The sequence below is a fragment of the Oncorhynchus kisutch genome, linkage group LG26, assembly GCF_002021735.2.
Source record: "Oncorhynchus kisutch isolate 150728-3 linkage group LG26, Okis_V2, whole genome shotgun sequence".
Classification (NCBI taxonomy): Eukaryota; Metazoa; Chordata; class Actinopteri; order Salmoniformes; family Salmonidae; genus Oncorhynchus; species Oncorhynchus kisutch.
In genome coordinates this window covers 38,735,543-38,806,833 of record NC_034199.2, presented here as the reverse complement: position 1 = coordinate 38,806,833, position 71,291 = coordinate 38,735,543, and the positions used below count along the sequence as shown (strand labels likewise).

The 71,291-nt window shown below is 44.9% G+C and overlaps 4 protein-coding genes across 9 annotated transcripts in view; 2 read left to right on the top strand and 2 right to left on the bottom strand.

The window, feature by feature from the left end:
* LOC109881727 (cyclic AMP-responsive element-binding protein 1-like) overlaps window positions 1-10,109 on the top strand; it is a 21,184-nt gene extending 11,075 nt beyond the window's left edge. The window contains exons 2-8 of one of the 3 annotated variants that reach the window (XM_020473843.2): window positions 4,666-4,755; window positions 7,099-7,245; window positions 7,449-7,549; window positions 7,639-7,787; window positions 8,001-8,183; window positions 8,404-8,560; window positions 8,791-10,109. In XM_020473843.2, the coding sequence (XP_020329432.1) occupies window positions 4,669-4,755; window positions 7,099-7,245; window positions 7,449-7,549; window positions 7,639-7,787; window positions 8,001-8,183; window positions 8,404-8,560; window positions 8,791-8,935 (969 nt within the window). In that variant the 5' untranslated portion in view covers window positions 4,666-4,668 and the 3' untranslated portion in view covers window positions 8,936-10,109. Of the gene's footprint in view, window positions 1-4,665; window positions 4,756-7,074; window positions 7,246-7,448; window positions 7,550-7,638; window positions 7,788-8,000; window positions 8,184-8,403; window positions 8,561-8,790 lie in introns of all 3 variants that reach the window. The other 2 variants (XM_020473842.2, XM_020473841.2) reach the window with 2 other exon arrangements.
* A 10,778-nt stretch (window positions 10,110-20,887) lies between these two features.
* Window positions 20,888-34,134, top strand: ccnyl1 (cyclin Y-like 1). Of its 2 annotated transcripts, XM_031805854.1 has the most exons (11): window positions 21,059-21,434; window positions 21,890-22,171; window positions 25,446-25,526; window positions 25,823-25,866; window positions 27,671-27,771; window positions 27,864-27,899; window positions 28,059-28,110; window positions 28,615-28,734; window positions 30,490-30,656; window positions 32,472-32,634; window positions 33,260-34,134. In XM_031805854.1, exons 2-11 carry the CDS (start codon window positions 22,015-22,017, stop codon window positions 33,374-33,376), a joined length of 1,038 nt encoding a protein of 345 aa, XP_031661714.1. In that variant the 5' UTR covers window positions 21,059-21,434; window positions 21,890-22,014; the 3' UTR covers window positions 33,377-34,134. The 2 variants fall into 2 exon arrangements, with proteins under 2 accessions (XP_020329429.1, XP_031661714.1); XM_020473840.2 differs by having other exon boundaries at window positions 20,888-22,171.
* An 844-nt stretch (window positions 34,135-34,978) lies between these two features.
* LOC109881725 (frizzled-5-like) lies at window positions 34,979-39,192 on the bottom strand. The gene has a single exon (XM_020473839.2). It carries the CDS (start codon window positions 38,239-38,241, stop codon window positions 36,469-36,471), a length of 1,773 nt encoding a protein of 590 aa, XP_020329428.1. The 5' UTR covers window positions 38,242-39,192; the 3' UTR covers window positions 34,979-36,468.
* A 17,755-nt stretch (window positions 39,193-56,947) lies between these two features.
* plekhm3 (pleckstrin homology domain containing, family M, member 3) overlaps window positions 56,948-71,291 on the bottom strand; it is a 105,437-nt gene continuing 91,093 nt past the window's right edge. For 2 of the 3 annotated variants that reach the window (XM_031806079.1, XM_031806080.1), the window contains exons 8-9: window positions 68,971-69,128; window positions 56,948-57,589 (exon numbers count right to left, since the gene is read on the bottom strand). In XM_031806079.1, the coding sequence (XP_031661939.1) occupies window positions 57,427-57,589; window positions 68,971-69,128 (321 nt within the window). In that variant the 3' untranslated portion in view covers window positions 56,948-57,426. Of the gene's footprint in view, window positions 57,590-68,500; window positions 69,129-71,291 lie in introns of those variants that run through there. The other variant, XM_031806081.1, reaches the window with a different exon arrangement.

The window sequence follows — 71,291 nt, the reverse complement described above, 5'->3', positions numbered from 1 at the left end:
TAAATTCTGTGACGGGAAAGAAAGGAAAAAAAACTGTTTTTTGCTTTGTCATTATGGGGTGTTGTGTGTAGATTGACGAGGGGGGGGGGGGGGGAAACGATTTAATCCATTGTAGAATGAGGCTGTAACGTAACCACATGTGGAAAAAGGTCAAGGGGTCTGAATACTTTCTGAATGAACTTGAAGTATTTTTGTTGTTGTTGTAGAGGAGACAGTAACATTAGTCATCTAAGATGTTTTTAGAAATATGCATTAAGGTGTCTATAATAGAATACATCTGGCAAAAATGAATGTAGACATTTCTATAGTTTCCCAAATATTTTTTTACAATGGTGTGGGAGAGCCAAGGTGGAGGCATGGTGGCTTCAACACAATGGTGGGGGAGAGCCAAGATGGAGGCATGGTGGCTTCAACACAATGGTGGGGGAGAGCCAAGATGGAGGCATTGTGGCTTCAACACAATGGTGGGGGAGAGCCAAGATGGAGGCATTGTGGCTTCAACACAATGGTGGGGGAGAGCCAAGATGGAGGCATTGTGGCTTCAACACAGTGGTGTGGGAGAGCCAAGATGGAGGCATTGTGGCTTCAACATAATGGTGGGGGAGTTCCAAGATGGAGGCATGGTGGCTTCAACACGATGGTGAGGGAGTGCCAAGATGGAGGCATTGTGGCTTCAACATAATGGTGGGGGAGTTCCAAGATGGAGGCATGGTGGCTTCAACACGATGGTGGGGGAGTGCCAAGATGGAGGCATGGTGGCTTCAACACTATGGTGGGGGAGTGCCAAGATGGAGGCATTGTGGCTTCAAAACGATGGTGGGGGAGTGCCAAGATGGAGGCATGGTGCCTTCAACACAGCACCCCTAATTAGTAATCTAGTGTGTATATTTAAATCATTGGGCTCAGCATCTGCTCTGACCACCAACTGTCTGTCATGTGCGCGCAAAGAAATAGATCATGCTGCAGGCAGCATAGAGAGGGAAAATGCATGTTTAGAGCTGATAAATGATCACACGGTGCAAGAGTGAATGCAGTCAATTGATTATTGAATGTTGTCAATGGACTCAGCTTTGTAGAACCAAAACATGCATAGCCTGCCTCTGCTCAACACTCAAACTCGAATGAATCGTTATTGGGCAAATCTCTCTCCTGGGGGAGTCAAAACATTCCATTCCGTTGATAATCTATTCTGGTGGCGGCCGCACCTAGACTTCGTTTCAAATGTCAAAAAAAAAATTCCTTATTTGTATGCTTATCAATTACAGTTTCACGCACAGTTTTATACGTTTCACTCACAGATGTCAGATCCCATAAAGATGAGAGCTCCAATATGGTGAACGAGAGGCTTGAGGAATCATGATTCTTTTGAGTTTTTAGTTCATCGTTCGCCGATAGGGGATCCAGCGTGTTCTGGGCATTACTGAACCAAAATAACCAAATGAGTCGAAATATTCGTTATTTTGACTGAAAGAGTCTAAAAGATCCAAGTCAATAAAAAGAGCCGTACTTCCCATCACTACTGAATGTGGCCTTTCGAGAGGATCACTTTTTGTCAAGGCCCCTTTTCAATTGTGTTGCATTATGGGGATACAAATTGTCTGACTTGCGCCTACATATCTTCTAGCAGGTTGGCATTTTTCATCATGAATCTTGTTCTGGAGCCAGCTCAGCAGTGGTCACTCTAGCTAGCACAGCCACAAAGTCATCAAATCTTTAACCACACTACTAACCCTAATGGCTAACCTTAAATTAAGACCAAAAAGCACATTTTTGTTTTCATACATTTAGCAATATAGCAATTTTTACAAAATAGCCATTTTTTACTTTTCAGCTGGCCTACTTGATTTACAAGGCAGAGTGAGTGACTTTGGCTGTTTCTCTTCCTGTGTCTGTACCTGGCACCTCTTCCATTACCTTTCTTTACCACTGAAGAGGAGGGCTTGTGGCTGCTGACCCTCTCTCCACAACCAGACTTCCATGTCTAACAGCCAGCCAACGCTCACTGGCAGTAGGTGGATTTCCAACATGGAATTCTCTGACAGAACTAGCTCTGTTGGGATGGCAAACCAGACTGGCAGCACAACAAGTCACAACACATCAGTCGTTTCGTGTGTGGTGAATCATTTCTCTGACTAGTCTGGAGACATGGCATGTTGACAAGACAGTGGTAGAGAAGGGGGGAAAAGGGTTTTGGAAAGCAGGGGAAGAAATGGCCTGTAGGGGACAAAGCCAATGCATGACATGTTGATTATTGGGTTTCTCGCAGTGCGCATGCCTGCCAAGTATCGGAGTCGGTCAGACTCATGGAGTCGAGCAGCAGCTTGCCTATTGGTGAACATTTTGAAGTCTAAAAGTTCAGAAAAGGAAGAAATTGGGATGCATAAATAATGGCACACTATCTCCTATATAGTGCACTATGTTTGACCAGAGCCCTATGATCCTTAAAAAGTAGTGCACTGTATAGGGGATAGGGTGTCATTTCAGATGTAGCCATTAGGTGGATCTACAGGCCTTCTGCTGAACAAGGTGCCCCAGAGGACTGGGGGGAAACGTCAGCTGCCCAGACACACACTAGCTGCAGGGAGGAAAGTGACACAATGAAATGAATGACTTCTCCAGGGAGCGTGTGTGTGTGAGAGATGTAGAGGTCTTCACAGGTCCAACAAGTTGAACCCATTTTGAAATCGACCTGTGTCTTTCCCACCCGGACCCAATATGCATATTTTGTTGTTGTATATATATAGACACGTTCTGAACGGACCCGAGGACAGGGAGGGAGGGAAGCAGTAGAAAAGTCATTTGTTTTGGGCCATCCTACAGTTACAAACAACAACTCCATTCAGAATATACAGTAGCAGCCTACCTGTTGGCTCTTGGTCATTGTAGCCTGTTCTTCTTCTTTAACATGGTGCGAGCCTCTATGACTGTAGCCTATTGCTGCTCTGATGACCTATGATTGGCCAATAACAACAACAAGCTACACTCTCATGAAAAGGAAAGAGCAGTAGCATAAATTATACCATTGTTCTCTTTCTCTCTCTACTGAAGCAGTCACGTTTGGATCTATATTGGTACTTCCGAACAAGTCAGTTGAAATTACACATACCTGATGACCCATGACAATCACATCAGACCCAGGTATAGGTGGATCTGCGAAGACCTGTAGTGTGATGCGCTCATGTGTTTATAACCCAGAAATGGTCCACTTCCTCACTCCACTACAGTGTTGGTCTCTAAGGTATTCCTCAGCCAGAATGGAAGGTTTTTTCTTGGTAATCATGGCGTCAGTTTTCCAGTGGTTGTCTCAGGACATTCCTAAAATAAATGACATTGTCAAAGGGTTGCCCTAACTCCCTCACTTACACCTACTGTATATTTACAGTATATACATTGAGTGTACAAAACATTAAGCACAACTTCCTAATATATATATATATATATATACATATATATCCCTGTGTCGAAAGCATTCCACAGGGATGCTGGCCCATGTTGTGGTGGACAGTTCTTGATACACACATGGGCAACCGTTGAGTGTGAAAAACCCAGCAGCATAAACTGTTTAAAGGTACTTCAAAATCCTGTATCTTGCCCGTTCACCCTCTGAATGGCACACACATGCACAATCCATGTCTCTATTGTCTCAAGACGTAACACTCTTTTATTTCATCTGTCTCCTCTCATTCATCTACACTGATTTGAAGTGGATTTAACAAGTGACCTCAACAAGGGATCATAGCTTTCACCTGGATTCACCTGGTCAGTCTGTGTCATGGGAAAAGCATCTTAATGTTTTTTTATAAACTGTGTGGGTCGAGCCCTGAATGCTGATTGGCTGACCGCCATTGAATATATCAGATCATATACCATGGGTATGAGACAACATTTATTTGTACTGCTCTGGTAACCAGTTTATAATAGCAATAAGGCACTTCAGGGTTTGTGGTATATGACCAATATATCATGGCTAAGGGCTGTATCCAGGCCCTCTGCGTTGCGTCTTGATTAAGAACAGCCCGTAGTCATGGTATATTGGCCATATACCACACCCCCAGGCCTTATTGCTTAAGTATACTCAGTGTCGAAGACTATGATAAAGCTCAGGAATAGCTTTGAGTGCTGTCTGTGACGGTGTCATATTAACCTTCACTCGACCTCTCAGTCACATCTTCGCCCTGCTGTACTTCACAGAAGGTACAAGCTATCATGTTGACATTTAAGTGACACACGTCATATACAACTCTGTCAGTTATAAACAGACTCATTATACACGTCTTATTTCAGTTATTAGCTACTTTATTCATAAAAACTGGAAGGACATCTGTGGTCGTAGTTGTATATGGATGTGTACAAACAAACACTTGGCTAACAGACAGAGAGAAGCTTTCCATTGACTAATGAACTCTACAGGAAGATTAATGACATGCATTTATCACAATGTGATATTACATGATAATATCAGTTAACTATCATTTGTGTTGGAAGTCTTCAGAATATTTACTTGTAGAAAATACTACTAAGCAGTAAGGCTATTACCATTTTCTCAATAAAAACCAGCTGAAAGGATCATTAGCATTACTGTGATTTTCTCCTTGTTGATCATAAGAGATGCATCAGAAAGTCTTCTGTAACCCTCTTGTACTCCGCTCCCCTTTTCCCCAACAGCCGATGACCATGGAGTCGGCAGCAGAGGTTCAGCAGGGAGGAGACACAGCCGTGTCAGAGACAGACAGCCAACAGATTGCCCACTCACAGGTTAGTACCCTGCCACATACTGGTACAGCACCTCATCACTACTACCACTCACAGGTTAGTACCCTGCCACATACTGGTATAGTACCTCATCACTACTACCACTCACAGGTTAGTACCCTGCCACATACTGGTATAGTACCTCATCACTACTACCACTCACAGGTTAGTACCCTGCCACATACTGGTACAGCACCTTATCACTACTACCAGACTAACCACAGGTTAGTCTACACTGCCTCCCTGTCTCTCTACCACACACTGCTACATCTACCACATACTGCTGCTACACACTACTACATACTCACTGACTGATAGGGTATGTGCTGACACTCCACACACACGGCAGAGATCTATGACTGACAGAGAGACGTAATCAGCATAACCCTGTAGTACTAGAAATCTGGTCACCTACCAGAGGAGGCTGGTGGGAGGAGCTATAGGGGGATGGCTCATTGTAATGGCTGGAATGCAAGCAGGAGACAGTAAAATGGCCAGGTGACCAAGCCGAGACAGTAGGATGTCACAGAATATACTGTACATACTTACATCACTCACACTACCGTTCCATTCACATACACACAAGAAATTCGTATAGTTGATGTCGGAAGTTTACACACACTTAGGTTTTTCAACCACTCCACACATTTTTTGTTAACAAACTATCGTTTTGGCAATTCGGTTAGGACATCTACTTTGTGCATGACACAAGTAATTTTCCCAACAATTGTTTACAGACAGATTATTACACTTCACTGTATCACAATTCCAGTGGGTCAGAAGTTTACATGCACTAAGTTCACTGTGCCTTTAAACAGCTTGGAAAATTCTATAAAATGATGTCATGGCTTTAGAAGCTTCTGATAGGCTAATTGACATAATTTGAGTCAATTGGAGGTGTGGCTGTATTTCAAGGCCTACCTTCAAACGCAGTACCTCTTTGCTTGACATCATGGGAAAATCTAAAGAAATCAGCCATGACCTCAGAAAGAAAATTGTAGACCTCCACATGTCTGGTTCATCCTTGGGAGCAATTTCCAAACGCCTGAAGGTACCACGTTCATCTGTACAAACAATAGTACACAAGTATAAACACCATGGGACCACGCAGCCATCATACCGCTCAGGAAAGAGACGTGTTCTGTCTCCTAGAGATAAACGTACTTTGGTGGGAAAAGTGCAAATCAATCCCAGAACAACAGCAAAGGACCTTGTGAAGATGCTGGAGGAAACCGGTACAAACGTATCCATATCCACAGTAAAACGAGTCCTATATCGACATAACCTGAAAGGCCACTCAGCAAGGAAGAAGCCACTGCTGCAAAACCGCCATTAAAAAAAGCCAGACTACGGTTTGCAACTGCACATGTGGACAAAGATCGTACTTCTTGGAGAAATGTCCTCTTGTCTGATGAAACAAAAATAGAACTGTTTGGCCATAATGAACATCGTTATGTTTGGAGGAAAAAGGGGGAGGCTTGCAAGCCTGAAGAACACCATCCCAACCGTGAAGCACGGTGTTGGCAGCATCATGTTGTGGGGGTGCTTTGCTGCAGGAGGGACTGGTGCACTTCACAAAATAGATGGCATCATGAGGACGGAAAATTATGTGGATATATTGAAGCAATATCTCAAGACATCAGTCAGGAAGTTAAAGCTTGGTCGCAAATGGGTCTTCCAAATGGACAATGAGCCCAAGCATACTTCCAAAGTTGTGGCAAAATGGCTTTAAGGACAACAAAGTCAAGGTGTTTGAGTGGCCATCACAAAGCCCTGACCTCAATCCTATAAAACATTTGTGGGCAGAACTGAAAAAGCGTGTGTGAGCAAGGAGGCCTACAAACCTGACTCAGTTACTCCAGCTCTGTCAGGAGGAATGGGCCAAAATTCACTCAACTTATTGTAGGAAGCTTGTGGAAGGCTACCTGAAACGTTTAAACAATTTAAAGGCAATGCTACCAAATACTAATTGAGTGTATGTTAACTTCTGACCCACTGGGAATGTGATGAAATCAATAAAAGCTGAAATAAATCATTCTCTCTACTTTTATTCTGACATTTCACATTCTTAAAATAAAGTGGTGATCCTAACTGACCTAAGACAGGGAATGTTTACTCAGATTAAATGTCAGGAATTGTGAAAAACTGTGTTTTAAATGTATTTGGCTAAGGTGTATTTAATCGTCCGAATTCAACTGTACCCATACAGACACAAAATAATGTATTTTATAAACGTACGTAGTATGGCCCAGAAAACCCCAAGTTTTTCCATACTAGGAGAGACTCGGGGGTTCTAGTCATAGGTGTGTCCCCCCTGGACAGCAGGATTATGTTTATGCTTTGCAGGTTTCCATGGCAGCGGGCCACGCCACGTCCAGTGGTCCTACGGTCACCCTGGTGCAGCTGCCCAACGGTCAGACGGTCCAGGTTCACGGGGTCATCCAGGCTGCTCAGCCCTCGGTCATACAGTCACCACAGGTCCAGACTGTTCAGGTGAGTAGACCTTCTCATCTAACCTTTTATTTGTAGAGGTTTGTCTCATTAAGATAAAAAAAATACCTACAACTTTAGCTTAGATACACCAACTTTGCACCCTGGGTACAACTCTGACCACCACAACAGGACACAAGAAGAACATACTGTGATGGAGCTAGTATTATTGCACAGCACTAACACACCTGATTGAACTGTTTCAGATCTCCAACATAGCAGAGAGTGAAGACTCCCAGGAGTCAGTGGACAGTGTGACTGACTCTCAGAAACGCAGAGAGATCCTCTCACGACGCCCCTCATACAGGTACACTTTGATGTTTGTGTGATAATGCTGCACTGTGACGACTGTTAGTGTGCGTTTTATCTAACGTCTTGACCCTCTGACCCTAACAGAAAGATCCTGAATGACTTGTCATCAGGTGACACCCCGGGGGTTCCCAGGATTGAGGAAGAGAAGTCAGAGGAGGACCTAGCGCCTGCCATCACCACGGTTACCATGCCCACATCATGCCCTATCTACCAGACCAGCAGTGGCCAGTACAGTACGTTACCTTTGACCCTTCGTTCTTTTACTCAATAATGTCACTGACAAAGAGTTTATTTACAGTAAGAGGGTAGTTTAAGCAAGATCTTTAGTTGTTTATGTTGCAACCTTATTCACAAACTCTCTCTCATATCTCTCATTCTCTCTCGCATTCTCTCTCGCCCCCTCCCTTTCTTTCTATCTCTCCCTCCCCCTCCCTCTCCTCTCTCAGTCGCCATCACCCAAGGTGGTGCAATCCAGTTGGCCAATAACGGAACAGATGCGGTCCAGGGACTGCAGACCCTGACCATGTCTAACGCTGCGGCCGCCCAGCAGGGCACCACCATCCTGCAGTACGCCCAGACCTCGGACGGCCAGCAGATCCTGGTGCCCAGCAACCAGGTGGTAGTGCAAGGTGAGTGGTAGTGCAGACACTGGCCTTACCTCTTTGAACTCACAAACAGACAACGGTGTGTTTGAATGGAATCAGTTTGAGCACATCTAAAAGAGATAATGAGTAGTTATCCTGGGTGCCAGGTCATCTGTATATCAGTAATCCATTGCAACTGCAATGTAGTAGATTTCTAACAGATGGTTCCATATTTCACCTCCTGGATCATGCCATTGTTCCCCAGCTGCGTCTGGAGATGTGCAGGCCTACCAGATCCGCACGGTCCCCAACAGCACCATCACCTCTGGGGTGGTCATGGCTTCCTCCCCTGCCCTGTCTGGCCAGGGGGGCCCAGAGGTAGAAGTTACCCGCAAGAGAGAGGTCAGACTCATGAAGAACAGGTAAGGACATACAGTCAGAGTGAGGTTCTCTCTGGTTATGGTCCACTGGGAACTCCATCTAGCCAAACATTATAAGGGCTCATACATGCTACAAGTAAAGCGCTACACCTGTCTGCATTAAGTAAAGTGTAACCAAGATCCTAGAGAGATGCTGTGTACCATCCCATACTAACTGAGCCAATAGCCGGAGGTTTCCCTGACTGTGTCTTGGTCCTTGTTGTGCCACACAGAGAGGCGGCCCGCGAGTGTCGCAGGAAGAAGAAGGAGTATGTCAAGTGTCTGGAGAACCGCGTGGCTGTGCTGGAAAACCAGAACAAAACCCTGATAGAGGAACTGAAAGCACTTAAAGACCTGTACTGTCATAAATCTGAATAGCCCCAAACTACCCCATCAGACTGCTCACCGACCTGTACAGACTCTGCCAAGCGTTTGCCCCCAGGCATGACCCCTGACATCAGAAGCAAGAGGATGTGAGAGAGAAGACAGAATGAAAATGGATTGATGGACGGGAGATCAGTGACGGACAGTGCTTTGTGGGAATTGTAGTTTTGTAGGTAAACACAACCACCCCAGCCAATACGTCCCCCAATCTCCCATCCATCCAATCTATTTTCACCATGTCTTCTCTCTCACATCCTCTTGCTTCCACTCCTTCTTCTCCCGCTCACTTGTTATCCACCTTTTCTTTTATCTTCTCTCCCAACATGTCTCAATATTATCACATCGTGGAACACGAAAGATGAGGATTCATGTGTCAGTTGTGGATCCAGAGATAACGTGATGAAACAAAACACTAACTCTTACACTATTCAAGCTTCTTGTTTGGGGTTTGTTTACTGGGAAGTCAAGTCACAGACTTCCCACAACGTTAGTCGTTTTTTTATTAACCCGAAGCCTCTTATGTAATCACTAACAATGGTTAGCCAATCAAACAAGAGGGTTAGTGTCTGACTGTCCAATAAGCTCAAGAGGAGGTCAAAACAAGGAAGTCAAGACAGCTTCTAGAACCCTGGTATTGGAGTCCGTTAGGACATGTATATGAGATTGCTTTGCACAGTAGATCAGATGAGATCAGATCATGTTGTTTTGAGTTAAACCTCCATGATCAAGATAACCCATCAACTCAGAGTCATCTTCCATTTCAAGTGTCTTGGGTGTTTTTTTCCCTTTGTTACTTGTTGATATCTGAGATTTTATAAACTTTTGTTACACTCTAAAGATGTAGGTTGTTGCTGGGTGGCGGTGGAATTTGGATCCCATATAACTACTAAAGGAAACTACTAAGATCTGCAGATAGGAACCAATTGTCAGTACACTCCACAGCCTGAAATTCACCCCAGTAAATGTTGCTGGAATAGATCATTTTGTTATCTCCGGCATAGATACATACACATATTTACAGTGAGTGAATGACTGTACATGCATACATATGATTACATATGACATAGCAATACGTTACTAGGGTTACATAGGACTTGGGATCCATCTTCCAACGTCACATACTTTGTGTTCTGTTTATGATTGGATAAAGTAGTACCATATTGTATTACATATGAGTTATTTTTCTTTTGATATTATTACTGTACATGGAGCCTACAGCATGTGTAGATTTTGCTATGATATTTCTATTGATTTGGGAGAAAAAAATCTTATGCATAATATGAAACCAATATAGATTTACGTATTTGTATCATACACTGCAGTACATCAAATGTAAACAACATACAGTACATCTATATTCCTTTAGCTTACCAGGCTTATCACAATGCCAGCTGATAAAAGGCCTTTTTTAAACTCCTCTGCTCATCTTTAGGATTTGTTAACCTAACGTAGCAGACGTTTCTCTCTTTCTGGTCCTGACGAGAAAAAGAAACTGTCAGGAGAGGTTCTCTTCTGCACTGTTGAACCAATCCTGTAAATGTGGAGGAGGAGTTAAGATGGAGTGTCGGCTTGTTAACGTCTGAAAACGGAAGTGTCGTCACAGGCTCTCTTTCCATTCCCCCTGAAAATCAGATGCATCCGGTAGAGTCCGAACCCGCACAGAGTGCCTTTTCTAGACAGACAAGAGGACAGCCTGTTTGAAGTTATTACGGACCCACAAGATATATCACTTCAATTATTGCTCTAGGTTTCATTTGGCTGTAAATGGCTAAGAAATCAATGTGCTGTTTCCTGCCACACCACTCATCTGTACAGATAACTGAGAGCTCCCAAGTGGTTGTAAAATCCTCGAGTGAACGTTGTAACAGGTTTACTACAAATGTATTTTATCACAGAAGCCTGTGAAATGTATCTTTTTTTTAACTTGTTATATTTTTCCTTGTAGAAAAGGCAGCAACACCATGATGCACCTGAAAGCTGTTTTCCTTTTTGCTAGGTATTATGTCATGTGTAACGTCACAGTACAGTAAATGCATTTGTTTTAGTTTTTATTCATTGTGCTTTATGAATAACAATTCATTTTAGACACCAGAACACTATTGTTCAGCCTGTTCCAAACCTGTAATATCTCAATACAAAACTTGATCTGTGGAAATAATCAGTACCAAAATCCTAGTTTGTTAAGTCTTTTTGTATTCAGGAGGAACGCATCGGGAATCTAAATATTTTCAATCTGGGTGAACCATGAAAAACAAATCAACACATTGGAATTTCAAAAACTATCTTCAATGTGAATACCCAGATTTATCTCACACTCATCTAACATAAAGCATTGCTTCCTGAGTTAAGTTGGGGGTAAGTTGGGGTTGGGGTGGGGATAAGTTGGGGTTGGGGTGGGGATAAGTTGGGGTTGGGGTGGGGGTAAGTTGGGGTTGGGGTGGGGGTAAGTTGGGGTTGGGGTGGGGATAAGTTGGGGTTGGGGTGGGGATAAGTTGGGGTTGGGGTGGGGGTAAGTTGGGGTTGGGGTGGGGGTAAGTTGGGGTTGGGGTGGGGGTAAGTTGGGGTTGGGGTGGGGGTAAGTTGGGGTGGGGGTAAGTTGGGGTGGGGATAAGTTGGGGTGGGGGTAAGTTGGGGTGGGGGTAAGTTGGGGTTGGGGTGGGGGTAAGTTGGGGTGGGGGTAAAGCCTATATATGACTGATGAAGTTTGTTAATGCTTTTCTATTTTTACTGTGTTTGTATGTTGAGATTAAGTCAATCCAGTGTTGCTCTTTTTTTATACATTAAAGGACTGTTTCAAATGTACTGTATTCATCACCTTATCTGAATGTTGTAAATAGGGAAGTGAGTTGGGGTGAAATGGTCACAGAAAGAAGTGTGATTGTACAATGGCACCACTGTAATTGTGTTCTTCTGTTGTGAGCAAATGGCAAAGACATCCGTTGATTTGTATGGATAATCCCTCTTTCCTGGCCCTACAGTGCTTCACACAGACGATTTGACGTGATAAATTGCAGAGGTGATCTCTTAGCAGAGCTTTGTCAGGGTAGATTATGCATTCATGCTGAGGGAATGCAGTTTGACACAAGCACACCGTGAGCCTCAGTTTTGCCGACTTTGGAAAAAAACTATTATTTTATGACAGAAGAGCAGATCTGACAAGAACAGGACCCAGTTTACCAAAAGCATCTTTTCAAAAAGTATCAATTTCACAGGCCTCTGTGATAAAATACATTGTAGTAAACCTGTTACAACATTCGCTCGAGGCTCTCAGCCCTCCGTACAGATGAGCGGTGTGGCAGGCAGCATCAAATTGATTTCTTAGCCACTTACAGCTAAATGAAACCTAGTGCATGTTGGGAAACCGGGCCCAGGTCAATGCCTCTAACAACACAGCATGTGAGATTTGCTTGAAAAGAACATGAATTGTCATCTTGACAAAATACCAGTGAAGATGCCAATCGGTCAATTTGTTTATTTGTATTAAATTCTGTTTAAGTAGCTGAATTAATGGAAGAATATCTATAGCTTACAGTGGTTTGATTTCTGGAGCATTTTGAGGTTTATAGAAACCTGACTTTACTTCCTGCATGAACAGCCTGTCACAGCCAAACTTTGAACAATAACCTATTTCTGAACTTTTATGCCCTGTTTGTATATTGCTAATTTTACAAGTTGTAATCTTTAAATACTGTTTATTGTATGTAATGTAATCCTGTTAGGGGAGATTTTATTGTGTTCCAGTGGTGTATCAGTCAGTTGTATATACTGTGAACAGCATTACCTTGCTAAACACGCCACACTCAAGACAGATTTGAAAGTCCTATGTAACACTTATTGTACCGCTCTTTTGGAAACAATAAATTGCATTCAAAGTGTCTTATTTGTCATCATTTTATAAAGTGATCACACCTTAAAACATATAAGCTACAGGGCATTATAGGAGCACTTCTGTTTTCATCCAATGAGAAACCTTCCTGCTGTCCTGGATGTGTGCCAATACCTTTTCATACTAAGAACATAAAGTACCTTTATCAAGATTGGGTTGAAGAGAACATTTTTGACAAGAGTTCTGCTCTCTTTTTTTGTTGTTGTCTAAAATGAAGCTATCTTATAATTCATGCCAAACTATAGCTCATAATCAATGGTACAAGTGAGGCCTCTGAGGTCCTATCGATATCCAATCCACCAACAGCCAGTTGAAGTGATAACATTGATTGAAACACTAAGTTTAAAAGGGCGCTGAGAGAGCTCTTTGGACAGACAGACAGAACAATGCCATGATGTTGTGGAGCACTTGCCATAGGGCCTGTAGTCATTAATCACATGCACCAGAGACTAGATACAGACTTGCTGAGGAAGCTCTTAGGACTGTTGACAGTGGTATAGAGGATCAATATGGTTGATGATCCCAGATGATATTACACACCAGTGACATCAACCAACACGACAGGATACAATTAGGAGCTTCAATCCAACTCATACAGGCCTGCTTTTCCCTCTGTGTGAGTTTCTTATGATAGCTACATAATGTATTGTCCTCTTGTACGGTGGTATTTGAAAACCATTGCAGCAGAAGGCTATGTGCCCATTTTTAAACCAAAATTGTTTCAACCCAGTTCTACAGTGTTTTTGATCTGTGCTTTCTAGAAGGAAAACATTTTCTGGCACTCTTTGTTTAAAGGGGCAGTGCAGTCAAAAACTAGATTTCCTGTGTTTTATATATACAGTACCAGTCAAAAGTTTGGACACAAGGGTTTTTCTTTATTTTTACTATTTTCTACATTGTAGAATAATAGTGAAGACATCAGAACTATGAAATAACACATATGGAATCATATAGTAACCAAAAAAGTGTTGAAAGAAAAGATTCTTCAAGGTAGACACCGTTTCCCTTGATGACAGCTTTGCACACTTGGCATTCTCTCAACCAGCTTCATGAGGTGGTCAACTGGAATGCATTTCAATTAACAGGTGTGCCTTATTAAAAGTTCATTTGTGGAATTCCTTTCCTTCTTAATGCGTTTTAGCCAATCAGTTCTGCTGTGACAAGGTAGGGGTGCTATACAGAAGATAGCTCTATTTGGTAAAATACCAAGTTCATATTATGGCAAGAACAGCTCAAATAAGCAAAGAGAAACAACAGTCCATCATTACTTTAATACATGAAGGTTAGTCAATGAGGAAAATATCAAGAACATTGAAAGTTTCTTCAAGTGCAATCGCAAAAACCATCAAGCGCTATGATGAAACTGGCTCTCATGAGGACCACCACAGGAAAGGAAGACCCAGAGTTACCTCTGCTGCAGAGGATAAGTTTATTAAAGTTACAAGCCTCAGAAATTGCAGACCAAATAAATGCTTCACAGAGTTCAAGTAACAGACACATCTCTACATCAACTGTTCAGAGGACACTGCATGAATCAGGCCATCATGGTTGAATTGCTGCAAAGAAACCACTACTAAGGGACACCAATAAGAAAAGGAGACTTGCTCGGGCCAAGAAACACGAGCAATGGACATTAGACAGGTGGAAATCTGTCCTTCAGTCTGATGAGTCCAAATTTTAGATTTTTGGTTCCAACCGCCGTGTCAATGTGGGATGCAGAATAGGTGAACAGATGAATGCCGCACGTGTGGTTCCTACCGTGAAGCAAGGAGGAGGTGTGATGGTGTTTTGCTGGTGACACTGTCTGTGATTTATTTACAATTCAAGGCACACTTAACCAGCATGGCTACCACAGCATTTTGTATTGATACATTTGCACTTTTAAATTTGTTTGATTTTGTAAATCTGAGTCCATAGAGGTGTGCTCAGGTGTTCCGCAAGGTTCTATTTTGTGCCCACTGTTGTTCATTTTGTATATCAACAACATTGGGGATCTTATTGAAATAGCGGATGTTCATTTTTATGCAGATTATGCTATTCTTTATTCAAGTGGTAGTAGTTTATCTTTAGCTTTTGAAAATGCCCAAAGAGCATTTAACATCATATAACAGAATCTGTATGATTTAAAGCTGATTCTAAATTCGGGTAGAAATGCATGTTATTTTCAAATGCCAGGCATGTTACAAATCATGTCATTGCTACATTGGCTGGACATACTATAGAGCAAGTTAAAGTGTACAAATATTTGGGTGTTTGGGTTGATGATAAGCTGAGCTTCACTGTGGATGTAGAGAACTTGATAAGGAAGCTCAAGCTGAAAATAGGATTTTATTACTGGCATAAGGCTTGTTTTTCTTTTGAGGCCATGAAGGAGCTGGTACGATGTACATTACTGTCGGTTTTAGATTTTAGTGATGTTATATACGTATATGCAGGCCTCAGCCACTACCCTGAGAGCACTTGATTCAGTGTATCATGCAGCCCTCAGGTTCATTTCAAATCAGAAACGTCTAACACATCATTGTGATCTCTCCAGCGCTGTTGGCTGGTCGTCATTGACCTTGCGTAGGCTTAAACACGGGTATACACTGATTAATAAGGCCATATTGGGTAAAATGCCATTTTATCTCTGTTCTTTTTTAGTCAGGTCAGTAAATAAATATCGATTACGATCCCATTCTCATTTGCTTCTAACAGTACCAAAAATTAGAACAGGACATGGTAGAAATAGTTTTAGTTACTTGGCCCTGGAATTCTCTCCTGAACATTTTAAAATGTGATGATCTAGTTTCGTTGGTGGAGTTTAAACACTTGATCGATGTACAGTGCCTTGCGAAAGTATTCGGCCCCCTTGAACTTTGCGACCTTTTGCCACATTTCAGGCTTCAAACATAAAGATATAAAACTGTATTTTTTTGTGAAGAATCAACAACAAGTGGGACACAATCATGAAGTGGAACGACATTTATTGGATATTTCAAACTTTTTTAACGAATCAAAAACTGAAAAATTGGGCGTGCAAAGTTATTCAGCCCCCTTAAGTTAATACTTTGTAGCGCCACCTTTTGCTGCGATTACAGCTGTAAGTCGCTTGGGGTATGTCTCTATCAGTTTTGCACATCGAGAGACTGACATTTTTTCCCATTCCTCCTTGCAAAACAGCTCGAGCTCAGTGAGGTTGGATGGAGAGCATTTGTGAACAGCAGTTTTCAGTTCTTTCCACAGATTCTCGATTGGATTCAGGTCTGGACTTTGACTTGGCCATTCTAACACCTGGATATGTTTATTTTTGAACCATTCCATTGTAGATTTTGCTTTATGTTTTGGATCATTGTCTTGTTGGAAGACAAATCTCCATCCCAGTCTCAGGTCTTTTGCAGACTCCATCAGGTTTTCTTCCAGAATGGTCCTGTATTTGGCTCCCTCCATCTTCCCATCAATTTTAACCATCTTCCCTGTCCCTGCTGAAGAAAAGCAGGCCCAAACCATGATGCTGCCACCACCATGTTTTACAGTGGGGATGTTGTGTTCAGGGTGATGAGCTGTGTTGCTTTTAGGCCAAACATAACGTTTTGCATTGTTGCCAAAAAGTTCAATTTTGGTTTCATCTGACCAGAGCACCTTCTTCCACATGTTTGGTGTGTCTCCCAGGTGGCTTGTGGCAAACTTTAAACAACACTTTTTATGGATATCTTTAAGAAATGGCTTTCTTCTTGCCACTCTTCCATAAAGGCCAGATTTGTGCAATATACGACTGATTGTTGTCCTATGGACAGTCTCCCACCTCAGCTGTAGATCTCTGCAGTTCATCCAGAGTGATCATGGGCCTCTTGGCTGCATCTCTGATCAGTCTTCTCCTTGTATGAGCTGAAAGTTTAGAGGGACGGCCAGGTCTTGGTAGATTTGCAGTGGTCTGATACTCCTTCCATTTCAATATTATCGCTTGCACAGTGCTCCTTGGGATGTTTAAAGCTTGGGAAATCTTTTTGTATCCAAATCCGGCTTTAAACTTCTTCACAACAGTATCTCGGACCTGCCTGGTGTGTTCCTTGTTCTTCATGATGCTCTCTGCGCTTTTAACGGACCTCTGAGACTATCACAGTGCAGGTGCATTTATACGGAGACTTGATTAAACACAGGTGGATTGTATTTATCATCATTAGTCATTTAGGTCAACATTGGATCATTCAGAGATCCTCACTGAACTTCTGGAGAGAGTTTGCTGCACTGAAAGTAAAGGGGCTGAATAATTTTGCACGCCCAATTTTTCAGTTTTTGATTTGTTAAAAAAGTTTGAAATATCCAATAAATGTCGTTCCACTTCATGATTGTGTCCCACTTGTTGTTGATTCTTCACAAAAAAATACAGTTTTATATCTTTATGTTTGAAGCCTGAAATGTGGCAAAAGGTCGCAAAGTTCAAGGGGGCCGAATACTTTCGCAAGGCACTGTATATATAATAGAAGAGTGTAATTGTTTTTAGGCCAGCTGTTTTTAGTCAAGACGTTTTTTTTTTTATGTACAATATTTTTGTTGTACTGTATGTGTGTTTATAGTTTTGTTTAATGTTGTGTTAGTAGCACACGCTCCAGCAGGTATATCTCTCTAGTCACCCCCAAAACCAATTCTTTCTTTGGCCGCCTCTCCTTCCAGTTCTCTGCTGCCAATGACTGGAACGAACTACAAAAATCTCTGAAACTGGAAACACTTATCTCCCTCACTAGCTTTAAGCACCAACTGTCAGAGCAGCTCACAGATTACTGCACCTGTACATAGCCCACCTATAATTTAGCCCAAACAACTACCTCTTTCCCAACTGTATTTAATTTTAATTTATTTATTTATTTTGCTCCTTTGCACCTCATTATTTTTATTTCTACTTTGCACATTCTTCCATTGCAAAACTACCATTCCAGTATTTTACTTGCTATATTGTATTTACTTTGCCATCATGGCCTTTTTTGCCTTTACCTCCCTTCTCACCTCATTTGCTCACATTGTATATAGACTTGTTTATACTGCATTATTGACTGTATGTTTGTTTTTACTCCATGTGTAACTCTGTGTCGTTTTATCTGTCGAACTGCTTTGCTTTATCTTGGCCAGGTCGCAATTGTAAATGAGAACTTGTTCTCAACTTGCCTACCTGGTTAAATAAAGGTAAAATAAATCAAATAAATAAAAAGTGTATGTAAGTTGTTTTGTCTGAAATGTTGTTCCCTTTGCTGCTATTGGACCATGTCTCTCTTGGAAAAGAGATGTTATCTCAATGAGAAAACACCTGTATAAATAAAGGTCAAATTTAAAAAATTAAAATACATTTTTTACCTTTATTTAACTAGGCAAATCAGCTATGAATAAATTCTTATTTACAATGACGGCCAACGCTGGGCCAATTGTGCACTGCCCTAGGGGACTCCCAATCACGGCCAGTTGTGATACAGCCTGGAATAAAACCAGGGTGTCTGTAGTAACACTTCAAGCACTGAGATGCAGTGCCTTAGACCACTGTGCCACTCGGGAGCAGCGGGAATGTCATTTGTTTTTCAACAGGACAATGACCCAACACACCTGCAGGCTGATGGAGTGCTGTATCAGATGACCTGGCCTCCACAATCACCCAACCTCAACCCAATGGAGATGGTTTGGGATGAGTTAAACCGCAGAGCGAAGGAAAAGCAGCCAACAACTGCTCATCATATGTGAGAACTCCTTCAAGACTGTTGGAAAACCATTCCACGTGAATCAGGTTAAGAGAATGCCAAGAGTGTGCAAACCCGTCATCAAGGCAAAGGGTGGCTACTTTGAAGAATCTCAAATCTAAAATATATTTTTATTTGTTTAACACTTTTTTGGTTACTACATGATTCCGAACAATGTGGAAAATAGTAAAAATAAAGAAAAAACCCTTGAATGAGTAGGTGTCCAAACTTTTGAATGGTATTGTATATAGTATGTCCACACTATGAGGTTGGAATAATATTGTGAAATTGTGAAAATTATGATAATGACCTTTTAGAGTAAGAGCTGTCTGATAAGGGGGTAGTAGGGTAGTGGGGTAGTAGGGTAGTAGGGTAGTGGGGTAGTAGGGTAGTGGGGTAGTGAGGTAGTGGGGTAGTAGGGTAGTGGGGTAGTGGAGTAGTAGGGTAGTGGGGTAGTAGGGTAGTGGGGTAGTGGGCATTAGATGGTAGTGTGAACGGCCCAGTACATCACTGGGGCCAGGCTTCCTTCCATCCAGGACCTCTATACCAGGCGGTGTTAGAGGAAGGCCCTAAAAATTGTCAGACTCCAGCCACCCTAGTCATAGACTGTTCTCCCTGCTACCACATGGCAACCGGTACCAGAGCGCCAAGTCTAGGTCCAAGAGGCTTCTAAACAGCTTCTACCCCTAAGCCATAAGACTCCTGAACATCTAGTCAAATGGCTACCCAGACTATTCACATTGGCTTTTCACAAGCAGGCTTTAATGTGCTGGGCTTTGCTATATAAACACAACTTTTCACCTCATAAATGTTTTATATGGACTAATGGGTTGACATGGAAACAAGATGTTATTCTACTGTAACTGGTTCTCGAAAAACATTGTCCTTGTCAGCCAATTAGTTAGTATTAGTGGGAATCTATTTACATGGAGAGAATTTATGGAAAGATATAACTTTGAGGTTTCAAACAAGGAATATAAGACACTTATAAGAACTATACCTAGTGGGATAAAACATTTACTTCAGAGTAATGCGTACTTTGGAATATCTCCTATTGTAAGCGATATCCAGGTGAATGGCATAGGCTTACTAGATAAGAAATTCAACAATGGTTTATTAAGGAATGTTTTCTACAGGAAGTCTATTCCCTCTGCGATATTTTGCTGTGCTTCATCGTTTGATGTAAACTGGAGCCGTGCTTGGCTCACCCCACACACATTTATGGTGACCAATAAAGTAAAGGAGATCTCCTTTCAGATTATCCATAGATTCTATCTGTGTAATAGCTTGATTTCTAAGTATATACCTGATGTTACCAGTGAATGCAGTTTTTGTGAACTAGAAACTGAATCAATTGAACACTTATTCTGTCATTGTTTACATAGTGAAGTATTCTGGGCTGATGCAAAACTATATCTTGGCAACAAAATGCACACAAACTTTGAAATATCTAACTTTGACATATAATTTTACGACACTGATTCCACAATTTAATGTGAGATGTCATACATCTCTTTATGTTATTAATAAAAATGTATGAGGAAAAGGCCCTTTTCTTATTTAAAAAAAATCTGATTTGGAAAACTATTAAGAATCATTGAAACGTATACAGAACAAAATGTCTCAAACATGTATTCCCTACATGTCTGTATTTTAATTCATATAATGTGGATTTGTATTTTTATAATTTTTTCTCTTCCTTATTTGTGGAATCCCTCTGGCTGTTCTGTTTCTGGGGTTTTGCATGTTACTGTTTAATAATAAATAAATAAAATAAAGGTATTTTTAAACGGCTGCATTGGTATAATTTAGTATAATTAAGGTACAGTCCTCTCCTTGGTTTTTGTCCAATCAAATGTACGATTAACCAAGAGGTTGTCTTTCTATGGGTGGATGATTGACATGTACATAGAGCAATGAGAGAAGGACACTCTTGAATTTTAAAGACCAATAGGGATGAAGATGTATGTACTGAATGTAGTTATTGGTCAGAATGAATTTAGACTGACACGTGTTTCAACCAATTGCCATCGAAACATTCCCCTTTGTTTTGAGTAGTTTATGGTTCTGTAAGTGGGTGGGTCAACCCTGCGTGCCAGATGTGCGTTCAGTTCGCTTGAACGTTTGCTACGTTACGTAACGGTTTGTACTTAACGACTCGTTTCCCCAAAACGTTCTTGTACGTTCTTGAACAGACTTTGAGGATCGTTTGCTCGCGTTTGGTGGGTGTGGCGAGGTGTGGCTTGAAGCAATGAGTGACGAATTTGCGAATTTAAAGGGCAGTGGCTATGCTGACAGCGTTCCCCAACCCTTCCCGACAACTGGTCGTTCAGTACGATCGTCACTAGTTACCACTCCCAGAAAGTCAGAAACCCCTCTTATTTCAACTATTTATCTTCCTATAATGTGATTTTAACCTGAACTCTAACCCTAAATTAAGAATGAAAAGCAATTGTATTTATTTATGAATTGTTTTGCTATAGTCACATGTTCCGTTCAATTGAACGTTCCAAACGTAAAAGCGTACTGAACGCAGCCCAGACAGCGGTGTGTTCAGAGCTGATGGCGGTGGTGGCGGGTAGCGGACCGCAGAACTGGCCGGTGGAGAGGAGGGGATAACGTAGCTTTTTTTAGTCCACAAGTTGTGAGATTGAAAATTAACTTCGACAAGGCTTGACCAGATTACATTCACTAAATTATTTGAAACTCCCCGGCTTTGATTTCTTTATCAAGCGGGTAGCTACGTTAGTGTAGGCCTCAAGCCTCGGATAAAGTTGTCGTCTGATCCTGGGATTGGGAATCCAAGAAAGATCTCTCACGCCAGTCCCATCTCGGACAATTGGGAATCCCTGTTCGGAAACTATTTGGGATCCATGCTTGGAAGAACAAGCTAGTGGCTTTATGAGTGGAGTAGTTTTTTTCTTTAAATGATTGTTTAAACGGCAGCTCCGGAGGCGTTGCTGCATATTGGCAAAGTTATTAAAGGGACGAGCTAACTAGTTAATCTATCCTACAGACAATGTTCCATTGCTGCTAGCTGATTTCGCAAAGGAATGCCGAATGGATGAATGGGCAACCGCTTGTAATGCTCGGATTTAAACAGCTGCTTGGTGATGACCTCAGTGTTACAAACAATTAGTTTCGTTAGTTAGCAACCCTGTAAATAAAAGACCATAGAGCACTCGAACAAACGTCGATTTTTATTTTGCTGTGCAGCCAGCAATCTGATTCATGGTGCGGACGGAGCACACACTCCGATGGCCAGGGTTGCAATGTATTGACATTACTGGTCAACAATTTAGTTGACCATTTGTGTTTCTTTCATCTGTTTTAATTACAGACGTGTTTTTTTTATCCTAGGACTTGTAGCTGAATCATAGGCTTATGTAATGTATGTATGCAGCCGTAAAGCTACATATCTGGCATCCTTGATTTGAAGAAACTTTGCACTACTTAAATAGTGGTGAGGCTATCCCAGGTTTGGAATGGGGAATACGGTTTCATGCTGCGTGTCGCCCGAGGAGAGCCCAAAGCTACCAAGGCAACCGGTGGACCGCAACGAAGACTACCAAATAATTACGGACGTGAGTGACGACACCGGCCCGTACCTGCAGCACATCAGCGACAGAGAAGTCCCTGACGGTAGGTATCACACACCCGAAAGCATAGCTAGGATTGGAAATATTTACAGAATGTGACTGGTTACGAGAAAGACAGAACCGGTAATGGTCTGTCCTGTGTTTGGTTGGTTTCCTCCAAATCTACATTCTCATTGGCTGTTGTAGTTGCAGCAGTAGAGATGCAGTACTAAAATATACAACATCCATTTAGTCTTTTTAACACACTCTTTCTCATACACCTCTGAGGCCTGTAGCCAACTGAATTACATGCAAATAAAGTTAGGTGATATGAGGCTATCAATTGGGAAGGAGGGGTATTTGATCTATAGCCCCCTGGTGTCCGGCCCCTCCCTCTCAGCAGGGTTTGATGTTGCTGGTTGTGTACAGCTTTAGACTACTGTTGATTTTAGGCCCTGCATGGTGTTACACTCCTGTGGTAAAACCACACACACACACACACTTCCTGCTGCAACACCAGGCATCGTGCACTCATCCATTCAGACCCCCATTGACTGAGAGCAGAGGAGCTCAGACTGTTGTTGCCACCATCATTAATCTCAGTGATAAGGGCATTCCACAGTACCAGCCCAACTAGTTCAGCCAAATCAAATTGTATGTCACACGCCGAATACAACAGGTGTAGACTTCACCGTGATATGCTTACTTACGAGCCCTCCCCAGCAATGCAAAGTTAAAGTATCAAACAAGGAAATGGTAAAACAATCAAATAAGACTATATACAAGGAGTACCAGTACTGAGTCAATGTGCAGGGGTACGAGGTAATATGTACATATAGGTAGGTGTAAAAGTGACTAGGCAATCATTAGTTGCCATACCAAGCCAGTCAATATGCTCTCAATGGTGCAGTTCTAGAAACTTTTAAGGATCTGGGGACCATGAGACATTTTTTCAGCCTCCTGAGGGGGAAGAGGTGTCGTCTTCAAATCAAATTTGATTGGTCGCATACATTTTTTGACGTGTTTGTTCGTAAAATTGCACGACTAAGAGCTCCTCTGCAAAAATGTCAATTAATGATAGATTTATTGAGTTATCTCAGAATAATTCTGACTTTTGAGGAAGTGTATACTGGCATACAGCGTCTCAAAATGGACAAACAGTACTATTGCCTCTCTACTTTTTCTTCTCGTTTTTCAAGCAAAAGTCTTTCAAGGAAATAATTGAGCACATTAGTTCGGTTGGGATAAGCGAGTTGGGATAAGCGAGTTGGGATAAGCGAGTTGGGATAAGCGCCAGCTGAACTGAAGCATGCTGACGCCTTAACATGCCAACCAGGCCTCGCCCACCCTTAGTGCTGCAAGGTATTCACCCGGCAGGAAGACTCCAGTCCAGGGAAAGGCCAGGGAGTGATTGATGGAGGTTGGTGGAGGGAGGAGAGTGGAGCTGTGTGGCTGGGGAGGGGAGCTGAGGCTCCATCTTATCTAGGCTGGAGTAATCCCATGATGTTGTCTGACCGACTCATCTTAGTGGCTCTGATAGGCTGAATAACTTTGTGTTGCACCATGGTTTGTGTTGTAAAAGACTACATGTTGACTAGTCTACCTGCTAGTCGCTGCCCTATGCTCTGTAAAGAACACACTGTTTGGTTCGGTAGCCTGTCTGCAGATGGGTTGGCATGACTACTCCCACTTCCTGTTTCTCAGCGTGCTGGCCAGTGTGGGAGGGGTGTAGAGTGAGGACTGTTTTCCAGAGACCCCAGACAAAGGTCTCCTTGTTGCCCCCACCCTGCCAGTCCCATACCACCATCCCCACAGCCTGAGTGGGCAGGGGGCACACGCTGCCAAGCCAACCCGGCTGGCCTCGCATCCCCCTGGCCCTGCCTGCCACGTCTGATCCAGACCAGGAGCACCCAATCCCAGACAGAGGTAGCTGTTAATGCGTTAGGGTAGGATGAGGCTGTCTAATAGCTCCACCTGACCATTGAGCCTGTAATGTGGTGTGGTTGCAAAGGAGGTCATCAGATTCATCTGCATCATTAGAATCTGACGCTCCTGCTGTCCAAGTGTGTTTTGTTACATAGCCTGGCTGCTGTACACACACGTACTCACTCATTCATTCATCTAACTGGGTAAAAGTAGGCCTGGGAATTGCCAAGGATCTCACAATACAATAGTATCACCATCCTTAACTGCTGATATGTAACAGTGTGGAAAAAGTCAAGGTCTCTGAATGCACTGTAGCTGTATCCATTTTCCCCATCACTAGGTACTGTAATGGCATGCATTCCTTCCAGGTACTGCAGCACAGGGATAGTTCTAATGGTTGTGTGACATCCTGCACCGTACGGTACATTATAGAACAGGTTGTGCTGATTGGTTGATATGCGGGAGTTGTGGGACAACTCCCACAAAATACAATTTCTTGTTAATGTCATAATTCTACTGTCTGTAGCCCAGGCAGGAAATTCATAAACATCATCTCACTCGTGGGGAGAGAGTCTACACATTTTTCCATTCTACTATTTGGTTTGCAACAGTTGGGGTTTATAAACCTAGCTGTCTGCCTCTAACCCGAGGCAACAATGTATCATTTTACAAATGCAAAGAGGCAAGCTAAGCATTGGCTGTCACCAATCGGCACCAGGAGAGCAGCTAGTTTTCCTAGTCCTGTGCTATCAACAGAAACATCACTGTTAACATCCCCAACTAGCTTGGTTAGCTCAGGCTCACCAACCATAAATTGTTGCCTATGTAGGCCTATTGGATATTTATTAAATTCATTATTGAAGTTCTTGTCTCATCATCATTGAGTCTCTGCTAGCTATCTACATGTCAATGACTTGTTTAGCATAGCAACGTTGAATGAATCGAAAGATTAGAACGAACGACTGGGTCAACAAGAGAAAATAACTAAGAAGACCAGCACGCTTGGGTTGCAAACTTTAGAATGTAAAAACAAATTTATGTTTTAAAATGTTTAATTAATATTTTCATAAATATGTTGGCAACATATAGCCTTCAAACCCTGGAATTATCATGTGATAACTTCGCCTCAGAACAGCCATTGTCGGGAGTTTCCATGATAATTCCCGGGTTCTCAGGCATTATTGTTTAGGTTCAGTAAGCTACAGGTCACTGATCTGTCTGTCAGGTCTCATTTTCCACTCACCAGCTTCAAGTCAACATACTCACCTCAGGGGAACTATGGTAGTTTACCCCCTAAACAGGCGGTTTTCTGGATCACCAACTTTCCAAGTCAGGTTCTTCTGTTTCTTAGTTGGTCATTACCCTTGTTGTCTACTTTGTTTCTAATGGTCAGTGGTGTCTTTGTGTTCCAGAACTGGCCCAGGAGTCCAACCCATCAGACCATGCCCGAGCCAGCACCATCTTCCTCTGCAAGTCCCAGACAGACAGTGAATGTAAGTACTCTACCCGGGTCACAACACATCACACAGGAGAAATGATCATGACGCCATGTCAGCCAATACGGCACAAATCTCAAACTCTCGTCTTACGCACTTTAGCTACTTGGTACAGTGGTAAACCAACCTTGTCTCTGCTCTAGCAAGTTATGTAGAGAGATGGTACTTAGGCTACTGGAAGTGACTGATATGGCTTTCTCATAAGCACAATGTGACTCAATACCATTCCTCATTATTTTCAACATGACAGTTTTGTCTGGGTCTGTAATGGCCTATTTTGTTTTTCCTTCCAGTGCGAGACAAGAGGAAAAGCAATCACATTAACCATGGTAGTCATGTAAGTATTTCAATACGAAGTTTTAATTTTGTGTTAACCAACAATAAATAATAAATTGTGTGAGCCTACTGTGTGGGCCTACTGTGTGGGTGTGCATGTGAGAATACATCTGTAATCTCATTTTCCTCGTAACTTGGGTCACGGGAGGATGGTCAATTTGTCATTTGGGTCTCGAGCTGAAACGGGTTTAAGAACCTCTGCTCTAGAGGACAACACCAAGCTCATGTATCTACAAATGCCACTCTGACCATCACACCTTATTGGTCAGCTCTTATAGGATGTAGCCCTTATACTGGTTGAAAAGGACAGATTGTTCCAATTTAGTGTCCCACAGTGGCTGTACAGTAACATGCTATACATGACGTCAGAGCTCAGTCTCCACTTCACAGCTCTCTGACAGCAGTTCTGAAATAGAACATCACACGACAGGAAGTTGCCCCCAATCCTTCCCTCAAATTGGGCAACTTTTGCATATTTTTGACTGTGAGTGAGCGGAAATGCTGTAAATTACGAGGACTCAATGTATTTTGAAAGATGAGAAGTTGAAGATTATAATCAATACTGCTTAGAGTCCAAATGTGCACTTCACATTTCCATATCATAAAACTCATGTGATATACAGTGTGAAGGTTCATGATCACTATGTTTGATGTATAGTTACAAGATGACATGGCGCTATACCCTGGATTGTCCTGAACAGAAAGAGACCATGTTGGTTGTATTGTGAAGAAAATGTGCAATATTTTTCTTATGTTGCACCTACCCCAAATTTTCTAAGAATTTTCTTATGTTGCTGATTGTATTCAGAGTATTTTTAGATTTCGTTATCAACAAATGTGTCGACAAGTACAGCAACTGTAAAATGCTCACCAAATCAACGGTGTAATGTTTTGGATTCAGTCTTGTCAGGTGAACTGTTGTTCTCACCTTTCCTCTAATCATTTCCCATAATCCCCAAATTGTTCTCTTTTAATTGTTGCCATGGTTATTCTTTTTTTATTTCACCTTTTATTTAACTAGGCAAGTTTGTTAAGAACAAATTCTTATTTACAATGACAGCCTACCCCGGCCAAACCCGGACGACGCTGGGCCAATTGTGCGCCGCCCTATGGGACTCTCAATCACGGCCAGATGTCATACAGCCTGGATTCGAACCAGGGACTGTAGTGACGCCACTTGCACTGAGATGCAGTCCCTTAGACAGCTGTGCCACTCGGGAGCCCATATGCTTTCCATAATTCTTCTGTAAGAAACATTTCAATTTAGCCCGTTCCATATAGGTCAATTCCCTCCCGTGTAAGTAGTTAAGCAGAGGGTTGGCCTGGGTTATGGCTGCCTTTTACACCAGCCTCTAATAATATAACTAGCTAAGTGCCAAGACCTTTGACCTGGTCAAATAAAAGGCAGGGCTGTGTTCCCCTTGCCTGCTACTATTCTGTGTATGTTCATGTAGCCTGTGCTTGAGTTGACCACAATAGAACAGGCTGTAACCGCTGTGGTGTCCTGTCAGCTAGAAGACTGACACAGATAAAGAGGAGACCTGGTGAATGTTTAGCGAGTGTTCACCCTCAACTCCACCTCATCTCATTCTCTCCCTATTATAGAGCAACGTCCCAGTTTAGCCACATTTCAAACCTTTTACCTTGGAAATAGTTCATGACCCAGGAGTGACTTATTGGTGATGTCATTATTTGGCTAAGGCCACCACAGGCTAACGTTAGCATCAATTACCTCAGAAGGATTGGGTTCAACAGGGCCCACATTAGCAGCGTCTGACTTCCATGTCACATATTTAATTTTGCAGACCTCTCCTGGCCCTCTCTCTAAGAAGTACAGTTCCTGTTCCACCATCTTTATAGATGACAGCACGGTCAGCCAGCCTAACTTGAAAAGCACAATTAAATGGTGGGTACCCACTACCTTCTTATATGCACACACAGGAAACCTTTTGTAGTTGAACTCTGGCCTAATGAATTGTGTCTGTCTTTGTTTTCCAGTGTTACATTAGCAATATACTACCACATTAAAAACAGGTGAGTGGCAGTGTTTTGACTTGTTCAGTCTGAGTATGCACAGGTATTATTTTAAATGGGGGGGGTCAGAAGGTGCCTTCGAGGCCTGGCAGAATGTCTGTATTGGACAGTATTTGGCTCGTAGTGGAGACGTTTCCTCTGTTCCTCTGTCTCTCTCAGGGACTCAGGCAGGTCACTGGACATTTTTGATGAGAAGATGCACCCCTTATCGGTGAGTGGTCGGTTCAATTTGACCATAATCCACTCAGGGTTTACAGGAAGTGAATAGCTGTTATGTGTTTACAGGAAGTGAATAGCTGTTATGTACTCCAAAGACCTGCTAATACAGGTTTACATCAAAACAGAGGTCTGCAGAAGATGTGGCAGTATTGGTTTCTCAGCCCTTGTCTACATCAATATCTGGCATCAGCCACCTTACTCACTCCCTTCTAGACCTTACGCTGCAACTTGATATACCCCATAGCCCAGCATAGCACATACCACTGCTCTTAGGTCCAACTTCAGCATAGCACATACCACTGCAGGGGGAATGAAGAAGTTAGTTTAGCTCTGGTAGGAAAGTCGATATAAAACCATTAGGAAATTGAGAAATTACTTAAATGTTTCCTTATCTTGTTGGGGGGGTAGTCTTTTATGTGCTATTCAAGACATGAATGTGTGTTTTGTGTTGTCTCTGGGCTGGTATGTGTTGTCTAACATTGTCTTCTCCCTGCAGAGAGAGCAGGTCCCTGACAACTACTCTGTTATGGACCCTGAGCACAAACTCATCTACCGCTTTGTCAGAACTCTGTTCAGCGCTGCACAGCTCACTGCAGAGTGTGCAATCGTCACCCTGGTGAGGAGTTCAGTCAGCAACCATCAAAACACATACAGTTGAAGTCAGAAGTTTACATACAACTTAGTGAAATGCATTTAAACTCAGTTTCACAATTCCTGACATTTAATCCTAGTAAAATTCCCTGTTTTAGGTCAGGTAGGATCACCACTTTATTATAAGAATGTGACATGTCAGAATAATAGTGATTTATTTAAGCTTTTATTTCTTTCATCACATTCCCAGTGGGTCAGAAGTTTACATACACTCAATTAGTATTTGGTAGCATTGCAGGTAGCCTTCCACAAGCTACTCACAATAAGTTGGGTGAATTTTGGCCCATTCCTCCTGACAGAGCTGGTGTAACTGAGTCAGGTTTGTAGGCCTCATTGCTCGCACACGCTTTTTCAGTTCTTCCCACAAATTTTCTATACGATTGAGGTCAGGGCTTTGTGATGGCTACTCCAATACCTTGACTTTGTTGTCCTTAAGCCATTTTGCCATGACTTTGGAAGTATGCTTGGGGTAATTGTCCAGTTGGAAGACCCATTTGCGACCAAGCTTTAACTTCCTGACTGATGTCTTGAGATGTTGCTTCAATATATCCACATCATTTTCCGTTCTCATGAAGCCATCTATTTTGTGAAGTGCACCAGTCCCTGAGTTTGAAGGTATGTCTTGAAATATATCCACAGGTACACCTCCAATTGACTCCAATATCAATTAGAAGCTTCTGATAGGCTAAAGCCATGACATCAATTCCTGGAATTTTCCAAGCTATTTAAAGGCACAGTCAACTTAGCGTATGTAAACTTCTGACACAGTGAATTATAAGTGGAATAACCTGTCTGTAAACAATTGTTGGAAAAGTTGCTTGTGTCATGCACAAAGTAGATGTCCTAACAAGAAATTTGTGGACTGGTTGAAAGCAAAAAAAATAGTTTTAACGACTTCAACCTAAGTGTATGTAAACTTCCGACTTCAACTGTATATGTATTGTAGCTCAGTTGGTAGAGCATGGCGCTTGTAATGCCAGGGTAATGGGTTTGATTCCTGGGACCACCCATACGTTAAATGTACGCACGCATGACTAAGTCACTTTGGATGAAAGCGTCTGCTAAATTATAATGTACTGTATCATTCACTAGGTGTTGTTGGGGTTGTATTAACCTACATGATACGCTAGAATACATCTGCACTAATGCACCACCGGGGGGCAGCAGAGTAATAGAAACCATTGACGAAGTACATTTAAAAAAATGTTTCTTTATTTAACTGGGCAAGTCGGTTGAGAACAAATTCTTATTTACAATGACGGCCTCCCCCGGCCAAACCCTACCCCGGCCAAACCCTACCCCAGCCAAACCCTAACCCGGACGACGCTGGGCCAATTGTGCGCCACCCTATGGGACTCCCAATCACAGCCGATTGGGATACGGCCTGGAATCGAACCAGGGTTTGTAGTGATGCCTCTAGCACTGAGATGCAGTGCCTTAAACCGCTGCGCCACTCAAGAGCCCAAGTGAACAGAGCCTAGTTTCAATTTAAACAGACAGTAGACCTGCATTTGATTAATACGATTGGTCCTAATATATCAAGCATTCCTTATTTCCTGGACTCCAACCATAACAAAGTACTATTTCTCACGTGTGTGTGTGTATAGGATAAATAATCAATACCATGCCCTTTTCCCTACTGGTTTTCTATGTTGGGCACATGGCATTTCTGAATGGAAATAACCAGCTCAGGTTTATCAAAGACCTCTAACCTCACCAGGTGTACCTGGAGCGTCTGCTGACCTACGCTGAGATAGACATCTGTCCCTGCAACTGGAAGCGTATCGTACTGGGAGCCATCCTGCTGGCGTCCAAGGTGTGGGACGACCAGGCCGTGTGGAACGTAGACTACTGCCAGATCCTCAAAGACATCACCGTGGAGGACATGTGAGTGGACAGGACACACACTCAAGATACACCTTTCTCACTATTGTGCCAACCTAAACCGTACTTTAATGTTCAGCTTCAGATATGTTATTTTCACTTTGAGTGCGGAGACTGGTTTGGTAGTGATTTGGAGGCTGGTTTGGTAGTGATTTGGAGGCTGGTTTGGTAGTGATTTGGAGGCTGGTTTGGTAGTGATTTGGAGGCTGGTTTGGTAGTGATTTGGAGGCTGGTTTGGTAGTGATTTGGAGGCTGGTTTGGTAGTGATTTGGAGGCTGGTTTGGTAGTGATTTGGAGGCTGGTTTGGTAGTGATTTGGAGGCTGGTTTGGTAGTGATTTGGAGGCTGGTTTGGTAGTGATTTGGAGGCTGGTTTGGTAGTGATTTGGAGGCTGGTTTGGTAGTGATTTGGAGGCTGGTTTGGTAGTGATTTGGAGGCTGGTTTGGTAGTGATTTGGAGGCTGGTTTGGTAGTGATTTGGAGGCTGGTTTGGTAGTGATTCATCATGTTTCAGGTGGAGAACAGATGTAGCCTGGAGGCTTCTTCCCTCCCTGGTCTGATAATCATTCATTGGGCTGTAGTATATAGACTGGTACAGTCTCTAGCCCTCATCAGGGCTGTGTGAGATGAAGACCCTGCTTTGGGCACCAAAGGAGTGAAGACTTGGCCCAGAGAGGGACATTGAGGGAGGCGGAGTACTGGTTGTATACATGATCTCCAAGCCATCAGTAGGCTGCTCCTTACTAAACTACTGGCTGAAATTCTAGTAGCTTTTAGAGTGGGCTGGAGTTGGCTGTTGTCTCTTAAGTTAGGTTGTTGTTGGAGTGTGTACATGTGTCAAATAAGGGGTGCTTATATTTGTCCTGTTTCACACATGACAGTGTATTATGAAATATAAATGGGGTTTTTTTCTGTTTTTTTTCATCTCCCAACTCCTCCTCAGACACCCTCAGAGTGGGGTCACGTCCAGGGTCAGCCATTATCAACGGCAACCTGGGAGAAATTGGGGTCAAGTGCCTTGCTCAAGGGCAGATCGACATTTAAAAAAAATATCTATATCTAGTCAGCTCTGGAATTCTAGCTACGGTTACCTGCCCAATACTCTGGGCTACCTGCCACCGTGTGTGTGAGCCCATGTCCCTCCCTCTCTTCTTTAGATTTGCAGTCTACTGTCATGTCTTTGTGAGCTGGGGAGTCTGGAGTGGCTCTCATCTCTCCTACATAATGGCAGTAGCCCTCACACACTCCATTAGTTGCCCTGGGAGACCAGCCTTCCAACACACACCCTCCAGCCACCCTGGCCCTCATGTCTCCTCTCCCACAAAGCATCCTGGATGTTGTCTCCGTGGTGACTGGCATGCAGCTCTTTTATTGTCATGGTGATAAGGATGATGAGGCGGAACTGTTCAGGAGAGACATGAAGTGAGCCGTATGGGTTTTCATTGTAGTTAGAATGAATAGGCCCTCAGTTGGTTGAGTTGTATTTTATTTTTTTATGTAATTCCTGTTTGTCCTTTTGGGTAATTACTTGGGAAAAATATATTAAATTTTTTAAAATAATAAACATTTGAATAAGATGGGTTGAATAGCAGTCCTGTAGACCTGTACCCTTCTCCTTGTTGCTGTAAGGGAAAGACAAGGTTTTGCTATTGGTTAGACTCTCGCCCTAGTCAGTGGTTGACGTTACCCCTATCGTTGATCTATTTGGCATTTCTCCCCCACTCATTGTCAGGGTTGATCCTAGATCTGTGCCTGAGAGCAACTTTTTGTTGTATTAGAAGTCTCTATTAACCCTGTTTAATCCGCTCTCCTTCCGTCAGGAACGAGATGGAGCGTCACTTCCTGGAACTTCTGCAGTTCAACATCAACGTCCCGGCCAGTGTTTATGCTAAGTACTACTTTGACCTGCGATCTCTGGCCGAGGACAACAACCTCCTCTTTCCCCTCGAGCCACTCAGCAACGAGAGGGCACAGAAACTGGAGGTATGGGGATGGTGGTGAAGGGGATGGTGGTGAAGGGGATGGTGGTGAAGGGGATGGTGGTGAAGGGGATGGTGGTGAAGGGGATGGTGGTGAAGGGGATGGTGGTGAAGGGGATGGTGGTGAAGGGGATGGTGGTGAAGGGGATGGTGGTGAAGGGGATGGTGGTGAAGGGGATGGTGGTGAAGGGGATGGTGGTGAAGGGGATGGTGGTGAAGGGGATGGTGGTGAAGGGGATGGTGGTGAAGGGGATGGTGGTGAAGGGGATGGTGGTGAAGGGGATGGTGGTGAAGGGGATGGTGGTGAAGGGGATGGTGGTGAAGGGGATGGTGGTGAAGGGGATGGTGGTGAAGGGGATGGTGGTGAAGGGGATGGTGGTGAAGGGTGGTGGGTATGGTGAAGGGTATGGTGGTGAAGGATGATGGTGAAGGGTGGTGGGTATGATGGTGAAGGGCGGTGAAGGGTATGGCGGTGAAGGGCGGTGAAGGGTATGGCGGTGAAGGGTATGGCGGAGTTTACAGGTAACAGAAAAGATGGCTGCTGAGACATGAATAGTCAAAAGGGAAGTGTTGTTCTTAACCAGTGCATCAGGTATAAAGCCAATGAGCCTGTGTATTGTGTTGTCCAGGCCATCTCCAGACTGTGTGAAGACAAGTACAAGGACCTGAGCCGAGCGGCCATGAGGAGGTCCTTCAGCGCTGACAACCTGGTGGGCATCCGCCGCTCCAACGCTGTGCTCTCATAGGCCAGCCACACTTCAGCGTTGTGCTCTCATTAGTCAGCGGCAAATCTGTCACTCCAACACTGCTCTCTCATAGGACAGCCACACTCCAACATTGTGCTCTCACTGGACAGACACAATGGTGGAGTTAATTTCGCATGGCCCTGCTCATTTTAGACTTGCATTGGTCCTTAAGTGAAAAGTCCACCCGCCTGGAGCACTGAGCCATGCAAAATTAACTCCACCAATATCTGACCTCTACAGCCCAACCAACACCCCAGGATACCTGCCACACACCTAGCCCCTCAGAGACTGGTCGAGGCAGCACCATAGGCCCCACCTGTCCTGTCCCAGACCCTAAGAGACTGGTCGAGGCAGCACCATAGGCCCCACCTGTCCTGTCCCAGACCCTAAGAGACTGGTCGAGGCAGCACCATAGGCCCCACCTGTCCTGTCCCAGACCCTAAGAGACTGGTCGAGGCAGCACCATAGGCCCCACCTGTCCCGTCCCAGACCCTAAGAGACTGGTCGAGGCAGCACCATAGGCCCCACCTGTCCCGTCCCAGACCCTAAGAGACTGGTCGAGGCAGCACCATAGGCCCCACCTGTCCCGTCCCAGACCCTAAGCGCAAAATAACTTCTTCACTACATAGAAAGAAGGGGAAAAAATACTTTTTTTTGGTGCTTACTATGTAGGCTACTAGCTGTGAAATGTACCTGTTTTTAAATGGAAAATCATTTGGAGATGGAGTATTTTAAATAAACACTAAACATGTAACAAATCATTGTCTTTCATTGGTGGAGATGAGAACATGTGGGAGCGCATTGTAAACATTTGACTTAAGACCTCAAATTACACATACTCAGAAACAGATTGGTCCACAGTTTAATTCTCTAGCAGTGAGAGCTAAATGAAATGAGAGCTGCATCTTCAGAAATATCTAGAAAAAAATCTTTCTTGCAAAATCTCAGCAATGAATTTGCCACATTGAATGTAGTACACACAAAGCTGCAGTCCAGACTACTGAAGGATGCCAACGCAGACGTACAGACCATTGAGTAGAACTCTCACACTGAACATCAGGAAACAGGCTAATAAATTAGACACTGGAACATTTACACACTAGTCTGGTTAGAAAAACTCTGAAGCACAGTAAAGTAGAAAGGCAGAAACCAGCAACTGGACAAGGTTTTAGTTCACCCAGAGTTAACCATGTTCTAGTCTAGCTGTCCACCAGTTCATCTTGTGAGAAGACAGTTTGTGCCTATGCCTGCTGGATACCTTTTGAACAGATATTTTGACCATTTTGTAAACGTCTGACTCAATGTGAGTACTGACGCGGTCATTGAAAATGTATACAGAGCCATAGGTGACGTGTCAGAGGGTTCAGTGCAGTTTACAGGGGATCGAAATCATCAAATCAAATTTATAAAGCCCTTCTTCCATCAGCTGATATCTCAAAGTGCTGTACAGAAACCCAGCCTAAAACCCCAAACAGGGTTTTTTTTGGCCTAGAAAGGCCAAAACCTAGGAAGAAACCAGGCTCTGAGGGGTGGCCAGTCCTCTTCTGGCTGGAGATTATAACAGAACATGGCCAAGATGTTCATAAATGACCAGCATGGTCAAATAATCACAGTAGTTGTCAAGGGTGCAACAAGTCAGCACCTCAGGAGTAAATGTCAGTTGGCTTTTCGTAGCCGATCATTAAGAGTATCTCTACCGAAACCTGTACATTTACCATTGGGTTGGTGTGAACAGTTCCAGTGTGTACCAGTAGGGGGTGTAACACACAGAACTCCGAGGGAGGCCAGGTGCACTTTGGCCATGCCTTCTCTTCTGGCCTGTGAGACTGATCTACAAACAGTCCCTCTAAACTTCTTTACAACATGATCCATATCAGAACTATTCCAAAGCATTAAACTTCCTACAACTGCTATTAGTGTTTTCTAGAGGCTACTTTTGACCACGAGTTCTAACAGAAAATACTGGTTGAGAAAAAGAGGCCCTTGTTTATTTATATACTAGTAGGCTACACATCCATTTTCAGATTACCTCTGAAAGCTGATTTAACCATAGGTCCAGTCCAGAATCTGGTCAACAGTTGGGCTAGAGATCTTCATCCTACTACTATAAAGACCGGCTAGGGTGTTCACAGACCAGTCGGTCAACCAAACTGGATTTTACCGGGCAGAATAGGGCAAAGTGTGTGTATTGGTACATACTGGATTAATTGAACTCGAGCAGCATACAAACACATCCATACCACAGATACACCACACATTTACTAGATTCATACTGAATAGTGATTCAAATCACTGGGATTGCAACGAAACACATGAAATATTTTCTTCATTCTGTTCCTAGATTTGTTTTCATCCATTAAGGACCCAGTGTCCACACTGAATAATGGGGGGCATTCTGGGTAAGCAAAATCCATAGTCTTTTATAGAGCATCATATATATAAGAATAAATAGTGAGTCAGCTAATGGTCCAGGTTATACGTCCCATCCACAGTCTGACAAAAACACAACTCCCTTTTCCCCCTCAGAGAATGTTCTAGTGCCCTCAAACTCAACTCTGGCCCGCGAAGCCAGTGTCACTGCATTTTTTCGTTGTTCCCCTCTAATCAGGAACTGATTGAGACCTGGGACACCAGGTGGGTGCAATTAATTATCAGGTAGAACAGAAAACCAGCAGGCTTCAAGCCTTGTAGGGTAAAAGTTGAATACCTCTGTGGGTCTGTTGAAGTAGTGGTACTTTGCCAAGGCAGCGATGAGTACCAGTTGTACCAAAGAGCTCATATGATACAAACGTCCCATTTCATTCAAAGAAATTCACTTTGTGATTTCTACAATATCCCTCTTTTCTGTTAAAAACAAATGTGTTTTATGTCCATGAAAAGAGTCATTGAGGCAGGTTTGTTGATAAATGTTGTATTTACAACCTGTGGAATGACTTGGTTCATCTCCTGGTTGTCCTCTGACACTTTTGCTTCCAGAGAACTGCTTTATCACATTCACCATCTTGTCCAACGTCAAGGTGAGGCCCGTTCTCACATATGACAGAGCTATCACTGGACACCATTAGGGGCTCCTCTACCCTCTAGGGTCCCATTCACACGTGTGAGGGCGGGGCAGGTTTGTGGTAGGACCCTGGTGGCAGAGCTGCCCCGGGGTGTCCTGTGAGGACCGTGCTGGCCTCAATGTACATGGAGGGGGGCAGGGTGGGCTTGGAGACCCAACAGGGGCAGCAGCGAGCAGTGAACCTCCTCCAGGACTCCAGGGTCTTCCCAGACCAGATCCACACCCCTGACGTGATGCCCACCACCAGACACATGAAGTACTTCAACATGAAGACGGCGTAGTCGGGCCCCAGGCCCAGCCTCTGTCTCTCAGCCTGACAGGAGCAGGATAGAGCCCGGTCCCAGGCCGGCCTGTAGTGCTGTTCGTACACCAGGCAGGCTACTACTATAGTAGCAGGAACGGTGTAAAGCACCGTAAACAACCCAATCCTGATCATCAGCTTCTCCAGTTTGTCTGTCTTGGTCCCTCCCTGTTTGATGATGCTGCGGATGCGGAACAGAGACACAAAGCCCGCTAGGAGGAACAGGGAGCCGGTGAAGAGGTAGACCACCAGGGGAGCTAACACAAACCCCCGCAGGCTCTCCAGACTCTGGTTCCCCACGTAGCAGATCCCCACCACCGGGTCTCCGTCCACAGAGCTCAGAGCGAGGACCGCAATGGACTTGACGCTGGGGATCAGCCAGGCAGCCAGGTGGAAGTACTGGGAGTAACCAGCAATCGCCTCGTTGCCCCACTTCATGCCCGCGGCCAGGAACCAGGTGAGGGAGAGCACCACCCACCAGATGGAGCTGGCCATGCTGAAGAAGTAGATGAGCAGGAAGACCAGGGTACACAGGGGTGGGCCGGTGGTGTCATACAGGATGTGCTGCTGGTCTCCGCTCCCTGCGCACGCCACCCTCTCGTGACCTGCCACTAGTCGTATAATGTAGCCCAGGGAGACAAAGAGGTAGCAGGCAGCCAGGAAGATGATGGGTCTCTCAGGGTACTGGAAGCGCTCCATGTCGATGAGGAAGGTGGCCACGGTGGTCAGGGTGGAGACGAAGCACAGGATGGACCACAGGCCGATCCAGAAGGTGGTGAAGGTGCGTTCGTCCTGGGAGAAGTAAGGGTGGTGGCAGGGCTGGGCACAGTTATCCACAGGGCCAGTGTGGACCCGGTTGTATAAGGGATGGGCGTCTTTCTTGATGGGCACCAGAGGGTCCCGACAGCGGCAGTCCCGGTCACACTCCTGGGGGGCTGGGGGCTTGGGGGCGGGCTGCCTGCGGCGGGTGCCCTTGGGGGTGGGTTTGGGGAAGGAAGGGGCGAGGGTGGTGGTCTCGCTACTGTTCTGGTCCATACACAGAGTCTCATCTCCCAGCTGAGGCAGCTGCTCACAGCTCATCCTCTCTGGCCACTCAAAACCATACTGGATCATGAGTGGGGAGCAGCCTCGCTTGGCCCGCTCACACACAGAGCGGCAGGGGGGCAGGGGCTTCTTGTAGTCCTGCAGACAGATAGGGGTGTACATGGAACACAGGAAGAAGAGCAGGTCTGGGGAGCAGCGGATGCGGACTAAGGGCCAGAACTGATGGACCTCCAGCCCCACCTCCTCCTGGGTGTCATGGTTGAACTGGTTGGGCATGTAGGTGAGGTTGTACCCAATGCCCTTACACATGGGAACCGTGATGGGCTCGCACACTATGTCCTTGGAGGCAGCGTGCGCGAGCAGGGGCAGCTGGGAGAGGAGCAGCGCGAGCAGCCAGCGGACGACACCACACAGAGGGGGTTTGACTGTGGTCGCCATGGGGAAGTGGGATATTTCCATAAAAAGAATATAGGTAGAAAAATGACAGAAATTGCGTTGTGGACTTCAGTATTTGCTAAACTCAGGCTTTTCTTTCATTTATGACTGTATCTCCGACATATGAAATCCCAGGAGAGCGTAACTGCTCCAGCAGCATGTCCACAGTCCTCTGTTCTATAAATCACAGACTAGTTTCATCCCAGACTGCAGGACGCTCATTCTCTTCCAACAGCATGAGCACCTTTCGAATGAACCATGGTGATTGTAAATACAGCAGCCAAGATCCGAAAAACCCCGAAATAAAGTGCCAATGTTTTATCCAATAAAGCTTGTGAGGATTTCGGGAAGATGGACTATGAACACCAAGCCGACCGAGGCTCTAAATAGGTTGCAATCAATTGTAAATCATTCACCAAGCTTTGCAATTACTTGAGTTGACAATTAATTTACCCTTTCCTTGCATTCCGGACAAGCGTCAATAAATGTAGTAACTGTAACCACAGGCTTAAACAAGAAACAATTTTATATTCCTCCAGTTTTGTATTCCGCATGACAGGTGAAGTCGCCTGTGCCTTGAAAAGAGGAACCCCTCTCGCCGCGTCTCTCTGAACAATAAAAGCACTTGGAAGCAAAACTGTTATAAAAATAATCTCAATGTTTCTCTCCGCTATGGTGCCTCATTTAAAATCCACATTCAAATCAAATTAAAACAGACTCCCCTCTTCATGCAGCCGCTCTCGGGGTCTGAACCTCGGGGTAGAAAACAGGTTTCGGATAAACGTCCACTTTACGCTCCTCTCGCTCCAAAGTTTGGGAAACTCGTTACGCTTTCCTTTGTCCAACCAAATGTATCACTTGGACAACCCCAGAGTCGTCTCATTCAAAACTTCAGCACTTGTTTTCCAAACTTATCTCCAATGATTGTAAGCACGTATCGCTGTGTCTCGCTACACATCTCAAAGTGCTGGACAAAATAAGTCGCTCCGCTGCCCAAGAGGAAGAGACCCCTCCTGCTGCAGAACGCCCACCTCGTCCACAGCGCCAGCCCTCGAGCACTCAGTTCTATTGACCAAGGACTGTTTGGATAGCTTCACCACGCCTACTCGCACTCCGCTGCGCTCCTTGTACCTTTTGGACTAATGAGGACCAGAGTTTGAGCTACAGCGTTGACCAAATCAGTTAATTTATGGATGACCAAAATGTACCGGATGTGGAGGGACAGGTGGCATTTGGAGACATTAACGCACCTGCACCTCAAGCTGTATACTGTATATGCACCGTGGATAAAATAAATAAATAAAGAGAGTCAATGTAGGGACAAATGAAAGGTGGGGATCATATTGAAAAGGGTTTTGACGGGTTCCTGTACTGCAGGTGTTTATCAGGGTAGGGTGGGTTACTTTCTAAATGCAATCCGTTACAAAGTTACTTGTTAACTGTCCTAAATTGTAATCAGTAATGTAACTTTTGGATTACCCAAACTCAGTAACGTAATCTGATTACATTTAGTTACTTTTAGATTACTTTCCCTTTAAGAAGCATTAGAAGAAGACCAAAATGTATGTTACCAATTGAAAGACATCTATTGCAGGATAAATCAATATTAAAGTTTACATAGCTGGCCATATATGGATAATACATTTGACTTTCTGGGTTGGTTATGTAGGCTTCTTCTAACCCATCGCTTTCTACTACATATAATAATACGATTAAATTATATCTTTACATTAAAAAACTAAGTCTATCACAATTCCAGAGATATTGGAAATATGGAAGTATTAGATTAGCCAAATTGTTTTACCTGAGCATAACCCAGTGGTGATTTTAAGCATGCAAATCTTGGTGGGGCAAACAAATAAAAGAATGATGCCTGTCAGCAATGCCACTATTACAACACTAAACAATACATTCATTACACTAGAACAGTGACAAACGGTGCCCACATACTGTAATGGCCTACATAAAGCTGTCCCAACAGCAGTCGCAACACCTTACCACTGCTACACCTGGCTATCAGGGGAACCTTGTCTGGCAGCGATTCAGCCTCATTTACTGCCTTTTTTAAAAACATAGCTGATATGGCTGACTTGTTTAAACAAATGTGGATTCTACTGACAATTGACATGTACAAACTATGGCATAAGAGAACGATGAGCAGATAAGATGGAATCCGATTAAGACATTAATGAGCGAGCTAGGACGGACGTTGACAATATAACTATTTGTTCAGCACTTTTGAAATGTACAGCGACAGAATTCAGAACATGGGCAGTTCTTACAGTGTTCTCCCTGTACACCAAGTCAGAACCGTAGGATAAATAACGGGGGCATATATGCAGACATTGAAAGCTCTTACAATATTCAATGATTACATTTCTCTAAAACAGGCTAAAGGCTAATTAAGAGGGGAAAAGGGACCAAATTATTTGCATGAGGCACATGGGCTACTAACAGCTTACTACATAACAGAGCAAGTAACGTTATTACTCTCTTAGCTACAGTATACATATCTCCATGGCATATTACATCATTTATGCAGCAACATTTTTGGACTCACCTTGTGCTGTGCTCACTTCCTTCCAAACCACTCATTGTTGAATTTGCAATTTCCATAATGTTTATGTCCAATGACACCGATACGTTTTATCAATAGTTTCTCTTCATTATTTATCTTCACATGACAAGGATTGAAAAGGATTTGCCAACATATTGTAGACTTGATTCATGATGATGACTGCTAGCTAAGATTTTGAAAGTATAATGTTGACATGATCAGTCCAATCAAAGCTACTGTACATATAACGTGATTTGACATCATTCTATCTGTGTGTGGCCAATGACCTTAAGCCTTCTTGGATGGGCACTTCTAATGTAACGCTATGACAACAGCCAAAGGGTTCGAATTTTCGAGGTCTCCCCTTACACTTCACAATGACGTAGTTTCCCCATGAGTGACAGAACACTGAGCCAATCACGGCGCAATGCTCCACATTTTCTGCTGGCTTGCCCCACCACCACAGAAAGCACTGAGCTAGGCTGAAACACCTACATTTTGGAGCTGCATTAGTCAAGCAAACAAAAAGAGACCATGTTTGTATGCTGCCTTATTAACTCAATTATATATATACATTGTTTGCAAACTGATATGTGACATGTATTAATGCCAAAATAAAAGCCGCACTTGTATTCCATAGGCTTGGATCCGCACTGCAGCAAGACCGCACTTTTCACTGGCTGTCCACTGGTTTCAAAAACAATGATTGATAGGCAGCTTAAACTTGTTGAAATCAACCATTATTGGGTTCAAATCCACATTTAGATTTGTGAACAGCCGTCCTCAACAACCACAATCCGTATGGCGCAAATAGCTAAACGAGAGAGCAGCAGTGTGATTCACATCAATGCCCTATGTAGATATGAATAATGAGTGATATCCGCATCACCGTAGACTATACCACTGATGTCATCCTTTCCTCCAAGCGTTTATTCAAGTTGGATAATCTTTGGATGCCGACAGCATTCGCACCATTGGAAGACATAGCTTGGACTGTAGCCTACAAAAGCCTATTTGTGCTCCATCAAACACATTTGGTGTGTCATCACAGTGGTCTCTGACATCACAGTGGTCTCTGACATCTTAGTGGTCTCTGACATCACAGTGGTCTCTGACTTGTGGTCTGACTCTCTCAGGTGGAACAAACTGAAACTTGGGCTTTTTTTCAATGCCGATTTGAATGTCATTGAGAAGAAAAAAAATCACAAACATCCTTTCTGAATTTACAAGTAATCCTCGAAGTAATCATTCGGTTTTTCAAAAGTATCTGTAATTCAATTACAATATTTTTGCTGGTAACATAATGGATTACAGTTACCATTTTTTGTAATCCCTTAAATGTAATGGATTACATGTAATCCGTGAGTGTTTACCCTAGAGGTCATAACGGATTACAGTCACTGTTTTTTTGTAATAGCTTACATGTAATGGATTATGGTATCATTGGTATAAAAAAATAGGGATTATGGCATCAAATACATCAAAACACATGGTTTCCAGGCGTCATTATGAGCTGTTCTCCCCTCAGCAGCCTCCTGTGCAAGGGACCCATTCCTGCAGCCTGAATCATCAACACACATCTGCAGAAAAAAAACATAGGTAGGGAGGTAGGTAGGTTGGGTAGGTAGGTAGGTAGGTAGGTAGGTAGGTAGGTAGGTAGGTAGGTAGGTAGATAGGTAGGTAGGTAGGTAGGTAGGTAGGTAGGTAGGTAGGTAGGTTGGCAGGTAGGGAGGTTGGTTGGTTGGTTGGTAGGTAGAGATACAGGTTGGTAGGGAGGGAGGTAGGTTGGTAGGGAGGTAGGGAGGGAGGGAGGGAGGTAGGTTGGTAGGGAGGGAGGTAGGTAGGTAGGCAGGGAGACAGGTTGGTAGGGAGGGAGGTTGGGAGGGAGGTAGGGAGTGAGGGAGAGGTTGGTGTGTAGTTAGGAAGTTAGGTAGCAAGGTAGGTAGATAGGTAGGTAGGTCAAATCAAATGTATTTATATAGCCCTTTGTACATCAGCTGATATCTCAAAGTGTTGTACAGAAACCCAGCCTAAAACCCCAAACAGCAAGCAATGTAGGTGTAGAAGCACGGTGGCTAGGAAAAACTCCATAGAAACGCCAAAACATAGGAAGAAACCTAGAGAGGAACCAGGCTATGTGGGGTGGCCAGTCCTCTTCTGGCTGTGCCGGGTGGAGATTATAACAGAAAATGGCCATGTTCAAATGTTCATAAATGACCAGCATGGTCAAATAATAATAATCACAGGCAGAACAGTTGAAACTGGAGCAGCAGCACAGCCAGGTGGACTGGGGACAGCAAGGAGTCATCATGCCAGGTAGTCCTGAGGCATGGTTCTAGGGCTCAGGTCCTCCGAGAGAGAGAGAGAAAGAAAGAGAAAGAGAGAATTAGAGAGAGCATACTTAAATTCACACAGGACACCAGATAGGACTGGAGAAGTACTCCAGATATAACAAACTGACCCTAGCCCCCCGACACATAAACTACTGCAGCATAAATACTGGAGGCTGAGACAGGAGGGATCAGGAGACACTGTGGCCCTATCCGATGACACCCCCGGACAGGGCCCAACAGGAAGGATATAACCCCACCCACTTTGCCAAAGCACAGCCCCCACACCACTAGAGGGATATCTTCAACCACCAACTTACCATGCTGAGAGAAGGCCGAATATAGCCCACAAATATCTCCGCCACGGCACAACCCAAGAGGGGGGCGCCAACCCAGACAGGAAGATCACATCAGTGACTCAACCCACTCAAGTGACGCACCCCTCCTAGGGACGGTATGAAAGAGCCCTAGTAAGCCAGTGACTCAGCCCCTGTAATAGGGTTAGAGGCAGAGAATCCCAGTGGAAAGAGGGGAACCGGCCAGGCAGAGACAGCAAGGGCGGTTCGTTGCTCCAGAGCCTTTCCGTTCACCTTCATACTCCTGGGCCAGACTACACTCAATCATATGACCCACTGAAGAGATGAGTCTTCAGTGAAGACTTAAAGATTGAGACCGAGTTTGCGTCTCTCACATGGGTAGGCAGACCATTCCATAAAAATGGAGCTCTATAGGAGAAAGCCCTGCCTCCAGCTGTTTGCTTAGAAATTCTAGGGACAATTAGGAGGCCTGCGTCTTGTGACCGTAGCGTACGTGCAGGTATGTACGGCAGGACCAAATCAGAGAGATAGGTAGGAGCAAGCCCATGTAATGCTTTGTAGGTTAGCAGTAAAACCTTGAAATCAGCCCTTGCCTTGACAGGAAGCCAGTGTAGGGAGGCTAGCACTGGAGTAATATGATCAAATTTTTTGGTTCTAACAGCCGTATTTAGCACTAACTGAAGTTTATTTAGTGCTTTATCCGGGTAGCCGGAAAGTAGAGCATTGCAGTAGTCTAACCTAGAAGTGACAAAAGCATGGATTAATTTTTCTGCATCATTTTTGGACAGAATGTTTCTGATTTTTGCAATGTTACGTAGATGGAAAAAAGCTGTCCTTGAAACAGTCTTGATATGTTCTTCAAAAGAGAGATTAGGGTCCAGAGTAACGGCGAGGTCTTTCACAGTTTTATTTGAGACGACTGTACAACCATTAAGATTAATTGTCAGATTCAACAGAAGATCTCTTTGTTTCTTGGGACCTAGAACAAGCATCTCTGTTTTGTCCGAGTTTAAAAGTAGAAAGTTTGCAGCCATTCACTTCCTTATGTCTGAAACACATGCTTCTAGCGAGGGAAATTTTGGGGCTTCACCATGTTTCATTGAAATGTACAGCTGTGTGTCATCCGCATAGCAGTGAAAGTTAACATTATGTTTTCGAATGACATCCCCCAAGAGGTAAAATATATAGTGAAAACAATAGTGATCCTAAAACGGAACCTTGAGGAACACCGACATTTACAGTTGATTTGTCAGAGGACAAACCATTCACAGAGACAAACTGATATCTTTCCGACAGATAAGATCTTAACCAGGCCAGAACTTGTCCGTGTAGACCAATTTGGGTTTCCAATCTCTCCAAAAGAATGTGGTGATTGATGGTATCAAAAGCAGCACTAAGGTCTAGGAGCACGAGGACAGATGCAGAGCCTCGGTCTGATGCCATTAAAAGGTAATTTACCACCGTCACAAGTGCAGTCTCAGTGCTATGATGGGGTCTAAAAACAGACTGAAGCATTTCATATACATTGCTTGTCTTCAGGAAGGCAGTGAGTTGCTGCAACAGCCTTTTCTAAAATTTTTGAGAGGAATGGAAGATTCGATAGGCCGATCGTTTTTTATATTATTATATTATCTGGGTCAAGGTTTGGCTTTTTCAAGAGAGGCTTTATTACTGCCACTTTTAGTGAGTTTCGTACACATCCGGTGGATAGAGAGCCGTTTATTATGTTCAACATAGGGGACCCAGCACAGAAAACAGCTCTTTCAGTAGTTTAGTTGGAATAGGGTCCAGTATGCAGCTTGAAGGTTTAGAGGCCATGATTATTTTCATCATTGTGTCAAGAGATATAGTACTAAAACACTTGAGTGTCTCTCTTGATCCTAGGTCCTAGAGAGAGAGATAGGTTGGCAGGTAGGTAGGTAGATAGGGAGGGAGGGAAGTAGGTAGGTAGATAGAGAGAGAGATAGGTTGGCAGGTAGGTAGTAAGATAGGGAGGGAAGGAAGGAAGGAAGGAAGGAAGGAAGGAAGGAAGGAAGGAAGGAAGGAAGGAAGGAAGGAAGGAAGGAAGGAAGGAAGGAAGGAAGGAAGGAAGGAAGGAAGGAAGGAAGGAAGGAAGGAAGGAAGGAAGGAAGTAGGTAGGTAGGTAGGCAGGCAGGCAGGCAGGTAGTTAGGGAGAGACATTGATAGGTTTGTAGGTAGGTAGGTAGGTAGGTAGGTAGGTAGGGAAGGAGGGAGGGAGGGAGGTAGGTAGGTAGGGAGGTAGGCAGGGAGAGAGTTTGGTAGGTGGGTAGGTAGGGAGGGAGGTAGGGAGGGAGGGAGGGAGGGAGGGAGGGAGGGAGGGAGGGAGGGAGGGAGGGAGGGAGGGAGGGAGGGAGGGAGGGAGGGAGGGAGGGAATGAAGGAAGGAAGGAAGGAAGGTAGATAGGTAGGTAGGGAGAGAGGCAGGTAGGTAGGGAGGGAGAGAGATTGGTAGGTAGGGAGGGAGGTTGGTAGGGAAGGAGGTTGTTAGATAGGGAGAGAGATTGGTAGGTAGGGAGAGAGGTTGGTAGGTAGGGAGAGCAGTTGGTAGGTAGGGAGAGAGATTGGTAGGGAGGTAGGTTGGTTGGTAGGTAGGGAGAGAGATTGGTAGGTAGGGAGAGAGGATGGTAGGTAGGGAGAGAGGTTGGTATGTAGGGAGAGAGATTGGTAGGGAGGTAGGTTGGTAGGTAGGTAAGCCTATAGGTAAGATAAACAACAGGCATGCTTTGTGTGTTGACCTAGCAGGACTGAGTCTAAACATGCATGACAATGGGTCCAACACGCAAGAACACTGCCCTGTGTTCACATGGAGGGGCTCTTCCACAAAGCATGCCTGTGTCCCAAATGGCTCCCTATTCAGTACACTCTATTCGTGCACTGTATATATAGGGAAGATGGGGGGCCATTTGGGACGAAGGCCATGTTTTCACTCTTAGCCTGTTTCTTTTGACCCGTCTCTTTAAGGTCAGGGAACATTCATACAGGATAGGGTTGATATTTTCTCACACAACTAGATTTGCTCTCCTTGTCCTATCACTCAAACAGACTCCAACTATAACCATGGTTTGCTACTCTGATATAAACTGACTGTACAATGTTTACCTAATTGCTTTGAAATACAAAGTACACCACATACCATAGGTGTAGATAGATAGCACATCTACATTGCTCAGGAGAATAGTTATGGTTTCTTTACTATGTGCAGTCAAACAAACACAAGTAGACTCTCTCTCTCTCTCTCTCTCTCTCTCTCTCTCTCTCTCTCTCTCTCTCTCTCTCTCTCTCTCTCTCTCTCTCTCTCTCTCTCTCTCTCTCTCTCTCTCTCTCTCTCTCTCTCTCTCTCTCTCTCTCTCTCTCTCTCTCTCTCTCTCTCTCTCTCTCTCTCTCTCTCTCTACCTCTCTACCTCTCTACCTCTACCTCTCTCTCTCTCTACCTCTCTCTACCTCTCTCTACCTCTCTACCTCTCTAACAGTGTTGAGGCTTTCTGAAGTCCTAAGGCCTAAGATTTTTGACTAAGACTTAACACTGAAGGAACACATTCAAACCAACCCTGACCTGCATCATTGACAAATCTGCTAACCAATGGTTACAGAGCACAGCATATCAACAGATCTGACAGCTAGGCACACCTAGTCATCAACTGCCCACACAGGCAGTGCTGCTCTGTGGTCGGACAGAGTGACCCAACAACCAATCACTTGATTGTCACTTCTTCTTTCTCTGGAATCAAAACAACCACCTGAACTCACCCACAAAAAACACACGGTAATGATTGTGGGCTCCATTTCAGTTAGCTTGGGTATGTGAACGAAATGGAGTGCTGTGTCCACACTCCTCCCTGACACCCCCCCCCCTCTCACCCCTCCCTCCTTCCAGAGCCAGGGATGAGCCTGCGTGCCCGTACAGGTGTCTACACAAAAGCCTTTATCCTACTCCTCATTCAGCCCCCTCCATAGAAACACACACAAACACACACACACACAAAAGGCTGATGACACAATGTTACAAATGTTCACGTTTGTAAATGCATTCTCATTTTCCAGTCTCCACTCTTCCCTCTCTCTGGTTGATCCTTTATGTACAGAGACATGAGGTCAGGGTTACACAATACCAGACACAATTACTCATAAACACCCCTAATCCCACGTTTAGGGACCAACAACCATGTGTAAATCCCACATTTTGTGTGATAAAATGATGTAAACCTAATCTCATCTTTATAATAGCAGTATTTATAAGTAGGGCCACAGTTTTTCCTGGTTAGTTGACATGGTAAAAGGTAGGAAAAAAACCTAAGCCTATTTATAAAACATAACTAGGGCCAGGAATATACCCTGACTAAATGTCTCTATCCATGAGCCTGGGCCTATTTATAAAACATAACTAGGGCCAGGAATATACCCTGACTAAATGTCTCTATCCATGAGCCTGGGCCTATTTATAAAACATAACTAGGGCCAGGAATATACCCTGACTAAATGTCTCTATCCATGAGCCTGGGCCTATTTATAAAACATAACTAGGGCCAGGAATATACCCTGACTAAATGTCTCTATCCATGAGCCTGGGCCCTGCAAACAGCCCTGCAAACAATAATATGTTCAGACTTCAGCATGTTCAGAGGGCAAAGAGAGCATCAGTCGACTGAGAGGGCTGTGACAGGTTATAGAGGGGGTTGGGCTGTGACAGGTTATAGAGGGGGTTGGGTTGGGTTGTGACAGGTTAGAGAGGGGGTTGGGTTGTGACAGGTTATAGAGGGGATTGGGTTGGGTTGTGACAGGTTATAGAGGGGATTGGGTTGGGTTGTGACAGGTTAGAGAGGGGGTTGGGTTGTGACAGGTTATAGAGGGGGTTGGGTTGGATTGTGACAGGTTAGAGAGGGGGTTGGGCTGTGACAGGTTAGAGAGGGGGTTGGGCTGTGACAGGTTAGAGAGGGGGTTGGGTTGTGACAGGTTAGAGAGGGGGTTGGGTTGTGACAGGTTAGAGAGGGGGTTGGGTTGGGTTGTGACAGGTTAGAGAGGGGATTGGGCTGTGACAGGTTAGAGAGGGGGTTGGGCTGTGACAGGTTAGAGAGGGGGGTGGGTTGTGACAGGTTAGAGAGGGGGGTGGGTTGTGACAGGTTATAGAGGGGATTGGGTTGGGTTGTAACAGGTTATAGAGGGGGTTGGGTTGGGTTGTGACAGGTTAGAGAGGGGGTTGGGCTGTGACAGGTTAGAGAGGGGGTTGGGCTGTGACAGGTTAGAGAGGGGGGTGGGTTGTGACAGGTTAGAGAGGGGGTTGGGTTGTGACAGGTTAGAGAGGGGGTTGGGTTGGGTTGTGACAGGTTAGAGAGGGGGTTGGGCTGTGACAGGTTAGAGAGGGGGTTGGGCTGTGACAGGTTAGAGAGGGGGGTGGGTTGTGACAGGTTAGAGAGGGGGTTGGGTTGGGTTGTGACAGGTAAGAGAGGGGGTTGGGCTGTGACAGGTTAGAGAGGGGGTTGGGTTGTGACAGGTTAGAGAGGGGGTTGGGTTGTGACAGGTTAGAGAGGGGGTTGGGTTGTGACAGGTTAGAGAGGGGGTTGGGTTGGGTTGTGACAGGTTAGAGAGGGGGTTGGGTTGTGACAGGTTATAGAGGGGATTGGGTTGGGTTGTGACAGGTTATAGAGGGGATTGGGTTGGGTTGTGACAGGTTATAGAGGGGGTTGGGTTGGGTTGTGATGGGTTAGAGAGGGGGTTGGGTTGTGACAGGTTAGAGAGGGGGTTGGGTTGTGACAGGTTATAGAGGGGGTTGGGTTGTGTTGTGACAGGTTAGAGAGGGGGTTGGGTTGTGTTGTGATGGGTTAGAGAGGGGGTTGGGTTGGGTTGTGATGGGTTAGAGAGGGGGTTGGGCTGGGTTGTGACAGGTTAGAGAGGGGGTTGGGTTGTGACAGGTTATAGAGGGGGTTGGGTTGTGTTGTGACAGGTTAGAGAGGGGGTTGGGTTGTGACAGGTTAGAGAGGGGGTTGGGTTGTGACAGGTTATAGAGCGGGTTGGGTTGTGTTGTGACAGGTTAGAGAGGGGGTTGGGTTGTGTTGTGATGTGATGGGTTAGAGAGGGGGTTGGGTTGGGTTGGGTTGTGATGGGTTAGAGAGGGGGTTGGGTTGTGTTGTGACAGGTTAGAGAGGGGGTTGGGTTGGGTTGTGATGGGTTAGAGAGGGGGTTGGGTTGTGACAGGTTAGAGAGGAGGTTGTGGTGTGACAGGTTATAGAGGGGGTTGGGTTGTGACAGGTTAGAGAGGGGGTTGGGTTGTGACAGGTTATAGAGGGGGTTGCGTTGTGACAGGTTAGAGAGGGGGGTGGGTTGTGACAGGTTATAGAGGGGGTAGGGTTGTGACAGATTATAGGTCAACTCCATCTTTCTTCAGTCAACTAAGGAAGTGGATTGGGATTCCACTTAATGAATATAAAATTCCTCTTTGAAAATAAATGGCCTCTTAAATTCTTTAATTTTAATTTTAATAAAATGGAACTGACCCCAACCGATCTACTAACATAAGTAAAGCACATTTTTTCTGAACAGACCAACTATCTAAAATTTTGATTCATAGGCTTTCACACAAGGACATAGGTCCAAACTAGAGGCCCCAGTCTGAATATACCATGAGGCAACAGTTGTAATTCTCCAGAGCAGCAGTACTAGCTACTCTCTCTCTGATCCAGGTCACCCGGAACAGCAGGGTCCAGTGTGCCTTTGTATGGCTGCTCAACGTCAGGGGGCCAGTGTGTGTGTGTGTGTGTGTGTCAGAGAACGGGGGGGGGGGGGGGGGGGGGTTTCAAAGCCACTATTTTCCTCCTTTCACAAGCACAGACCCTCACCCCTCGCGTTCCATCCCATGTTACTCCCTCCTCCCTCTCCCTTTACACCCATCATCTCTCCCATCGTCTTTTTCTCCTTAAACCATCTTTTGTTTTCTTTTTCTGATGGCATTTCTCCTCTCTTGTTGTCAAGGCCCTAAATGAGTCTTGACCGGCCCCCGGGCCACTGGAGAAGCACAAAGGATCGTGTTCCGCTCGCTACAGTTGAGCCATTGTGGCCGCTGACAACGCACTAATTGGCAATGACAATTAAGCACGGTCGACACTCAGGTTCAATTTGCCTGCTCCTCAATACAAATCACAGGCAAATGAGTCAGGCGATACACCATTTGAACACACACACATTGTTCTGTTACAGTTTTCTCTTGCCTGGTTTGGAACTTGTGGGAAGCCTGCTGACTAGCATGGTTTTGGACTGATTGGAAAGCCTGCAGACTCTTGCCTTGTTTGGGACTGGTTGGAAAGCCTGCAGACTCTTGCCTTGTTTGGGACTGGTTGGAAAGCCTGCAGACTCTTGCCTTGTTTTGGACTGGTTGGGAAGCCTGCAGACTCTTGCCTCGTTTGGGAAGCCTGCAGACGGAACAAGGACAGGAACTAAAGGCTGAGCGCATTTTCTTTCAACCACATTTTGCATGCAGAGTTCATAGTTTCAAAGGCCATTGACATTTTACAGGGCTTTCATTCCTCTGGTAACTACAGTATATGCATTTCCAATAACAGAGATGGAATGGTTCCATCCTCCCACTCATCCATTTACAGAGAGAAAACACTCACATACTTTGTGTAGTTAAAACAACCTCACACTGAAAATCTGTTTTAAATCTTAAATGGTTACAAAGCCTGTAACCCTTGTGTCCCCCAGGGAAATAAATGTGTGAGGGCTCCATTTAGAAGAGAGAGAGAGGACAGAGAGATGAGACTTCAACTCTGACCTGCCCAACATTAAGATCTTAATGGGGTTTGGAATCAACAGAGCGGCAAGGCTCAAGGACCCTCTAAAAACAACCCAAACCTTTCAGATCTCTCTGCCACTTCATGAAAAAAAAAATGTGGCTGGCACACATCCACAACAGGCTGGACACATCCACGACAGGCTGGCACACATCCACGACAGGCTGGCACACATCCACAACAGGCTGGCACACATCCACGACAGGCTGGCACACATCCACAACAGGCTGGCACACATCCACAACAGGCGGGCACACATCCACAACAGGCTGGCACACATCCACGACAGGCGGGCACACATCCACGACAGGCGGGCACACATCCACGACAGGCTGGCGTGTTGCAGCCCATCGTCGGGTCTCAAATGGGTCCTCAGATGCCTGTGGATTACTGCCTGTCAGCTTTAGTGCTTCATCTCTCACTCTCTCCAAAGACCAGACCAGGAGAAATGGCTGCTGCCTGCCGCAGGACAGGGAAAAAGGCAGGGAGGAAAAGTGGAGCGTTGACACAGTAAACTACATGGGGATTGGGGAAGAGGCCACCAGAGCAGGGGGTGGTAGGAGAGTGGGTTTCTCAAGCTTTGTGTGGACTCAGTGGTTTTCCCTGACAGATGGAACAGGGATCCCATTGGCTGCTGTATGCCCCAACCACAGATCTAGGATCAGATGATAATCCTACCATTAACAATTGGGTTGGATGAAATAATATCTGACCCTGTATTAGTGGTTCGGGGCAACTCCTATCTACTCCTATGTCAGGCTGGAGAGTTGGTAGAATGTGATACCAGGTGGATGTTGTCTCACCCATGAGGTCATGCCAATGAATTAACCCAATGTCTTTAGGGTTCTTCCAGACCTTAACTTTTGAAAAGGATAGAACGAGAGATAACGTGCCAGCGTAAGCAATGTAATACAATTCAGTATTAAAAAAGGACACAAAGCGAGTGGTAGAACTCAATCAGATCCTTGGTGCACCATCTTACATTACATTACAAGGCTGGTAGTATAGTGTGGTTTATGACAGGTCCTCTGGCTGGCTCTTGGTTCTCCTCCAGGAAACCTGATCCATCTGGAAGTTAGGTTGTAATTTGGGATTAATGAGAGTCAAGAGTTAGTGTTTGGACCTTCTCTGGCCCTAAACCAAACCCAACCAAGCCCAATAGGAACCATCCGGACCATTAACAGAACTATAGTAGAAATAGACAGAACTGAATCAGTTGTTCCACTCTGTAACCATTCTTAGGTTTGTTCTGAGTTATAACCAGATAATAATTATGTATTTCATATATAGTGCATAATGTATTGTTTAACTAGGGCCATGGGGTTTTCCAGACCATGTATGACCAGAGAAGAAACATCTCTGTGGAGGCTATGCTTTTCAACTGGTCTACTTCTCCTGCTCAGGAAAACCTTCTGTCCCTATAGTATGTCATGTCGCTGATGTGAAATGACAAGCCAGATCACAACATCACTGCCCACACCACGCTGTAGTAGTTTGTTTTATTGGCATCAGTGGTAAAAAGAGAAAAGAAGAAAGAACAGCAGGAGGAACGAGGGGTCAGGTACAGAGGTTGTCTGTTGGCTGAGATACAGACTGAAACCAAGGCAGAACGGTCAGGTACAGAGGTTGTCTGTTGGCTGAGATACAGACTGAAACCAAGGCAGAACGGTCAGGTACAGAGGTTGTCTGTTGGCTGAGATACAAACTGAAACCAAGGCAGAACGGTCAGGTACAGAGGTTGTCTGTTGGCTGAGATACAGACTGAAACCAAGGCAGAACGGTCAGGTACAGAGGTTGTCTGTTGGCTGAGATACAGACTGAAACCAAGGCAGAACGGTCAGGTACAGAGGTTGTCTGTTGGCTGAGATACAGTCTGAAACCAAGGCAGAACGGTCAGGTACAGAGGTTGTCTGTTGGCTGCGATACAGTCTGAAACCAAGGCAGAACGGTCAGACACAGGGGTTGTCTGTTGGCGGCGATACAGTCTGAAACCAAGGCAGAACGGTCAGACACAGGGGTTGTCTGTTGGCTGAGATACAGTCTGAAACCAAGGCAGAACGGTCAGACACAGGGGTTGTCTGTTGGCTGAGATACAGTCTGAAACCAAGGCAGAACGGTCAGACACAGAGGTTGTCTGTTGGCTGCGATACAGTCTGAAACCAAGGCAGAACGGTCAGGTACAGAGGTTGTCTGTTGGCTGAGATACAGACTGAAACCAAGGCAGAACGGTCAGACACAGGGGTTGTCTGTTGGCTGAGATACAGTCTGAAACCAAGGCAGAACGGTCAGACACAGGGGTTGTCTGTTGGCTGAGATACAGACTGAAACCAAGGCAGAACGGTCAGACACAGGGGTTGTCTGTTGGCTGAGATACAGTCTGAAACCAAGGCAGAACGGTCAGACACAGGGGTTGTCTGTTGGCTGAGATACAGACTGAAACCAAGGCAGAACGGTCAGACATAGGGGTTGTCTGTTGGCTGCGATACAGTCTGAAACCAAGGCAGAACGGTCAGACACAGGGGTTGTCTGTTGGCTGCGATACAGTCTGAAACCAAGGCAGAACGGTCAGACACAGGGGTTGTCTATTGGCTGAGATACAGACTGAAACCAAGGCAGAACGGTCAGACACAGGGGTTGTCTGTTGGCTGAGATACAGTCTGAAACCAAGGCAGAACGGTCAGACACAGGGGTTGTCTGTTGGCGGCGATACAGACTGAAACCAAGGCAGAACGGTCAGACACAGGGGTTGTCTGTTGGCTGAGATACAGTCTGAAACCAAGGCAGAACGGTCAGACACAGGGGTTGTCTGTTGGCTGAGATACAGTCTGAAACCAAGGCAGAACGGTCAGACACAGGGGTTGTCTGTTGGCTGAGATACAGTCTGAAACCAAGGCAGAACGGTCAGACACAGGGGTTGTCTATTGGCTGAGATACAGTCTGAAACCAAGGCAGAACGGTCAGACACAGGGGTTGTCTGTTGGCTGAGATACAGACTGAAACCAAGGCAGAACGGTCAGGTACAGAGGTTGTCTGTTGGCTGAGATACAGTCTGAAACCAAGGCAGAACGGTCAGACACAGAGGTTGTCTGTTGGCAGCGATACAGTCTGAAACCAAGGCAGAACGGTCAGACACAGGGGTTGTCTATTGGCTGAGATACAGTCTGAAACCAAGGCAGAACGGTCAGACACAGGTTGTCTGTTGGCTGAGATACAGTCTGAAACCAAGGCAGAACGGTCAGACACAGGGGTTGTCTGTTGGCTGAGATACAGTCTGAAACCAAGGCAGAACGGTCAGACACAGGTTGTCTGTTGGCTGAGATACAGTCTGAAACCAAGGCAGAACGGTCAGACACAGGGGTTGTCTGTTGGCTGAGATACAGTCTGAAACCAAGGCAGAACGGTAGATTAACCTGAAACAGTGCTGAAGTCCAGACAGACATGATGGTGGTTGGTGCACAACATAAATACACTAAATATTGGGCCAATGTAACACAATGTAACAAAGGCAGAGTAAAACACTGAAGTGAAGAAAAACACAGTAACGAAAATCAGGGTGCAGTAATTCAGAAACCAAGGGCTCATGGTGCGAAGGCACATGGAAGTAAATAAATCCCTATTTGGGACTCCGAGTCCAAACAGAAAGACATGTCCAGGGGGATTATTCCCTTTGGTTCAATGCCCTCATCAGTCCCCTCAGTAGGGACAATATTGTTCACCATTTACAGTGGACATGAATCCCTGATGTTTAAAAGATCAACACACGTTAAGAGAAGCCGTTACAGACGATCACAGAGCGAACATCAGCAGTGTAAGAGTCTGCACTCTGACTTTAGTTATGTACATTTTACTGCATTTATGTACAGCGTTTTACTTCAAAGAACAGAAGTTTATATACCCTCCCTGTCCCCTCAGCACATTACTAGTTGTACATTGAGGAGCCTTGCTAGAAGCCAATTAAAACAAAACATCACATTTAAGATATATTCTCCGTTGCCTTCCTGATTGGAGTAGGCACCCTTATTCAAGCAACAGCGACCGTCGTTTTTGGACCTCGGTCTATACAATGAACAAACAGAAACATGGTTCAATACTAAATGGGAATCTGAGGCACGGTGGCATGATTAAAGATAGAAGCCCACACATTAGTCTCACACAGACTACATTATCGCTGTAAGGAACACGTCAACAGGCTGTTAAGGCAGGCGAACGTACAGACACTCAATAAATACCATTAATGAAATGTTCAAAAGCATGTACTCATTATGCATTCACACACAAAAAGAAAGGTGATTTATTACACAACACAAAAAACAATACTGGCAGAATAATTGATAGGGCAACATGCCAAAACGATAATGTAGCTGCATTTAAACAAGCACACCCACTTAGCTAGCTGTTAATTGGACCTTGTCCGGGGCATTAGTGCAGCTTAGTATCGCTGGCTCAGTGTCAGCCAACACCAACACCCTGGTTTAGAGCCATTATCCAGTTTTCACTCAATGCAAGACATTTCCAGAAATGATATGACTTGTTACTTCAAATGTAAACCACAGGAAAACTAACACACTTACATACAAATACATGGACAAATAAACTACCAGAACTTGGATGACCAGATAATAGGGCCCTTCCAGGAGAGATGAGACGACATGGGAAGAAAAGAGGACAGTGATAACCAGAGAAATGTATTCTAGAGAAAGCAGAGTATGACTATAAAGACCTAGTTGCATAGGGAAGACACTCAACTTCAGTCTTTTAAAGTTTTACACGATTAAAGCACAGTACCTCAAAAAGGACAAGAAACAGAGGAGAGAAAAAGGCAACAATGAAAAGAAAAATGTATATTATTGCCCCAAGTATAGTTCCGGTAATGGAAAAACCTACACACACACACACACACTTGATATGGCTCCAGAGTGAGAGCAGTGAGCCATCACAGTCCCAGCTCCTGTGGGTTTGTGACGGCTTGGCTTGTGTAACAGAACTAAGCCACGCATGGTGTTTTCCCTGGACTGTAATTTGGCCTGGAGATGTAGGGCTGACCTGAAAGAGCTTTCCCTGCTGAATATACTGGACAGTCAATAACTCCACCAGCCTCTAGCCTCAGAGGACAGGACTAGTTGCCCTTATTTAACCAGGATTAAGAAAACATGATATGTGAAATGACTATGACTCAAACTCATTCTAGTTTCATGTCAGTCTTGGACCCTTCTATTGAACATGTCCAGATAAAGAGCTGCCAGGTTAGAGATGGGTGCACAACTGGCCCAGTGTCGTCCGGGTTTGGCCCGGGGTAGGCCATGATTGTAAATAAGAATCTGTTCATAACTGACTTACCTAGTTAAATAAGGTTAAAACATGTTTTTTAAATAACCAACTCACCATCAAACTTATGGTGAGTTGGTTATTGAAGGACCGCGTTTGGGAAACCCTGGGTTATAGAGGGGCTCCAAAGGGTAATAGACGAGTTAAATAAGCAAACGCATCCTTCAATACTGTGGCTACGAGCCCAATCATGTAGTAACCAAAGTAAGTAGCCACCAATTGTCACCGGACTCTTTTGGGGGTTACTACATGATTCAATATGTGTAATTGTAATAGTTTTGACGTCTTCACTATTATTCTACAATGTAGAAAATAGTAAAAATAAAGAAAACTAGGTGTGTCAATTTGTGATTGGTACTGTATATATTTCGGAGGTTTAAAAAGGAACAGAAGAACCATATAAACCAGTACTTTTTGGAACTTTATTTTGCAGATTAGAACAGTGGAATGAAATTTAAAAAACAAATGGTTCCAACCCCTGCTTCCGGTCATAGCTGTTTAAAGTGGCGTGAAAATAGTGTTTCTCATGCAGAAAGCAGAGTAGTTCCTCTCCAGTGGGTGTTGCGTTAGTGTCAATCTCTCCCAGGTGAGAGTGATGTCGGATCAAAAAGCAGGTGTGTCAGGGAGCATGATCCTTGCTTAGTCATCGACACTTCTGTTACTGTGTATCCTGGCCGACTCTCTCTCTCTCTCACACACACACACACACACACACACACACACACACACACACACACACACACACACACACACACACACACACACACACACACACACACACACACACACACACACACACACACACACACACACACACACACACACTTTGGTAAGAGCAGCTCTGTGGAGTGGGTCCGTTGTTTCTCTCTCTGTGTGTGATCAGGTGTCCTGGTAGGGCATTGTGAAGCAGCCTGGTGTATCGTCGTTAGGGCTCCAGAAGGACGAGGGTCTCGTGTGGTGGAGCTCCCTGCGGACACAGCGTGGACATGGCTGGGCCTTCTGACGACACTCTGTATGGAACACCGCTCCGCAGACATCACATCTGGATCACACACACACACACACACACACACACACACACACACACACACCAAAATACAACAACAATCTGTGGTGATTGCAGGCTGGTCGATTTCACCAATGTCAGAAATGTATTGTAAATCAGAGGGAAAACATCACAATAGTAAAAATGTGGATAAAATGTAGTTTTAATGGCCCTGTTCAGTTCAGCCCAGTCTGTCTAAGATGTACTACCTGTTGCCATCCTGCCAGGTGTCTATAGGACAGGACAGCATACTACACCGGTGGCTGTCTCTCCATCCATCATTCCATTCATCATTCCATTCATCATTCCATCCATCATTCGATTCATCATTCCATCAATCATTTCATCCATCATTCCATCAATCATTCCATCATTCCATCCATCATTTCATCATTCCATTCATCATTCCATCATTCCATTCATTATTCCATCCATCATTCCATTCCTCATTCCATCAATCATTCAATCCATCATTCCATCAATCATTCATTCATCATTCCATCAATCATTCCATCCATCATTCCATCAATTCATCCATCATTCAATTCATCATTCCATCCATCATTTCATCATTCCATACATAATTTCATCATTCCATTCATCATTCCATTCATTATTCCATCCATCATTCCATCCATCATTCCATTCATCATTCCATCCATCATTCCATCATTCCATTCATCATTCCATCATTCCATTCATAATTCCATCCATCATTCCATCAATTCATCCATCATTCCATCAATTCATCCATCATTCCATCCATCATTCGATTCATCATTCCATCCATCATTTCATCATTCCATACATAATTTCATCATTCCATTCATCATTCCATCATTCCATCCATTATTCCATCCATCATTCCATCCATCATTCCATTCATCATTCCATCATTCCATTCATCATTCCATCCTTCCATTCATCATTCCATCATTCCATTCATAATTCCATTCATCATTCCATTCATCATTCCATCCATCATTCCATCCATCATTCCATCAGCTGAGCAATACATATGCATCTTTACTACATACAGTGCCTTCAGGAAGTACTCATACCCCTTGACTTATTCCACATTTGTTTGTGTTACAGCCTGAATTCAAAATGGATTCAATTGATTTCTTTCTCCCCCATCTAAACATAATACCCCATAATGGCAAAGTGCACATTTATCGAAAATGAAATACAGAAATATCAAATTTACATAAGTATTCACACCCCTGAGTCAATACATGTTAGAATCATTGCTGCCAAAGGTGTGAGTCTTTACGGGTAATTCTCTAAGAGCTTTACACAACTGGATTGTACAATATTTTATTTAAAAAAAAAACGTAATTCCACTTTGACATTGGGTATTGTGTGTAGGCCAGTGCCACAAAATCTAAATGTAATACATTTTAAATTCAGGCTGTAACACAACAAAATGTGGTAGGGAGTTTTTCCTAGCCACCGTGCTTCTACACCTGCATTACTTGCTGTTTGGAGTTTTAGGCTGGGTTTCTGTACAGCACTTTGAGATATCAGCTGATATAAATACATTTGATTTGATTTTGGTAAAAGACAAGAGCTGTGAAAACTTTCTGAAAGCGCTGTAAGTATCTCAATGACTAGAAGAAAAGATGAGATTGCATCCTAAAACGTATGGAACATAGAATGGTGAAAGCATCTACTAAACGTATGGAACATAGAATGGTGAAAGCATCTACTAAACGTATGGAACATAGAATGGTGAAAGCATCTACTAAACGTATGGAACATAGAATGGTGAAAGCATCTATTAAACGTATGGAACATAGAATGGTGAAAGCATCTACTAAACGTATGGAACATAGAATGGTGAAAGCATCTACTAAACGTATGGAACATAGAATGGTGAAAGCATCTACTAAACGTATGGAACATAGAATGGTGAAAGCATCTACTAAAAGTATGGAACATAGAATGGTGAAAGCATCTACTGTGCCTGAAAAGAACGACATGTAGAGAGACATTTTGAAGGGTCAAAAGAGACAATAAATTGGAATACACAATATTGTAGAGCATGATTATGGAATGCATCAGACTCAACATATCAAATCGACGGGGCTGTAGTGGAGCAGGTTGAGAGCTTCAAGTTCCTTGGTGTCCACATCACCAACAAACTAGAATGGTCCAAACACACCAAGACAGTCGTGAAGAGGGCACTACAAAGCCTATTCCCCCTCAGGAATCTAAAAAGATTTTATATGGGTCCTGAGATCCTCAAAAGATTCTACAGCTGCAACATCGAGAGCATCCTGACTGTTTGCATCACTGCCTGGTACGGCAATAGCTCGGTCTCTGACCGCAAGGCACTACAGAGGGTAGTGCGTACGGCCCAGATCATCACTGGGGCTAAGCTGCCTGCCATCCAGGACCTCTACACCAGGCGGTGTCAGAGGAAGGCCCTAAAAATTGTCAAAGACCCCACCCACAGACTGTTCTCTCTACTACCACAAGGCAAGCGGTACCGGAGTGCCAAGTCTAGGACAAAAAGGCTTCTCAACAGTTTTTACCCCCAAGCCATGAGACTCCTGAACTGGACCATTTGCATTGTGTGCTGCCCCCCCCCCCCCCCCCCCAAACCCTCTTCTACGCTGCTGCTACTCTCTGTTCATCATATACGCACAGTCACTTTAACGATACCTACATGTACATACTACCTCAATAAGCCTGACTACAGGTGTCTGTATGTAGCTTCGCTACTTTTATAGCCTCCCTACTGCCTGTATTTTTACTGTTGTTTTGTCATAGTTGAAGTGTACCTATGATGAAAATCATCTTTTTAAGTGGGAAAACTTGCACAATTGGTGGCTGACTAAATACTTTTCTGCCCCACTGTGTGTGTGTGTGTGTATGTGTATGTATATATATATATATATATATATATATATATATATATATAGTTGAAGTCTGAAGTTTACATATAGACAAATACATTTAAACACAGTTTTTCACAATTCCTGACATTTAATCCTGGTAAAAAATGCTCTCTTAGGTCAGTTAAGATCAACACTTTATTTTAGGAAAGTCAAATGTCACAGACCAGGAAAGGAGGGCATTAAACAGAGAGGCAACAAAGAGACCAAAAATAACCCTGAAGGAGTTTCAAAGCTCCACAGCGGAGATTGGAGTATCTGTCCATAGGACCACTTTAAGCAGTATACTCCACAGAGATGGCCTTTACGGAAGAGTGGCCAGAAAAAAAGCCATTGCTTAAAGAAAAAAATAAGCAAACATGTTTGGTATTTCCCAAAAGGCACGTGGGAGACTCCCCAAACATATGGAAGAAGGTGAGACAAAAATGCAGCTTTTTGGCGATCAAGGAAAAAAACTCTCATCACCCCGAGAACACTATCCCCACAGTGAAGCATGGTGGTGGCAGCATCATGCTGTGTGGATGTTTTCCTCATCGGCAGGGACTGGGAAACTGGTCAGAATTGAAGGAATGTGGCGCTAAATACAGGGAAATTCTTGAGGGAAACCTGTTCACCTTCCAGCAGGACAATTAAAAAAAATATATATATTTTACCTTTATTTTACTAGGCAAGTCAGTTAAGAACAAGTTCTTATTCTCAATGGCAGCCTAGGGTTAACTGCCTTGTTCAGGGGCAGAACGACAGATTTGTACCTTGTCAGCGCAGGGATTTGATCTTGACCTTTCGGTTACTAGTCCAACGCTCTAACCACTAGGCTATGCTACCGCCCCAAATGACCCCATGCATACTGCTAAAGAAACACTTGAGTGGTTTAAGGGGAAACATTTCAATGTCTTTGAATGGCCTAGTCAAAGCGCAGACCTCAAACCAATTGAGAATCAGTGGTATGACTTCAAGATTGCTATACACCAGTGGAACCCATCCAACTTGAAGGAGCTGGAGCAGTTTTGCCTTGAAGAATGGGCAAAAATCCCAGTGGCTAGATGTGCCAAGCTTATAGAGACATACCCCAAGAGACTTGCAGCTGTAATTCCTGCAAAAGGTGGCTCTACAAAGTATTGACTTTGGGTGGGTGAATCGTTATGTACCTAGATCGTTATTTTTTTTGTTGTCTAATTTCTTGTTTGTTTCACAAGAAAAAATATTTTGTGTCTTCAAAATGGTAGGCATGTTGTGTAAATCAAACGATACAAACACCCCAAAAATCTAATTTTAATTCCAGGTTGTAAGGCAACAAAATTGAAAAAAATGCCAAAGGCAAACTGACTGAGTGTCCAAGGTTATGTTATTAATGCTGACACAACCAGGTCTGTCTGTGTGTCTGTGTCTGTCTCTCCCTCTCCCTCTCCCTCTCTCTCTCTCTCTCTCTCTCTCTCTCTCTCTCTCTCTCCCTCTCTCCCTCTCTCTCCCTCTCTCTCTCTCTCTCTCTCTCTCTCTCTCCCTCTCTCTCTCTCTCTCTCCCTCTCTCTCTCTCTCTCTCTCTCTCCCTCCCTCCCTCCCTCTCTCTCTCTCTCTCTCGCCCTCCCTCCCTCTGGCCTAGAGCTCTCGCCCTCCCTCCCTCTCTGGCCTTGATCTCTCCCTCCCTACCTGGCCTAGAGCAATCGCCCTCCCTCCCTCTCTCTCTGGCCTAGATCTCTCTCCCTCCCTGGCCTAGAGCTCTCTCTCTCTCGCCCCCCCCCCTCCCTGGCCTAGAGCTCTCTCTCTCGCCCCCCTCTCTCTCTGGGCTAGAGATCTCACTCTCCCTCCCTCTCTCTCTGGTCTAGAGCTCCCACCCTCCCTCCCTATCTGGCCTAGAGATCTCACTCTCCCTCCCTCTCTCTCTGGTCTAGAGCTCCCGCCCTCCCTCCCTATCTGGCCTAGATCTCTCCCTCCCTCTCTCTCTGGCCTAGAGATCTCACTCTCCCTCCCTCTCTCTCTGGCCTATAGCTCCCGCCCTCCCTCCCTCTCTGGCCTAGAGCTCTCTCTCCCTCTCTGGCCTAGAGCTCTCTCTCTCTCTCCCTCTCTGGCCTAGAGCTCTCTCAATTCAATTGAATTCAAGGGGCTTTATTGGCATGGGAAACGTGTTAACATTGCCAAAGCAAGTGAGGTAGATAATTTTGATTGTTTATTAGTAGATACTATATAAAGTGAATATATAAAGTGAAGTAAACAATCAAAATTAACAGTAAACATTACACATACAGAAGTTTCAAAACAATAAAGACATTACAAATGTCATATTATATATATATACAGTGTTTTAACAATGTACAAATGGTTAAAGGACACAAGATAAAATAAATAGGCATAAATATGGGTTGTATTTACAATGGTGTTTGTTCTTCACTGGTTGCCCTTTTCTTGTGGCAACAGGTCACAAATCTTGCTGCTGTGATGGCACACTGTGGAATTTCACTCAGTAGATATGGGAGTTTATCAAAATTGGATTTGTTTTCGAATTCTTTGTGGATCTGTGTAATCTGAGGGAAATATGTCTCTCTAATATGGTCATACATTGGGCAGGAGGTTAGGAAGTGCAGCTCAGATTCCACCTCATTTTGTGGGCAGTGTGCACATAGCCTGTCTTCTCTTGAGAGCCATGTCTGCCTACGGCGGCCTTTCTCAATAGCAAGGCTATGCTCACTGAGTCTGTACATAGTCAAAGCTTTCCTTAATTTGGTCAGGTATTCTGCCACTGTGTACTCTCTGTTTAGGGCCAAATAGAATTCTAGTTTGCTCAGTTTTTTGTTAATTCTTTCCAATGTGTCAAGTAATTATCTTTTTGTTTTCTCATAATTTGGTTGGCTCTAATTGTGCTGCTGTCCTGGGGCTCTGTAGGGTGTGTTTGTGAACAGAGCCCCAGGACCAGCTTGCTTAGGGGACTCTTCTCCAGGTTCATCTCTCTGTAGGTGATGGCTTTGTTATGGAAGGTTTGGGAATCGCTTCCTTTTATGTGGTTATAGAATTTAACGGCTATTTTCTGGATTTTGATAATTAGTGGGTATCGGCCTAATTCTGCTCTGCATGCATTATTTGGTGTTCTACGTTGTACACAGAGGATATTTTTGCAGAATTCTGCGTGCAGAGTCTCAATTTGGTGTTTGTCCCATTTTGTGAAGTCTTGGTTGGTGAGCGGACCCCAGACCTCACAACCATAAAGGGCAATGGGCTTTATGACTGATTCAAGTATTTTTAGCCAAATCCTAATTGGTATGTTGAAATGTATGTTCCTTTTGATGGCATAGAATGCCCTTCTTGCCTTGTCTCTCAGATCGTTCACAGCTTTGTGGAAGTTACCTGTGGCGCTGATGTTTAGGCCAAGGTATGTATAGTTTTTTGTGTGCTCTAGGGCAACAGTGTCTAGATGGAATTTGTATTTGTGGTCCTGGTGACTGGACCTTTTTTAGAACACCATTATTTTGGTCTTACTGAGATTTACTGTCAGGGCCCAGGTCTGACAGAATCTGTGCAGAAGATCTAGGTGCTGCTGTAGGCCCTCCTTGGTTGGTGACAGAAGCACCAGATCATCAGAAAACAGCAGACATTTGACTTCGGATTCTAGTAGGGTGAGGCCGGGTGCTGCAGACTTCTCTAGTGCCTGCGCCAATTCGTTGATATATATGTTGAAGAGGGTGGGGCTTAAGCTGCATCCCTGTCTCACCCCACGACCCTGTGTGAAGAAATGTGTGTGTTTTTTGCCAATTTTAACCGCACACTTGTTGTTTGTGTACATGGATTTTATAATGTCGTATGTTTTACCCCCAACACCACTTTCCATCAGTTTGTATAGCAGACCCTCATGCCAAATTGAGTCGAAGGCTTTTTTGAAATCAACAAAGCATGAGAAGACTTTGCATTTGTTTTGGTTTGTTTGGTTGTCAATTAGGGAGTGCAGGGTGAATACATGGTCTGTTGTACGGTAATTTGGTAAAAAGCCAATTTGAAATTTGCTCAGTACATTGCTTTCATTGAGGAAATGTACGAGTCTGCTGTTAATGATAATGCAGAGGATTTTCCCAAGGTTACTGTTGACGCATATCCCACGGTAGTTATTGGGGTCAAATTTGTCTCCACTTTTGTGGATTTGGGTGATCAGTCCTTGGTTCTAAATATTGGGGAAGATGCCAGAGCTAAAGATGATGTTAAAGAGTTTTAGTATAGCCAATTGGAATTTGTTGTCTGTATATTTGATCATTTCATTGAGGATACCATCAACACCACAGGCCTTTTGGGTTGGAGGGTTTTTATTTAGTCCTGTAACTCATGTAATGTAATTGGAGAATCCAGTGGGTTCTGGTTGTCTTTAATAGTTGATTCTAAGATCTGTATTTGATCATGTATATGTTTTTGCTCTTTATTCTTTGTTATAGGGCCAAAAATATTGGAGAAGTGGTTTACCCATACATCTCCATTTTGGATAGATAATTCTTTGTGTTGTTGTTTGTTTAGTGTTTTCCAATTTTCCCAGAAGTGGTTAGAGTCTATGGATTCTTCAATTACATTGAGCTGATTTCTGACGTGCTGTTCCTTCTTTTTCCGTAGTGTATTTCTGTATTGTTTTAGTGATTCACCATAGTGAAGGCGTAGACTCAGGTTTTCCAGGTCTCTATGTTTTTGGTTGGACAGGTTTCTCAATTTCTTTATTAGATTTTTGCATTCTTCATCAAACCATTTGTCATTGTTGTTCATTTTCTTCGGTTTTCTATTTGAGATTTTTAGATTTGATAGGGAAGCTGAGAGGTCAAATATACTGTTACGATTTTCTACTGCCAAGTTTACACCTTCACTATTACAGTGGAATGTTTTACCCAGGAAATTGTCTAAAAGGGATTGAATTTGTTGTTGCCTAATTGTTTTTTGGTAGGTTTCCAAACTACATTCCTTCCATCTATAGCATTTCTAAATATTACTCAGTTCCATTGGCTTTGATGCCTCATGATAGAGTATTGCTCTGTTTAAGTAGACTGTGATTTTGCTGTGGTCTGATAGGGGTGTCAGTGGGCTGACTGTGAATGCTCTGAGAGACTCTGGGTTGAGGTCAGTGATAAAGTAGTCTACAGTACTACTGCCAAGAGATGAGCTATAGGTGTACCTACCATAGGAGTCCCCTCGAAGCCTACCATTGGGCATATGTGGGAGGGAATGCTGTCACTTCCAGGCAGGTGTTTGTCCCCCTGTGTGCTGAGGGTGTCAGGTTCTTGTCCGGTTCTGGCATTTAGGTCACCACAGACTAGTACATGTCCCTGGGCCTGGAAATGATTGATTTCCCCCTCCAGGGTGGAGAAGCTGTCTTCATTCAAGTATGGGGCTTCTAGTGGGGGGATATAGGTAGCACACAGGAGGACATTTTTCTCTGTTAAGATCATTTCCTTTTGAATTTCAAGCCAAATGTAAAATGTTCCTGTTTTGATTAATGAGTGAGTTATGACTGCTCTATACCAAATTAGCATACCCCCTGAGTCCCTTCCCTGTTTCACACCTGGTAGTTTGTTGGATGGGACTACCAGCTCTCTGTAACCTAGAGGGCAACCAGTGGGTCCGTCTCCTCTATACCAGGTTTCTTGCAGGATGACAATGTCTGTATTACCGATTTCTTTGGTGAAGTCCGGGTTCCTGCTCTTTAGGCCAAAGGCAGATGACCTCAGGCCTTGGATATTCCAGGATGATATAGTGAAGGCTTTTTGTTCCATAGAGTGTCCAATGTTGTTGGTCGTGGTTTGGCCTCAGGCCAGTAAGTGTGAGCAGAGCCTCCCTCTCCCTCTCTCTGGCCTAGAGCTCTCTCTCTCTCCCTCTCTGGCCTAGAGCTCTCTCTCTCTCTCTCTCTCTCTCTCTCTCTGGCCTAGAGCTCTCTCTCCCTCTCTGGCCTAGAGTTCTCTCTCTCTCTCTCTCTCTGGCCTAGAGCTCTCTCTCTCTGACCTAGAGCTCTCTCCCCCTCTGGCCTAAAGCTCTCTCTCTCTCTCCCTCCCTCCCTGGCCTAGAGCTCTCTCTCTCCTCTCTCTCTCTCCCTCTCTGGCCTAGAGCTCTCTCTCCCTCTCCCTCTCTGGCCTAGAGCTCTCTCTCTCCCTCTCTGGCCTAGAGCTCTCTCTCTCTCCCTCTCTGGCCTAGAGCTCTCTCCCCCTCTGGCCTAGAGCTCTCTCCCCCTCTGGCCTAGAGCTCTCTCCCCCTCTGGCCTAGAGCTCTCTCTCCCTCTCCCTCTCTGGCCTAGAGCTCTCTCTCTCCCTCTCTGGCCTAGAGCTCTCTCTCTCTCCCTCTCTGGCCTAGAGCTCTCTCTCTCTCCCTCTCTGGCCTAGAGCTCTCTCCCCCTCTGGCCTAGAGCTCTCTCCCCCTCTGGCCTAGAGCTCTCTCGCTCTCTGGCCTAGAGCTCTCTCGCCTAGAGCTCTCTCGCTCTCTGGCCTAGAGCTCTCTCTCTCAATTCAATTTAAGGGCTTTATTGACATGGGAAACACATGTTAACATTGCCAAAAAGTGAAACAAACAAACAAAAGTTAACAGTAAACATTACACTCTTAGAAGTTCCAAAAGAATAAACACATTTTAAATATGGCCTAGAGTGCTCTCACCTGACCTCCACTCTGTCCTCTCCCTTACTGACCTCCTCTCTGTCCTCTTCCTTACTGACCTCTCTGTCCTCTCCTCTTCCTTCCTGACCTCCTCTCTGTCCTCTCCTCTTCCTTCCTGACCTCTCTGTCCTCTCCTCTCGCTTCCTGACCTCTCTGTCCTCTCCTCTTCCTTCCTGACCTCTCTGTCCTCTCCCTTACTGACCTCCTCTCTGTCCTCTCCCTTACTGACCTCTCTGTCCTCTCCCTTACTGACCTCTCTGTCCTCTTCCTTACTGACCTCCTCTCTGTCCTCTCCCTTACTGACCTCTCTGTCCTCTCCCTTACTGACCTCCTCTCTGTCCTCTCCCTTACTGACCTCTCTGTCCTCTTCCTTACTGACCTCCTCTCTGTCCTCTTCCTTACTGACCTCTCTGTCCTCTTCCTTACTGACCTCTCTGTCCTCTCCTCTCCCTGATTTCTTCAGTCCCCTCCCCTTCCTGACCTCCTCTTTGTGCTCTCCTCTTCCTCCCTGACCACCTCTCTGTCCTCTCCTCTTCCTACCTGATCTCCTCTCTGTCCTCTCCTCTTCCTTCCTGACCTCTCTGTCCTCCCCTCTTCCTTCCTGACCTCTCTGTCCTCTCCTCTTCCTTCCTGTCCTCTCCTCTTCCTTCCTGACCTCCTCCCTGTCTTCTCCTCTCCCTGACCTCCTCTCTGTCCTCTCCTCTTCCTTCCTGACCTCTCTGTCCTCTCCTCTCCCTTCCTGATCTCCTCTCTGTCCTCTCCTCTCCTCTTCCTGATCTCCTCTCTGTCCTCTCCTCTTCCTTCCTGACCTCCTCTCTGTCCTCTCCTCTTCCTTCCTGACCTCTCTGTCCTCTCCTCTTCCTTCCTGACCTCCTCTCTGTCCTCTCCTCTTCCTTCCTGACCTCTCTGTCCTCTCCTCTTCCTTCCTGACCTCCTCTCTGTCCTCTCCTCTCTATCCTCTCCTCTTCCTTCCTGACCCCTCCTCTTCCTTCCTGACCTCTCCTCTTCCTTCCCGACCTCTCTGTCCTCTCCTCTCCTCTTCCTGACCTCCTCTCTGTCCTCTCCTCTTCCTTCCTGACCTCCTCCTCTCCTCTTCCTTCCTGACCTCCTCCTCTCCTCTTCCTTCCTGACCTCCTCTCTGTCCTCTCCTCTTCCTTCCTGACTTCCTCTCTGTCCTCTCCTCTTCCTTCCTGACCTCTCTTCTTCCTTCCTGACCTCTCTGTCCTCTCCTCTTCCTTCCTGACCTCTCTGTCCTCTCCTCTCGCTTCCTGACCTCTCCTCTCCTCTTCCTGACCTCCTCTCTGTCCTCTCCTCTTCCTTCCTGACTTCCTCTCTGTCCTCTCCTCTTCCTTCCTGACCTCTCTCTTCTCTCCTCTTCCTTCCTGACCTCCTCTCTGTCCTCTCCTCTCCCTTCCTGACCTCCTCTCCTCTCCTCCTCTCTGTCCTCTCCTCTCCTCTTCCTGATCTCCTCTCTGTCCTCTCCTCTCCTCTTCCTGATCTCCATTCCTTTTCAGTGAAACATCAAACCTCCCTGAGGTGAGAGAGGGCCATTCCTTGTCAGTAGCATGTCATAAGGCTCAGGCAGAAGGAGACGAGGACAGTGACAGGGACAGAGCAAGGAGGATCAACTGCTCCTCTCCAGCACAGTGCCATGTCCCTATCACCCATGCCCCTTCCAGCTGGTGTGACTAACAAGAGACAGAGATACACTCCTCTTTACTCCATTCATTCTCCAGGATGCCATCATGATCTAAGATCAGTTTTCTGCATTACCCCGAAAAGCTAAAGGTGCGACATGCAGATATCGCTCCGCCATTTCCTGGTTGCGGGTTAGTGGGATATTGGGCTGATCCTAGATCTGTGCATACAGGGGACTCACCTCTTAGTAGCACTCTCCTGGAAGGGGTAGATGACCTGTCCGTTCTGACACATCTCACAGATGAAGCCCTTCTCTCTGCACTGTCTGCAGCTGTAGACGTGGGAACTGGCAAACTGAATCACCTTGGAGAGGAAGGGGGCCAGCGTCCCATCTATCACCTGTTGGGACAGAGGGAGGGAAAAAATAGGACATTTTCTTAATGGCACATTATTGAATAAAATAGAAACATTTTCTAAATTCTCATTCTAAATCAACCATTCTATTTCCCATCTACATTAATTCCCTGCAGTCATATATTCTACTATAGAGAGAGAACAAGACAGGAGGATTTTCCCTGGGAGGACAAACAGGGTTGATACAGGTCCCAACGGGAGCCACTGCAAAGAGATGGACAAGAGTTCGTCAGGAATTCACAAAACTAATAAAGGCCCTGGGAGAAAGAACTGGAGGCTGGAGAGGCCTGGGAAGGAGGTGTTGGGGGGTAACATGAGGGGGAGTCCTTTTTTTGTGAGGGGCCGTTTTAGCAAAAAAAAAAAGATATGTGAACGCCATTTACTGGACTGGGGGGTGCGTAGTTAAAAACCAGCAGGGCCTTTGAATCTTGGGGGCCTGGTAGAGAGAGCATTGTGGCCCCTTTGAATGAGTCTGGGGAAGGGAAGGGGCCCAGCCTGAGTAGACCTCCAGAGAACACTGAGGGAGGCTGAGACAAGTGGCTACACCTGGCCCCGGCTGCACCAATTAAAGGGCCTGCCAGGCATTCTCCAGCCTGGGGGAGAGAAGAGAAGGAGAAAGGAGGAGAAAGAGATAGAGAGAAGGGCAGAGGGAAGGAGAGGGTGAAGGAGAAAGGAGACCACCCCAACCCCCCCCCCCTCCCCTCCTACTGGAGATGGATACTCTGCAGGGGAGGGGGAGGTTATGTCTGGATGGTTTGGACAGAGAAAGACATTACATCATGTCAAATGTAATGTACATCAAATATATTTTGATTTGTGTTAACACTTTCTGGGTTACGACATGATTCCATGTGTGTTATTTCATAGTTTTGATGACTTCAATGTAGAAAATAGTCCAAATAAAGAAAAACCCTGGAATGAGTAGGTGTGTCCAAACTGTTGACTGGTGCTGTATGTGATTGCATACAAATGTAAGCCATGTTTGAAATGATGTTTAAGTCACATGTTATATCTGTTTGTGCTTCTTTCGGTCAATTTGCAGTCTACAAATGATTAGTCATTATGTTCTGGCCCCCTGACCATCCACTCAACACAAAAATCGTCCCGCGGCTGAATCCAGTTGATGATCCCTGACCTAAAGAAATGGGCGACAACCAGGAAGAGTCCTTACACAGTAACACCTCAAGCAGGGGCTGCCCCCCCCCCCCCATCCCTCCATCCCAGAGGCTGTGTTCCCTCCATTCTGGGAGAGATACAACACTGTTAATAATGCTGTTTAGAATGGTGACATGAGTCATGCTGCTGCCCACCAATCAAAGGCTGTGCGTAGTGTGGAGCAGGTAGGGAGTCAGCCAGCCAGCCAGGCCGAGCAGCCAGCCAGACAGGCCGAGTAGCCAGCCAGCCATGCCGAGCAGCCAGCCAGCCATGCCGAGCAGCCAGCCAGCCAGGCCGAGCAGCCAGCCAGCCAGGCCGAGCAGCCAGCCATGCTGAGCAGCCAGCCAGCCAGCCATGCCTAGCAGCCAGCCAAGCCGAAGAGCCAGCCAGCCATGCCCAGCAGCCAGCCAGCCAGCCATGCCGAGCAGCCAGCCAGCCAGGCCGAGCAACCAGCCAGCCAGGCCGAACAGCCAGCCAGCCAGGCCGAGCAGCTAGCCAGCCAGCCAGCCAGGCCGAGCAGCTAGCCAGCCAGCCAGGCAGAGCAGCCAGACAGAACAGCCAGCCAGGCAGAGCAGCCAGGCAGAGCAGCCAGCATGTCCCTCATCCCCTAGCCTAGTCCAGATGATATATGCCCCCCCTGATCAAAGCTGACACCAGGGGTAATTAAGACACTCCATCATTTAGCTAAGCTGAATGAAACAAGTGGCACCACACCACGCTGGGTTCTGACTGTGACTGATGCTCAGTGGACACGGAGAGAGGGAGATTAAGGGAAACTGAGGGAGGGAGGGAGGGTGGGAGGGAGGGAGGGAGGGAGGGAGGGAGGGAGGGAGGGAGGGAGGGAGGGAGGGAGGGAGGGAGGGAGGGAGGGAGGGAGGGAGGGAGGGAGGGAGGGAGGGGAAAAAAATGGCGGGAGAGGTATGAATGAACAGGGGGATGCTTTGGATGGCAGTAGCACTAGGGCTCCCCGTCTTTGCCAACCAGGTGGATACA

Bases quoted from the DNA above. Each gene is read 5' to 3' on its own strand.
- ccnyl1 (XM_020473840.2), top strand. From the start codon at position 22,015: ATGGGGAATACGGTTTCATGCTGCGTGTCGCCCGAGGAGAGCCCAAAG. The intron at 27,772-27,863 runs GTGGGTACCCAC...TTTGTTTTCCAG, and splicing joins TTGAAAAGCACAATTAAATG to TGTTACATTAGCAATATACT. The intron at 28,111-28,614 runs GTGAGTGGTCGG...TTCTCCCTGCAG, and splicing joins AGAAGATGCACCCCTTATCG to AGAGAGCAGGTCCCTGACAA.
- LOC109881725 (XM_020473839.2), bottom strand. From the start codon at position 38,241: ATGGAAATATCCCACTTCCCCATGGCGACCACAGTCAAACCCCCTCTG.